The 60,948-nt window shown below is 46.9% G+C and overlaps 1 protein-coding gene across 1 annotated transcript; it reads right to left on the bottom strand.

The window, feature by feature from the left end:
• Positions 1–27,843: 27,843 nt before the first annotated feature.
• LOC149340646 (solute carrier family 2, facilitated glucose transporter member 8-like) lies at positions 27,844–59,184 on the bottom strand. The gene is made up of 3 exons (XM_089549477.1): positions 58,602–59,184; positions 34,390–34,632; positions 27,844–30,341 (listed from the first exon to the last, which is right to left on the bottom strand). The coding sequence occupies exons 1-3, from the start codon at positions 58,666–58,668 to the stop codon at positions 29,149–29,151; spliced, it is 1,503 nt and encodes a 500-aa protein (XP_089405603.1). The 5' UTR covers positions 58,669–59,184; the 3' UTR covers positions 27,844–29,148.
• Between the last annotated feature and the right edge of the window lie 1,764 nt (positions 59,185–60,948).

Here is a 60,948-nt window from a genome sequence, read left to right on the forward strand (position 1 = left end):
AATTATTTGTGTGCTAATAAAGATACGATGAAAATGACCATATTGTGTATGAAGTGAAAGACTGACACAGGGGCACAAACATGTAGCAGTAGCGTTGCTTCTACGCTGTCGCATTTCAATCTTTTCTTGCCTCAAGTATAAGTGTAAAAGGAAAGCATAGGTTGCTGCCATATCGCTTTTTCCGCCATATTCACTGACTTACCGTAGCAGATAATTCTATCAACCTGCAAGCTGCCGCAGAGCGGCACCATGAAGTCTGGTGTTGATGGAGACATACGATGTCTTTTTCATTTTTTCTGAGTAGCTAAGGGAATCGAACGCCTGGTTTAGCATACAAAGAACAAGATGTCATCACACTTCACACGCATCTCGCATTCCATAGACTTCCCCAAGTTGCTCATCACAAATACAAAAGAAATTCTTGGTACACGGTCGCTTTTGCTACTTTTGTTCCTATTTTTATAGCTCTAGGCGAGCATGGCGGAGCCTGATTGTTTGTCGCAGTTCTGTAACAGAGCATTCGAGAACCGAAACGGGAACTTTAGGAGCAAAGACTTGGATGCCACTTCTGGCAGGCTGCTGTACTGGCTTCGCCGTGCTTGTCTGTTTTTCCTTTAGACATGTACTCTAAAATAAGTGGCGAAGCTGGCAGAGGCTGCCGATGAAGGTATGACCTTTAAAGGGCTATCAATCTGCTACAAAAACTCCTATTCTCAGCTGCCTAGCTGACATTTGTACAGGAATGTCGCTGAACTTGCTGTAGGCAACGAATATTGTTAACGCCCATCGCCGGTCTTGACAAATCAGTGAATATTAACAGTTATATATATTTGTTGATATATTGGTCATCGTCAGTAAAAAAAAAAAATAATAAATGTGGGCGGATCAGACGTCAGATGCGACAATTCTTTAAAAGTTGTTGAATTTTTCCTCTATGGTCAGTTTGATGAATTAGCTTTAATGTATGCTTTTAATCTAAGCCGACGCTTCACACACGCGATGAAATTTTTCTGGATGGTGGAGCGGAGTGGGTGGCTCTTCTGATGGCTGGAGGTGGAGTGGGTGGGAGAGGGCGGTTCTAGAGCGGCGATGCGTAGTGGGCAGCCCACTACCTATGAGAGTGGGAAGGTAGGAAGCGAGTGTTGCTCCTACTGCGTCTTTGAATTGTGGGAGGCCTAGTGAAGGTACGTGAGTTTGTGGTGAGTGGCGCTTTTGGGTAGTGTAGTTGGGTGGGTGAGTGGTGGGTCGAGGCTGTAGAGAGTGAAGGTGTGTGGGGTTCGGGAGGTGGACCGACAGTGGCGCTGGATGAAAGGATGATGGACAGGTGGCTTATGTTTATGGTTATTGGGCTGGAGGCTTCGCTTCTATAGTCATCAGAATCAAGCGGGAAGGATGATGACACATAGCACTGCTTTCGCAGTAAAGAAAAAAAAAAATCAGAAACAAATTTAGCCCTGCTGCCGCATTTCAAGCGGTGTGCCATAGTGTTGTTTTAAAGGCTTTGTTTAAGGCTGAGGGAAGTGTGGCCTCTATTTGGCATCACTCGTATACCACAGATTGTGTCATCTTACAGTGGAGAAAGAAATCTGTTTCTTGTTATGCTTGTTAGGTTATTCATTCCTTTAAATTGTTCGTTTTGAGATAATCTGGAGTCTTGATGAAATCCTGCATATCAAAATTTCGATCTATGTTTCTAGAAAGTACATTGCAAGTCATTCCTTTCGTGGTTTCTTTTCAGTAAGCAACGCACAAGTAACATCATATATACGCCTGCATCTTTAGCCTCGAAGCCTTTCACATGCATTAGTGGGTGGTCCCAGACGGCCTGCCTAGAGTTTTAACATAAAATTTAATCGCGTCAAACTGCGCGTAAAACAGTATCGAATATCCGCCAACCTAGTTATTGTGTTCATATTTTACTACACCTTTGTTTAACTGTGGTATTAAATGGAGGCGTGAAGCCACTTTAAGGCCCTTAAGTTGTTCTTGTGTAAGTCAGTGACAGTTCAGAGTAGGTTCATGTTCCTGTCTTTTCTGGCACCTGCAGGAAGGCCACCGAATTCGCTTCAGAACCGTATTCAACAAAGTATTTGTACTTAAGTTCTGCCTGTCTGAACTTAGCTAGTGGTGACAATAGGCAGTACAGGCAAGACACTCTTATTTTTCATTCTTTTCTTCTAGACCTCTCTAACGCATGTCTGTTGGACTATGCTAGACTGTGTTTTTATGAAATGAGTACAGTGAGGGAGCTTCTCGAAATTGGCTGCCGGGGTGGTTGAGTGGTTAAGGCGCTCGGTTGCTGACCCGACAGACGCGGGTTGGATCCCGGCCGCGGCGGCCGAATTTCGAGGAAGGCGAAATTATAGAGGCTCGGGTACTGTGCGTTGTCAGTGCACGTTAAAGAACCCCAGGTGGTCGAAATTTCCGGAGCCCTTCACTACAGCTTCCCTCATATAGGCTGAGTCGCTTTGGGACGTTAAACCCCCATAAGCCAAACCAAACCTTCTCGAAATTGTTCGTATACGAAAAGTTTTTGAATTACTCTTGCCTCTTGGGTATGAACATTTTTAGGCGACTGGAACGAAGCATGTCAGGTTAGGTTTTGCGTTTTTTGTGTTATGTTTTGTGTGCGTGTTTGTGCGCACGCACGCACGCACGCACGCACACACGCACGCACACACACACACACACACACACACACACACACACACACACACACACACACACACACACACACACACACACACACACACACACACACACACACACACACACACACACACACACACACACACACACACGCACGCACGCGCACACACACACGCACGCACGCGCACACACACACACACACACACACATGCGCGCGCGCACGCACACGCACGCACGCACAAACACCCCACACACACACGCACGCACGCAGCGTTTCTATGGAGGCGAAACGCAAAAAAAAAATTGTCAGCGCGCGCTAAGAATCCCCAGGTGTTTGAAATTATCCAGACCTCTCCACTACAGCACCTTTCTCTCTCTCTCTCTTTCTACTTTCGATCCCTTCTTCCTCCTTTCTCTCAAGGCGCAGTTGAGTTGTCCTCCGAGAAGACAGTTACAACGCTATTTCCTTTCCACAAAAAAACATTAATATTGGCCAGGTCCTTCGGCCGCTGTAGGTACCGTCGCCTTTTCTGCCTGTTTTTCGACCATGGAGAGCCGCCGCCCTCAGCCGCTTTGCTTGTAGATGAACATCCCAAGGTCGTTCACCGTTTCTGGTACTTCGCAAGTAACCGCCGGTGGTCACTCATCTTTTTCGCGCCAGGGAACGCACTTAGCGTCCCTGGCTGATTAATGCCGTAGCGTCCGCCGGCTCGTTACTCGCCGGTCTTAGCGACGCTTTCGGCCGCCTAAGCCGCCATCTCATCTGCATGTGAGGCTGCACGAAGCTGGCGCTAGCTAGAGAGGCTATCCTTCTTGCCTTTTCACTCTTTCAGCTATGGACGACCATAGTAGCAGCGCTGCTGCTGCGGAGGGTGTTTAGTGCATAACCAATGGATCTAAGCCGACGTAGAAAAACTGTCTTACAATGCGAGAAGCTCCGGTGATAAACGAGTGCTCTAATGACGTAATAAAAAACTGGTGGTCCGTAGCATCGTGGTGGTCCGTAGCACAGGGAGCAAATGAATGATGAAAAAAAAAAAATAACTATAGGGAATGTTTAATACATTCGAATCGGAGCGAAAGCACGGATTTATGCTACGTAAAAGACGACGGTGAGCAGGCAGTGCCGGGGACGGAGCAGATGTTAGTTGATGAAGACGACGCTCTCAAATGCACAGTGCTAGAGTGTGGTGCAGTTTAACTAAAGTCGTGTTGGCTGCGGCGATAGCCTAGTGCTATCTACAAACTGTTTGTAGATAGTGCTATCTACAGACAGTAGATAGCACTAAACTCATGCACATTAAACATTGCATCATTGTTATAGATACCATGTTGAAAAAAAAAAAGGGCGATAGCCTAGTGGTTCAATTGATTCAATTTCTTTTTCTCTTTTTCATGGTTTGAGCTCTAACTCAGCTGAAGGTCGAATTTACACAGTCCGCGATTGAAGTCCTATGTCCCATAGTGAGCCTTTGGCGTAAAAAAATTAATAAGACGTGATGTTGAACAGCTAGAGTGTCTGGCATGTTGTGCATTTGCATGACTTTAGTAGCCGACGCAGCCGCTTACTCGAGCCAACAGTGAAAGTGAGCCCACGTCAAAGGGAAGGGTATCGAGTCCGCAATAGGGTCTGTGTCGGGTAGCACGTTGCGTTGCGGTTTTGGTATTCCATTAAAGCCCCTGTGAGGCGACAAAATTCCGGTTGTAGCGGTTCAGGGGCAGTTGCTTATTGGAAGGGTTGGAAGAGTACCCTGCACCTCCTATGCTGTGATACCATGAGGTACAAGAACCGAACTCCGTCGTTGTCTGTTACTCAGCTTTAGGACATCACCTTCTTTCGTATTTTCTCTGCGCGGTTGTCTCAGTATAATCTCGTAACTGTTGGCCCAACTTCAAATTGCCGTCGAGTGCTCAAGTAGAACCGGATATTTTATGCGCACACACTTTTAAAAGCGCGAGGTAGTGAGTACATTTTACGTTGTTTAATGAGTGCGTTTTGGTAGCATGCCTATATTAATACCAGGCTAAGAATAAGGCGCCTGGGCCCACTGGGCAGTACCGTATCGCACCTTGGACAGTCGCCTGTCCTGCTGCGATGACGTCCAGTCTAACATGTGGTGACTGCTTCAATGAGCGAATGCCTGGCTGTTGACACTTCGAGGAATAATTGTTGATTAAACAGGGCTAACTGGAATCGGCTGGAAGTATTCACTCCACTGGCTTACCTGTCATTCCAGTTGCTTTCGGTTCCGTCTTTGTAATTGCTGCGGTCGAATTGTCGGGCGACGTTTGCGCAGCAGCTACTAGAAAGCTCTGCTGCGCATTGATGCATCTCTTCGCTTTGCCGCGCATTCAGGAGAAAATCAACGTCACAAAGACAAAAAATATAATGGAAAAACGACTAGACACGTGACTCTGCACAGCTCGATTGTCTGGCAGACAGAGAGTCTCCGTTTATGACTGCATTCCTTTAGGCTTCAGATCTAACCGCTTGCTCGCGGCAGGAATGAAAGTGAGCGCATTTAAAATGGAAGATTTTCGAGTTCGCATCCCTGTATGTGTCAGAGAACGCTAATTGCGAAATGTCAGAGGCATGTTGTATGATGGAAGGCCTCTGGTTCCCACTGGAGTAAAATAGCAAGGCGCACGTTGTCTTCTGGTGCTATTTCAGTGAAGCACTTGTGATGCGAAAAAATTTTACATTGTGATGCCTCGTGAGCACTTGCTTGTTGACTCCGTACTTCCAAAGTGCTGATATCACAGGGTAAAAGTTCTGAACATCAAGTATGTCTTCATTACTAGGCTGTTAATGCAAAATAAAACGATATCTTCTAGGTTCCTCACAAAAATATTACTTATTAATGAAAATTATCAAACTGCAATAGCTGTGACTCGGCATCGAAATTCACGCACATGCGCATACTCAAGTCATATCAAGAAGACATTAAGAAAGTTAAAAATTCTTTTTATAACCGGCTGTTGAGGCGACGTGCTCGTTGAAACTGTAGGTTGTTTTGCTGGATACGACAGCTGTTGCCGTGAGCTAGTGTGGTGCAATCGACTTTTTACATTTCTGGCAGCTGTAAATATAACGGCTCGCTGTGAAATGTGGTTTGAATAACACTATAAACGTTTGGTCATCCACAGGGAGAAGAAACGAAAATATTGATGTTTTTATTTGTTTATTTAAAGAAACCCCTAAACGCCCTCATTGCGATGGTATTACATGGGGGGTGGTAAAAAAAATTTGAACATGAGGATACAAGAAGGTATATCTAACATGAGGAAATGAATAAAAAACGAAACCAGTAAAGCGCAATATCTGAATAGTCAACAAGCATCAAAATGTGGCGGAACAACAAAACGCAAAATGAACATAATGAAAAAAAAAACGTAATAAACAGAACGGAAAAAACAAAACTCAAACATATAACGGTGAGCAGAACAGAACTAGAAGAAAACTAAGCATCGGTTTCATTTTTTAAAAGTTCCTGAAATGTTTCCATATTCGTTTCAGTTGCGATTGTGGAAGGAAGCCGGTTCCAATCAAAATGTTTTTGGGTATGAATGATTTCGCAAAAAAATGAAGTGTGGCATGTGATGTGTTTCATCTTGAAAGGATGGTCACGTCGTGGAAACACTGCCGAAGGTTGAGTGAAAGAAATCGTCGTGAAGGTCATGGTAGACTTTATTTGTATGACATTCGTATATTTGTGCAATGATACGCAGTTTATTGTAGTGCGAAACAAAAGTTGGGGTGGGAGCTTACCTACTGTAATGCCAATTACTTTTCGAGGGAAACGCTCATTTTCGCGACAGCATTACAGGTTCCGTTCACGAGAAAAGCCGGCGTCGGTCCGTCCGTGCCACGAAAAAGCAGTTGACCAAAGCCACGGTGGGCAACCAGCCTCCCATAGCAGATGGCAATCAAATTAAATCAATTCACTGCAATTGCCTCCTGCCCACCGTGACACTGCACGTCAGCCCATTATTCGGAAGAGAGCCTCCCGAAGACAGCCTCGTCGGTGCAAAAATGAGCCTTACGAGATCTTGGGGCAAGAAACCTGGGTCTCACAAGCCTCACCTTTGGCTATATTTGGAACAGCCGCCTACCGGGGCCGTGTATCGCTAAACCGGTGAACCAGTGCGCTACTAGTGGTATGGGGAATCTCCGCGATCTATGAACCTATCAAGCAGAAGGAGTTCTTGAACGGGAGGTGTCTGTATTTCTATCACATTGTACTCTTAGGGTACGCAAGCGCCGTCTAAGTTTCTTTTATTATTCATAGTGTAACATATTTTTGCGTGCCAGCACAAGACCACAGTTGACTGTTAATTTATTCCAAGTTGTTGTCTTGAAGGCGTTTTGATTGACCAGCAGTGGGCTCACCACCACCGCACCCGCGAGGAATATGCTTGGCGTCATCGAACAGGGGCGTAAAAGTGTCTCTGAACGCAGCCTTTAAACGCAGGCTGTGGTCGCTGCTCGTCCGACGGCGCTTCATTAGGAAAGCGACCTCGAGCCACTCTCCGAAGACGTTATTCGAGGACGGAAAAAGAAAAAGGAGCAACGATGACCTACTCCGCGATCTTATCAGTATTGTTGTCTTATTGTTCTCGTGTTCTGTCTATGCCCTAATCTATTGATTATTCTTAGTCAACTTGCTAATGCTTCCATTTGGAACAATCAAGAGTTATTTTTAGACGAACAAATGACGGCTCGTGTACACAGCGCGCATCTATAAATATACTGGGAAATATCCTTCACACTTCGCCCATCTCATAGCTCTCGCATAGGAGGATGTTAGGACTGAGGTGCGCTACTACTACTGCCTTGCTACAGTGTGTGAGACTGTTTTAGAGCGAAAGCTCTACTCCTCGAGGCAATCTACCAAGGTCAAATGTGGCGGCGTTTGGAGCGGAGGTGTGTCCTTTGACGTCACGCCACGTGACCCGCTGCGGAGAGGCGTCTCAGCTGCGCTCGCTGAGAGCCTCGCCGCTGCGGTACCACGTGACTAGCGGGGACTTAACAGCTGTTTCGCACGCCCTGGTCGCTCAGTCTCGCCGTGGATGAAGCGCGCGGCGCTGGTCCGCGAGAGTAATCTCTTCGCCGCAGGTGCCAGGCTGAGTCTGATCACCCTGCCCATATAGCTCGCCGGGAAGAAGCACTGAAGAAGAAGCCCGCTAAATTAGCGACAGACACAGATGAATAGCGAGAAGCTTGACTGAAGAAGAAACGCAAGTATGAACGAGACAGGAAGGCTAGAAAGTTGGCAGCTGAGGCTACTTGACTGACCATAAAAGGGTCTTCAGCTTAGTTAAACCACAGCAAACCGCTGATGATGTGCAATAAAAGCATTCAAACCGAGGCAAACCGTGATTAAACATGCTTAACAGAGGTTTCGCTCGTGTGCGGAAACCAGAGCCTTCGTTTCGCTTTACCATACACACTAAATCATCATAGCATAAACTCGCCGCGATGGCTCAGTGGTTACGGCGCTCGGCTGCTGGCCCGAAAGACGCGGGTTCGACCCCGGCCGCGGCGGTGGAATTTTGATGGAGACGAAATTCTAGAGGCCCGTGTGCTATGCGATGACAGTGCATGGTAAAGAACCCCAGGTGGTCGAAATTTCCGTAGCCCTCCACTACGGCGTCCCTCATAGCCTGAGTCGCTTTGGGACGTTAAACCCCCATAAACCAATAAAACAAATAAACACTCGAAACATCTTTACTGCCCCCATTAAGGACTTTAAGTTTTATTTCATCACTGCCGCACACTACTTCTGTTCCCTGCTTAGGTAAGCTCTGTGATATGAGTACTGAGTATTTATTAGGTTCAGGCATGTTACCTGCATGTTGCTAGACGATCGTAGACCGTTAATTACTCTCTTCATTCTATTTTGTTTGTTTAATGGTCGTAAGTATTTCTCCAGTTCTCGCTGTTTTCAATATTACACAATTTCATTCTCTATACGTATGTTCGCCTTGAATGCACATGTCCTGCTGCTACGCCCATACCGGGCCTCGAGCATCACTCAAGATACCCTTGTAGCTTTTCGACCGAGGTCCATTTCCTGTATGTCTGGAAACAAAACTTTCTTCAATTCAATAACTAGGTTCAATACATGCTTAAACCGTCGTAATTTTTTCCTCCTGTAAAACCTTAGGTTTCCTGTACTATAGTGAGTGCCCGGCTCTTTGGAAAAGGTGGACGACTGCAATCGTATGCGACAATTTTCTTTTTGATTTTTCAGCATCTAATGAACAAATTTCTGGGCCTTCCTCTGAGCTTACATCAACATTTTCTGTCTCGCCACGCTGTAGGTATGAACCCTGGTGGGCTGACTTACTTCTACGTGCTTCTGCTAAGCAGTAGAAGAAAATGAATATTTATGTTTTACGAGTGTTTGTGTGCTGTATAGGGTGACTTTAGGGAGGCATGGAAGCCTGTTTATACAGGGATGTGCATGCGTACTTGCTCCAAAGCCAGCGCATTGTAATTCAACAGCGCAGCGTAGCGCACAGTGACCGTGTTAATTTGCATAGGAATAGCGACGTTGGCAACGCCATGGGGTGTATTCTTTTCTGCTTCAGTCCTTGCTAGGTTATGTCCTTGATGACTGCTGCCCTTTGCGACCTCTAGGATAAATGAACGGTCACATTATACCGACAGCTTGACATTGACCTCGGGATGACCGCTATGCGCAAATATTCACTGCTTCGTCCAGATGAGCCCGTCGTGCGCCTGATTGTATGCTGATGAGTTCAACCTTGTTCAGTTTTTATTAGAGAGGATATCCGCAATTTGCATTTCAGACTGGTTCCTATAAACGCACGCGCGCAATCTACATTCATGATATAAACATACAAACCTGCTGCGGGGAAGCGTACAAAGAACCGCTCCACAGAAAAAAGTCCAAAGCCTATCGTTGAAGCAAGAACTCGTAGCTCGCCAAATGTCCATATTCCCTCAAACGCGACGGGAGGAAACGGAAGCAACAGACAGGCGCTGCTGAAATTTCGGCGAATTGCTCCGTATTCATACTGCCTCAACAGCGCGAGAGGGGCGGGGGGAAATGAAGGCAATGCGCACTTGTGAGGGATTATGCATACATACCAACTCGCCCGAATTTCAGCGTTAGTGATCAAATGTCCTTGAATTCAAGGCTGCCGATTTCGGCAGCGTAGAGGTTGAGAAGCCGGAGAGAACATCACTTTTTACACCCGCATCCATTAATTGATAATGGAGGTGTAGTATTCAGCAATGAAGGCACGGAGAGTACAGCTCGGAGTGCAAACTACTCTATTTTACAGCACTGCTGCGATTCTATCGAAAGCGCTGCTTCGCAAAGACACGAGTAACAAGAGCAACGTGACACAACAGCCCACCAGAACCCGTCATCGGTGTTTTCTTTGGATCGACGGCTGTTATCCTACAAGTGTCCACGAGCAGTTCATTGTATCCTGAATCAAGCAGTGCGCAAAATCTTCGCTAGTGATACCGGGTGTAAAGGCAGGCCGCATCTACGCAGTCTGGCTAATAACGACGCCACTCAATGAATAAGATGGCTGCTCGGGAGTTTTTACTAGGTACTGTTACGAGCAGGTGTTTATTCAGACAAGAACGGGCGATTGAAGCCAGCTGGGTCGCTTGCCGAGCACGAGACGCATCTACCTCGTTCTCCTACGACTACGCAGAAGAGGAGGCATCGCCTTTACATGGACGTCACGATATCACCAACCTGCCATATAGAGAAACCTTGAACTCACCTCTTTAAAACCTATTACTGAAGTTAGTAATGATGAGGCAAAAGCTGCAGTGGCCGTCTCCCTATATTTTTAGCTGTACAAACAATACAGAAAAAAGCAGCAGCTGCCGCCGCAGCAGTCCTGGACTCGGGACTGCACCCATGAAGACTCCCAAGACTCTAGAAGCAGTGCATAAATATTTTGTCTCTTGCTCTGGACATGCCATATTTCGCCTGAATACGTGAATAACTTCGGTCAGAAAATAATGCATATGTTTTGGAATGCGATATTGTGCTCAAATAATGCAAGTACTGCATTCGATGTTTTTACACGAATGCAAAAGAATTATGGTGAAAACTTCTCATTCTAGACTTTAAAGCCCACCTAGAAAACTGAGAGAACCATTGGGCAGTAGAAAATACTAAGTAATAAAACGAATAATGCTACGTATCAGCACTTTTTTCCGTACGTGGCGCTGAACAGTTGAAGAACTTGAAAATTTGGACGAGTGTTAACGACATTTTCCTGGTTGGAAAACGTTTGATATGACGACTATACTGTGTCATTCACGAAACAGACGCGTTGACAGGAAAGTGTTTTCCACCTGGTTGGATTTCTTTAACCGGCAACACGTTCAGTTTACATCGGGAAGTGGTCATCGAAGCTATTAAGAAATGCGTCAGTGAACTAAGCCAATTCGCTGTTGATTGTTCCGAAATCAGCTGTCGCATAGACCCCAGTTTTGTGCATTTTTTGACTTCCTTGGAATTTTTCGTATTAGCAGAAAAAGAGCAACGAATGATCACTTATGTCTTGCCAAAAAGAAATGCTACGAGAAGCAAGGTCACGCCTAGTCGTTGAGAGTAAATCAAGGGTGTTAGTTGGGGCAGGTCTGATTCTATTGCCCTGAACGGTTAGCTGAGAGAATGTAAAAGTAGAAAAGAAATCTAAAACGCGTGTCCTCGAGAAGAAAAGGGTGACATAAAAGCAGGTTGAATGTTCCACATAATCTTAAGAAATGAGCTAAATTTGTGAAATAAGAACACGGCAGATGAAGGGAAACATGAAATCATTTCATAATTACTGTCATGAAGTTCCCGGACTAAAGCATAGCGATGAAGGCTCAAGATAACAAACGCTGTGGAACGTTTCTTGTAGAGTAAAGGGTATAGACATGTGTAAGACTTTCACATTACTGTAAAGGTGAATGCACAACGATGGAATGTTTCTACAGACAGCGAAGAGGACGCCGCCTCCACGCGCTTTTTTGGCACACCGATACACAAAGAAAGTATGCATCTTGGAAGATTTTAAAACTCTCAACCTTTACATGAATGCAAGCTTCGGTCAAAACGATCATGACAGCTCAAAATGCATCGATTACGAATATTCAGCTATGTTTGCGTAGTACGCTTCTAACATTGGTAAACAAGGCGGACACATCTCGCGATTTCGCAGCTTGAAGCGGTGGAGTGAGAAGCAGCGACTGGCTCGCGCGTAGCTTGATTTTTTCCCCATCTTGTCGGAGATGGAATCAATAACGAAGCATTTTAAGCATGAAATGCTTTCAAGTGCTGTTGTCTGCGAGGCGCGGCAAGTCGTAGCATCAAACTTGACGCTAAGCGGAGAGAGAACATGGCGGCGAACCGAAAGAGAACATGGAGAAGCTTTGGACCCACCCAGTTACTGCACGCCGCTTCACGCCTTCTTGGTCACGTGAAGAGAGAAGCGAGCGCACGGTGCGATGCCCTGCTGGCATACGGAATCCGCGCGCCAGCGGCAACAGACTCCGCTACCTACAGCCTGTACCGCCGTGGCGCCATCCATCGGCGTGGGGTGCAACCGCGGCAATTGGTATCTAATATTATCTTAAGCACTTCAGCTGAGGCCAGAGGAAAAGTAGGAAAACTACTGAGGGGAGCGATAGCTTGAAGGGACAGGAGAAGAGTCCTGCCATACAAAAACCACAGAGAGCGATAGCGAGGTCGAGGTCGTCAATGAATACGAATGGCTCTAGACAGGTGCTTGACCGTGCGCTTGCCCGTATAGATCCTTGTGTCCACTGTGACGAACCGGCTCTTCGCTCTCGTAGTTAAGGCCTGTACGAGTGCTTCAATGCAACGCTCAGGTGCAGTGACAAAACTCCAGAACGGATTTCAGGCAAATCGACATCTCGAGGACAATACCTTCATCATGAGCCAAACGATAGAGCTTGCTCAGGAGGAGTCACGGGACCTGGTAGCGTTTTAACGTGATAGTGTTAAGGAGGTCGTGTCCCAGAAAATCCGGCGTCGTCCTCGACCTCGCTGGCCGTGAACGAAAAGCACAAAATATCCTCAGGGAAGCGACCTAGGAGGTAGGTGGGCCGCGTTGGTCATTTGACCTTGTATCGCTGTAAGAACCTGCCCATCGGATTGGGACAAACTGTGCACCGTCATAGGTGGCAGTTAATGATTGGTCGCGAGAGGTGGCTTTCAAGATTAACCTGGCTCGCACAAGTCTCACCGGTAGCAGCACCTGCCATCGCAGGGCATTGGCGCATCGCTTACCTACTACACCGCGCGCCGGGAGCGGTGGGAGGACTCCCAGGGATCTATGAATGTTGAAGAGAATGACCAATTCACCATATAGGGGCATTAAGGCATTAGCAATGGCGTCATACTCTTAAGGCGGAGCTAAAGTGTCTCTGCAATTTTTTTTTCTTTTCGTCTCGAAAGCGTTTGACAACGTCCCACATGAGCCGATGCTGTACCGCATTTCGGCTCCCTGCACATGCCACCAGTCTGGCGTACGCTTCTCCGACGGCTTTACCAAAAAAAAAAAATGCAGAGGACATTTAAGATCCGCCTTAAGGGTGCGACGCGATAGCGAAATGGGTAAGTTTGCATATGGGCAGAATTGGTCATTCTCTACATTCATAGATCCCTGGGAGCCCTTATACCCCGGCAAGCTGAAAGGCAGCTCGATAAGCATTAGTCAAGACTACGCTAAAGAAACTGTTGAATTACGAAAGAAACTATGGCAAAGCAGTGAAAAGGAACGAGCAAACGGCAACAAGGTGCAACTGGTACATGACAAGCTTAAGATAAACAATCATATCTACGTCTGGGATCGTGAAAAGAATCAACGGTGTCTGTACCGTACTGAGCAAGTTAAGGTTCCTCGATTCAAAAAGAGGGAAAAGACTGCTAGCCCTACATTGCTTCAGTTGCAAACTTCAGACAAGGCTTCTGACACGGAAAGCGATTCTTCTCGGTCATAGCTCAGAATTCTACTTGTAAACGCCCGCAGTATAGCAAATAAAGTAACTGATTTAGAGTATCTACTAATTTCTGAGAGCCCTGATGTATTGATGTTGACTGAGACATGGTTACATAGCGCAATTAATGACAGTAGTATTTTTCCTCCTGACTACAAGGTGTTTAGATGCGACAGAGATTCCAGAGGTGGTGGCGTGGCTATTATTGTGAAAAGCACTATAAACGCAGTCGCCCTTGATTGCAATGTCTCTGAATCGGTCTGGTGCAAGATCAGCTGTGCAAACATGTGGTATATGTTAGGGACTGTGTACAGACCACCAGCCACTCCGCCAGAATTTTTGGATGGCTTGAATGTATTTCTTAACTCCCATGTAAATGAAAACACAAGACTAATAATGGCTGGTGACTTTAATTTGCCGCATATTAACTGGGAAAGTCTATCAACGGGTAATGCAGAAATAAGGAGCGCCAATAAAATGATGCAGATCATGTTTTCACATAATCTTAAGCAAATAGTTAAAGACTTCACAAGAGTTACACCAAAGTCCCAGTCATTGTTGGACTTGGTTTTCATATCCGGTAGAATACCAGACTATACTGTATCAGTTGAGAATGGTTTATCAGATCATAAGATGGTTTGCTTGAATGTACCGCTGCACACAAGAATCTGTAAGAAACCATATGTCGTGATGCATGTTAAGGATTATGGCCGTGCGAATGACACGTCCATCCTAGACGTTCTGGAAGAAAGCTTTAATGAATTTGAAATAGCATCCAACCGCGAAAGTGTAGAAGAACTATGGGACCGACTTAAAGGCATAATCAAATATTGCATAGATCATTTTGTCCCCACACGTATAAGGAAATCACAGCAAAAAAATCCATGGATAACTAGGAGCATCATACACCTTAAGCGTAAGATAAAAAGGTTAAGGAAGAAAAAAAGCAGGGCAACAGAACTTTCAATAACCAAACAAATGCTAAAATCTGCATTGGTGGAGTCGAAGAAAACGTTCTTCAATAAAACGCTTACAAACTTCCTTAAAAGCTCGCCACAAAAGTTTTGGCGATATTTCGCAGATAGAAAGAATGAAATAGAACAGATAGTGGATGGCGACGCAGTCGTGACAGAAAAGAAAGATATTGCAAACGTATTTAATCATTTTTTCCAATCAGTTTTCACGAAGGATAGATGTGACAGTGACGGTGATCCTTTAGTCTGCGCAATACAATACCCAATGGAAGACCTACGCATTACAAGGGAGGGCGTGTTCCAGCATTTGCTTAGGTTGGATGCAAAAAAATCGTGTGGCCCAGATGAAATACCAACGGTATTTCTTCAACGGTACGCTGAATGGATGTCGTATTATTTGCAGCTTTTATTCGAAAAATCTTTGCGGGATCATTCAGTACCTCAGGACTGGCGCGATGCCACCGTTGTTCCGATATTTAAAAGTGGCAATAGGCTATGTGTAAACAGCTACAGACCGGTCTCGCTCACTTCTGTGTGCTGTAAAGTCCTAGAGCATGCAATAGCAAAACATATTCTGTATTTTTTAGAAAAAAACGATTTATTATGCCCAGTTCAGCACGGTTTCCGATCTGGCCTTTCGACGGTGACACAGCTAATCGAAACTGTACATGACCTTTGTACAGCTACAGATGAATGCCAACAGGTAGATGTTGTATGTATAGACTTTGCGAAGGCATTCGATAAAGTTGCACATCATAAACTACTTTCCAAATTGAGGAGCCTAGGAATTAGTGAAAATGTAGTATTGTGGATTCAGGCATATTTAAAAAACCGTTATCAAAGGGTCAGAATCGGGAAAAGTGAGTCGGGGAAGTGTGAAGTTGTGTCTGGAGTGCCGCAGGGGTCTGTTTTAGGCCCACTTTTGTTTTTATTGTATATTAATGATATTCCGTCTAATATTTACCCACCTGTAAAAATTAAACTATTCGCCGATGATTGTCTAATTTACACGCGTGTAGCCTGCACGGAAGATCAGATCAAACTAAATAAATGCCTACAATCATTAAACTCGTGGTGCCAAAGATGGGGCATGGTAATTAACTACAATAAATCTACATACACTCACGTAACTAAAAAACAGAACGTTATCAGATTTGAATATAATATTGGAGAAAATACCTTGGTCGAGGTGCAGTGTTTCCGGTACTTAGGGGTGACAGTGACGCATAATCTAGACTGGCGTATTCATATTGAGAATATCTATTCAAAAGCGTACCAGAAGCTTTGCTTTCTTATGAGAAAACTTCCAAACGCAACTAGAGAAATTAAGTTAGTCGCCTACAAAACGTTTATACGACCAGTTCTGGAATATGCGAATGCTGTGTGGAGCCCTCACCAAAAATGCTTAAAAAAGAAGGTAGAAAGAGTACAGCGGATTTCAGCACGTTTTATATGTTCAAAGTATCGCCGTACTGACTCGGTTACAAAGATGATGCAGCAGTGTGAACTGGAAACGCTGGAAATTAGAAGAATAAAACATAGACTCAAACTTTTTTTCCAGATAATGCAAGGGACATTAAAAATAAATAAAGAACATTATGTGAAAGCGCCTCTAAAACGTGGTTCCCGGAAAAACCACGGCAGGGTACTACAGCCTATTAACACACGTACGGATGTGTACCGGTATTCTTTCTTCCCTGATGTAATTGAAATGTGGAACAGATTGCCAAGTGATGTTGTGGAGAGTATGAACGTGCAACAATTTGAGCTAGGTGTTGATATATTTTTGAAAAATGGTGCACAAATTTTGAACTCTGACTCATGATTGCTCATTTATGTATTTGTTTTTGTTCCCTCCCTGTAACGACCATCATTTGAGGGTTAACAGTATGGCCAAATAAATAAATAAATAAATAAATAAATAAATAAATAAATAAATAAATACCACATTTGGCTCACTGGTGCCGCGGTTAAGCCGATAAGCGACTGCCCTGCGATGGCAGGTGCTCCCAGCGGTGGGCCTTGTGCGACGCAGGTTGCGCTTCCCTAGCGACCAATCCTTAATTTAAATGCCTCCTGCCACACTGGGCAGTTTACTCACAATACAGTGGGAGTTTCTGATGACGCCGCAAGATCACGTGACAAAGGAGGCCCACCTGCCTCTTAGTTTTGCGGATTTTTCGCTCGCGGGCAACGACGCCGACGACGCCGATGCCGGATTTCCTGCGGCAGAAGCTCCTTGAGGCTATCGCGTTAATATGGTGGTTGCATACCTGGAGGATGCAGAGCCTGCCAGCGCAGGCGCGCCGGGTCCTCAGACAAGGGTGTCTGCTCTTCCCGCTACTGTACACGCTGTGCGTACCCGGGCTAAAGGGAAACCTGCTCGATTCAGGACTTTCCGTCTTGTTCCGTTTCCATTCCGAGGGGCTACCTTACACTCGGGTGCCGCCTGGAATGGTTTAGTGATTCAGTGCTGCTGGCGGAGAACATTGTCGACTTTCAGCGGCTCTTCGTCTGGCCGCTCTTGGACTCGCACTGAACCTCAACAAATCCGCATTTCCGCAGTTCTCTGGCACACCAGAAGTAGCTGTTTGTTGCCAGGCAACAAATTCATTCCGCGAGCTATCACGTACCTAATTTGGCGACGTGCTCTCTTCATCGCAAGATCTCCACAGAGAGCGCGAGCAGCACCTCAGGCAAGCTTGTCGGAGAGCCAGTGCTGGGCTGGGCCGCCGATGAATTTGGGGATGAAACAGATACCTCCTCATTTGCGAACTGCAGTGACATTAGGCAACGCACTGGTGTGTCTCTCGGCCTGTACCCGAGCGTGGATCGAGCGTGTGGAGCGTGACGTGAGGCATGTAGCACTGGGCTCCCACGGGCATGTGACAGTTGAGGCCGTCTAGGATGACTTTGGATGGTCGACTTTCAAGGCCCGAGAGATGAGCAGCAAACTGGTCATTGAGGGTCGGCTTAAAGATGGGTGCGAATATATTTTGATATATCGCCTTTAAGGGCGCCGTAACCATGTAGACCGCACAAGTGCGCACGCTGAGCCTCAAGTATGGATCCGTTTCTGGCTTATGGTTTATGGCGGGTTTAACTTCCCAAAGCGACTCAGGCTATGAGGGACGTCGTAGTGAAGGGCTCCGGAAATTTTGACCACCTGGGGTTCTTTAACGTGCACTGACATCGCTCAGTACCCGGGTTTAGAATTTCGCCTCCATCGAAATTCGGCCGCCGCGGCCGGGATCGAACCCGTCAAGTATGGATTCATCGCAGAAGCACTACAAGTCACAGGTACTCAGAGGTGGGGTTAGACAGCATAGCTGCGTGTTTGAGAGGCTGAAACCTCTCAGTAGCGATATTCCACGCTGGAAAGATCAACGCTTGAGCTATACCGCGCCATCAAGCCCGCACCAATACCGCAGAACTTCTGTAATAATGACGCAGGGAGTCCTATCCCCTTAGAGCCTCGCGGTGGAGTACTCCGGTTTTTTATCTGTCAGCAGCGCTTCGACACAAGCCCGGCCATACATGGCGGCTTCTGCTGAGCAAGTACAGAAGCACAGGAAAGGGCGGAACACGTCATGGGTAACTGCGCTCTTTATCCCCCCGACACTCAGAGGGCACTACCACCCCAGAATCGCTGAGCTGTGCACCCTCTGATCGCGACGCTCAGGGCACGGTATTGGTAGCCACTAAAGAGAGACTACGCCAGTGATGGTTGCAAATACAATGCCATCTGATAGATGTTTCAGGTGACAGCGAGGATTAGGCGGGATGCGACGACGTTGGCCCACGGAGCGCTTAGTGGCTGACATGTATGCAGTGCACGTACTCCTACTTTCACGGCTGAGTGCGGGACGCCCCGCCAAGAAAGGAAAAGAAAATAGAAAGTATGGCACGCAGCGGACGAAGCAGACGTAGCCGCTGTGAAGGAGGGAAGCAGACGGTGCAAAGTGCGCGCGTTTGCGCGGAAGCAATAATCGTTTGCACGGAGACCGAAGAAAGAAGAGAACCAGACGGCGTGGGCGCGCAGCTCTGGGGACCGCAAGTGCGTGTCAATCCACGGCCGCGAAGATACATGGGCGCAACGCACCCGTGGGGCGAGGAGGTCGGTATGCGACGGCGTCCCCTCCGTGTGGCCGCCCCGAGGGGAGACAAGGGAACTCGAGTTTTGACGCCGGTGAAGAAAACACGCTTTGAGGCTGCCCTCCCAGGCCGACGCACCCCGGCAACGATCCGGACCGTCGTGACGCTCCTTCGGCTACGCACCGCAGGCCCCGGCGAGGTCTCCTCTAGCGACATTCCTCATCCACCTTAAGTACCGATTGGACTGTTTTCATTATCCTTCATTCGATTGCTACATGGACTCAAAAGACTCTAATTAGAACTATTTGACGTTGTTCTTAGAAACCACCTGCGTGTGGGAACTCTGCCTGATTTGTGCATGTTCATTTATGTCATGTAACTCTGTTTTTTTTTTAGTTTTGTAGTTGCTCTTGATTGTTGTAGTAAACATTGTTTTGGGAGACGTACACCTATCTGGTTTTTTGACTCACGTCCTAGACAGACAGTGACACCTACCTTGCCCTTTCTTTTCATGCCTTGGCTTTCCCTCTTTTTACTTTTTTTTACATAACGGCTAGGGTTGAAAACTAGCCACATAGCTACATCACCGATCGTTATTGTCATCAGGAAAGCGGGGCACGAAAACAACATCGGAAGAGCGGTGGATGCTGCACTGTCTCCTGAATGACTGTTCTGTTAAACCTAAACAAAGAAACTGTTTCATTTGCTTTTTCTTAGCTTGAGCTCTGTGTACATTTCGCTGCTCTACATATTGTGACAACCGTAACGTCACAGCTGAGACGTGCTAACCGGTCCAATAGGCCAGGAACGCACGGTGAGCGGGAAGCAACCCATGTGTCGCAAGACAGGTCGAACGGGGCCAACACTTTTCAACCTCCTCGTCCTTGCTTCCGCTTTCATGCCACTAGTGAGATTTCCACAAGACCGTAACACTTCCCTCGTCGCAGGCGAAGCTCTCCGGGGTAGTTAGGCTTAAAAGCTAAATGCATACGCAATCCACGATTTCATCTCAATTATACCAGTAGAAAACGCTTTTGCAGTTCGGCACTATTTTCACACTGCGCTTTCCAGTGATTTTGTTGGCGCAGTCATATTCAGTAGTCCGTTATAAACTTCACATCCTTCTATAAGGAACGGCGCATTGGATATATTACATGAGAAAGACGTTGCAGTAGAACTGTGACATTTATTGCGGTCTTAAAAATTGTGGGAAATTATCCTCCGCCTTTAAGGGCATGAAGCGTTAGCGGTAATGGCCCTCTGCAATGCTTTCTCTTCGCATATAGTCACTGTTGTTCGTTTAGATTCACACCTTTGTCACAGTGATCCCAACGCAGTTTACACATTCTTGTATTTGAACTCTTCCACGCTGCAGTATAAGCTCATAATGTTGCTTCTATGTACACACCCCTCGATTAATACTCACTGCACTACACCTACAATAATAAGCAACATTCCACCCGGACGCAGGTGCCGCACTGCGAAAACTTTAGGCTGCTCAGCCACCATCTGTTGGTGCAGCGGCGTACGTCAGATTGAAAGGGTTTTCCGGTAAACGCCGCATGCCGGCGCCACTATGCGACGTCAAGCAAAGAGGATGTGACATGGGTTTATTGAAGCAATACAGCGTGCCGTGTATTTGTCGATAGAACTTTGACGCTGCCTTTTCCACTTAACGGGCGTCGTACAGCTATCGCTTTAATTATGGCGCATGTGTGGAACCAGGGTCATCATGAACCAAAGCATAGGTACGAATCAGCTACTGCTGATCTTTCGCGCATATGGGGCAATGCACAAGCCCTCAGTTTTAGTGACCAAGCGTGTTCATTCACACTACGATGCCATTTCAGCGCATGTCCCCTCATCTGTCTTTTGCAAAAAATAGTAGGTCTAAACTCGCTGCAATAGTATGAGTTGTATTTGAAATGTCTAGTGAACAATATGATGGATATACAGTGCCACGCTTTGATTTCGTAGATGCGGGCTTAAACCATTGCTTAAAAACATGCGCTCTGCATGGCTAATGGCTACGTTGCATGCATTATTCGATTTCATTCTCGTGTAAACTTTGCTGGATCTCTAGAATGGCGGTCAAAGTAATCTCCCGCCAATGGACAGGCTCACCATTGTGGTGCATATATGATTTCGCTTTGTTTCCTAAGGACAGGCTTTCCAGTGTGATTTACATATCTTGGCTTCGTTGGTCGCGTTAGGGGTGGGGTTTTGGGAGGAGGAGGCAAGCTGGTTGTTTATTTGCTTGTTTTCGATGCCATCTTACTCGTAGTGTGACCTTTTTGGCGGGCATAAATATTACAGTCGGAAAGCTACGGACAACTGAACCCGACTTCTGGTCCTTCCTGTCGGACTTTCTGCTAGCAATGGTGGAAATGCGGTGTAATTTGATGTACTCGAAGGTTCATACCGACTTATAATTCGAAAGTAGAAAACCTTTGTGTCTACTGCTGTATATTGTACTGTAGAGGAGGTTAAGTTGCACGTCTAAATCTCTACAAAGCTAATGAAATCTAGCTAATCGTACGGCACGGCTGCATTGTTTGCAAAGCGCGAAACGAGTGCTCTAGCTGTGGATACGCACCGAATGTCGCATATCTCTAGCTGACTGTACCAGCCAGCAAAATGGCATGTTTAGTGCAGAGTGTAGCTCCCTGCAGTTTCGCCTTTCCAGCTGTACGCCACTTCTACTGGATGGTGGTAAGTACCTATAGCACGAGAGAGAAATGAGAGGAGAGAGGACTACTGGTAAGTTAACCAGGCTAGCATTACGAGGTAAGTAAATTGACGGCCGTCATTTTTTTGTTCCTTTCTGTCTACGTTTTCACCGCTGGGCGTCTCCTTCTACGTAAAAAAAAAAGCTTCTCTTTAGACTTCGCATATTTTTAAACTGATATGTCAGGAGCAACTGCTGTTGAATTAAATATAGCGAGTTAGTGAGTGAGAAATCTTTATTGCCCAACAGAATGAGACTACCTCATCCAGACCTCCCCAGTCCTATGCCCTCAGTTGAGGGAGGAGGATCAGGAGAGATCCGGCCGCATGGGGTAATCGCGTCAGATGCTGGCCAGGATCTCTTGTATCCCGGCGGCCTCTTCAGCCAGTCGGACGGCGGTGAGCTGGAGCTCAGGGTACGAGCTCCGGAGCAAGGTCTTCCAGGCGTCTCTGCCTGGGGATTGGCTACACTCCCATATCATGTGGTCGAGGGGCCCTCTCGCTCCGCACTTCTTGCATTTGTCGTCCTCTATTTCTGGAATGATATGTTTCCTTAGAATTGGGTTTGGGTAGACATCTGCTTGTAGACGCCTCTACGCCACCGCCTGTTGATTGTTGAGTGTTATGCTAGGCGGGGGAAAGTAGCTGTGATGTTGTCTGTAATATTCTCTAACTTCCTGACAGGAGATTAGCCGCCCTTCTCTCCCGTGACCAGCGAGCGGTGGCCCGTCTTGTGCAGCTCGGTGGTAGAGATCTCGAGCCACATCGTGGGCCGCCTCGTTGCCACGGACAGATTCGTGCGCGGGGGTCCAGATTATATTGATTGTTCTATTCAATGTCGCTTGTCTTAAAATGTTGGCAGCGAGGGGAGAAACTCTCCCTGTACTAAAATTTTGGACTGCAGCTTTGCTGTCGCTTATGACGTATTTAGCTTTGGAACCGACGCAAGCTAGTGCTACTGCGATCTCCTCCGCCGTCTCAGTGTTTGTCCCTAGGATAGTTGCGGCCGTAATGGGGCTACCCGCTCCGTTCACTACTGCGACGGTCGTGTACTGACTATGTCTATCGCCCGCTGCGTCTACGTAGGCGACCTCCTCCTGAGGCTTGTCACCGTAGATGCGTTCTATCACCTCTGCCCGTTTTTGTCTTCTTTCCTTGTTCATTTCTGGGTGCATGTTCTTGGGTAAGGGGAGAATCCTGAGATGGCTCCTAATCTCCATGTCGATATCCTCCCTCTGTCTAGCTCCCCTATCTGTTTTGAGTCCGACTTTGCCTAGTGTGGCTCTTCCCGCATGTATTATGCTGAGTCTCTCTAGCTGTGATGCATGGACTGCTTCTGCAAGCTATGTAAGCGTGTTATGTATGCCCAGTGATAGGAGTTTTTCTGAGGATGTGCACATGGGTAGGCCTAGAGCTTTCTTGACGCACTTCCTTATGAGAGCGTCGATTTTGTTCTTCTCTACTGCTTTGATATTTAGGTACGGCTCGGCGTAGCTGACTCTACTTATTATGAAAGCTTGTATGAGCCTAAGCAGGTTTTGTTTCTTTAAGACCGCCTCTTTTGCTCGAGACACATTTGATGAGATTGAGGGTCTGCATCACGTGGCTCTGAAGCTTTTTGATGGTTATCATGTTTTTTCCATTTGACTGCATATGAAAGCCTAGGATTCTGATTGTGTCCACTTTCGGTACCTCCTTTCCTCCTACAGAAATCTGAATTTCCGAGGGTGGTTTGTTCCTCAGAGCCTTCTCGTTATATACGAATATTTCAAATTTTTCGGGCGAGCATTCTAAGCCCCTTTCTTCTGCATACGTCGAAATTATATTGGCAGCTGCCTGTAGGGTTTGCTTAATCTCTGCATCACTTCCTCGGTTGATCCATATATTATCGTCGTCCGCATACAGGCTATATTCTAAGTTTGGGTTGCCAATTTTCTCGAGTTCGCCCGGGAGTTCTCTCATGGCCATGTTAAAGAGAAAGGGTGATAGCACCGACCCTTGAGGGGTTCCCTTGCTTCCCAGCTTTATTTCCCCGGATTTAATCTCCTGGAAGCTTATCCTCGCAGTTATATCTGTGAGGAAGTCTCTTACGTAGCGATAGGTTTTGTGGCCTACTCCGGTGTGGCTGAGTACTTTCAATATTGCCTCATGTTTGACGTTATCAAATGCCTTTTTGAGATCGAGACCTAGGATAACCTTTGCATTCTTGGTTCTGGAGTCAATGATATCCTGTTTTAGTCGCAGCATGGCGTCTTGTGTGCTGAGATGGGGTCGGAACCCATACATTTCGTCTGGCCACTTCCTATTCTTTTCCATGTAATTCGATATTCTGGTCTGGACTACATGCTCCATTAGTTTTCCTACGCACGATGTGAGGGATATAGGTCGGAGATTCCCTATCTGCGGCTGTTTCCCGGGCTTAGGTACTAGGACCACGGTGGCCGTTTTCCATTGCGGGGGAATCTCGCCCTTCTCCCAGCACTCCTGCATGTAATTTGTGAGGGTCTTTATGGAGCTTCGTCGAGGTTCATTAACATTGTGTTCGTAATCCCGTCTGGGCCAGGAGCCGATCTGGTTTTGAGTCGATTTCAGCCCTTACCTCGGCTACCGTAATGGGCGCGTCCAGGGCCTCGTTCGGGTCTCCTTCAAAATCGGGAAGCCGGCCTTTCTGTGTGTCTCCTATGTAGGTTTCAGCTAGTTTACGTATGAATCTTTCGTCATCGTATTCCCCACACGCGTGTAACTTTGGTCATTGTAACTTTCGCTTGCGTTTTGGATTTTTTTGGGTCTATGAGATGCCTAAGAATGTTCCACGTCTGGGGGAGATTCATGCTCCTGTCCATTTCGTTGTATTTGCTATTCCAATTTTGTTCGCACAGTTTAAACGCGTAATCCTCTATTTCTTTATTATGCCGCGCCAATCTTCTTTTGAGATTGCGGTTGTTCGTGCCCTGTTTCTTTAGTCGGCGCTCCATGCCTTGTTTGGCTTCCCACATGTGTAGGAGTCGGCTGTCCGCTATCTCGGGGGCTTTCTCCACGTCTAGCGTTTTGGTTACCTTTCTGGCATCCTTCTTAACTGCTTCGCACCACTCTCCGATATTATTTATGACTGTCTCGTCTCTGTTTCCTCTGAGCTCCCTAAAGTGGTCCCACTCTGTGATCTTCGTAGGGGTTTGTTTCTTGCCTATTTGTTTGTTCTTGGTTCTTATCTCTGTTGCTATGACGTAGTGATCGCTGCCTAAGTTCTGTTCCGTGTTAATCCGGTTTGGTTTGGTTTGGTTTGTAGGGGTTTAACGTTCCGAAGCATCTCAGGCTATGAGGGACGCCGTAGTGAAGGGCTCCGGAAATTTCGACCACCTGGGGTTCTTTAACGTGCACTGACATCGCACTGCACACGGGCCTCTAGCAAGGAGGTTATATTAAAACTTATGGAGTGGAGGGGGCGCTCGAAAAGTGAAGCCGGCGCTCACTGACGCGGCGCCATGTTGCCAGGGGCAGAAAACAGCCAGAACGCGTAGCGTCGGCCGTGTAGCTTAGTGGCTCCGTGGTGTTTTGTTGCGGTTGTGCTAGTGCACTGTTTCTTCAACGGACAGCAAGCGACGGCATAGTCAGTGGTGGGGTCGTGCGTCGCATTTGGATGTACGAATCGCGTCAAGGCGCCGGGAATAACGTTTCATTTGTATTGGCGCAGCAGTGTACTAGGCTTGGTCGATCGCACCTGACCGCCCCCGACACCATACTGCATGTGCACGAACACAACTGTGCAGATTACATAGCGCTTTTGAAGCGAAAAGCTTCACTAGGCTAGTCAACACCGAGGCTAGCGTAGCGTGGGCCCCGTGAGAAAAGGCCAGAGGTGCGCATGCGCGAGCTGCGTGATGTCACGGTGGACACCGGAACCGCGCGCCGTAAGGGCCTTAAGGAAAATGAAATGAAATGAAAATCGCTTTTAAGGAAAGCAAATGCCTGTCTCTGATATCTTGATGCACACCCGAGAGGAATGCACGCCACAGTACATGTCTCTAAAGCAACCTTCTAAGACAGCTAGCACCGTATTCACTACACGCGCGGCTCCTCCTCCGCCTTGCCGCAGCTTTTCGCTTCGAGATATCCAGGCTTAAGCTTAGCTAAGCCACAGCCAATTTTAAGCACTTTATTTTGCTAGAATGGAGCGTATACCGAGCCATGTTATCATGTTTCCCATTAGATAACCATATTTACAACCTGTCCAAGAAAATTGCAGAACTCTGTCTGAAGGTCAGAATTCATCACATTGCTAAGGAGATGAACCGATGAAATTGCAAAGAGAAGGTGCGCACTCTCTTGTCCAGACTAATTATCTTTAAGAATCAGTGACTCTGGTGTATATATCCATTACTCAATGCAGTATAGATACGCCAGGTTCAGATAGTCGGCATTGCTCTTCTTGAGAGTGCTCTTTATGTGTCAGTTTTTGTTTCCGTAACTTGCTGCTTTTCATATTTGCCTTTCTACCTTAATTTGCCATGGAACCCTGTAATAGAATGAATAAACCCTGATTAAATGAAAGTAAAGCGCGGTTTTGTTGTTCCTGTTTAAACAACCTTTCGGCTTAAATTGAAACACAAACTGCATACACAGCATTATGGCACCATGAAGCAGTTCTGGTATTCATAAATTAAACTGCAGGGCCAAATGGTGCCAGTAGTACTGGTGATCTGGTCTATGTACGGCAGATCTTAATCCAGGCAGCAATGACTGTCTGCTCAACCATTGCAGTTGCTTTCGTTTCTTTCTGCATGTTTTAGATATTTGAGAACCCTACCATGTATTACAGAATTGTAAACGCTTAATTGTCCTTCCCTGCAGTAAAGAGTATATGTTCGTCAGGTAATTTTCCGTCCTATCACTGCTAATGTTTCATTGCATGATTAGCTGAAACGACATGCTTTACGCGATTCATTGAGAAAATTATCACCTTTCCAAGGCAGCGATAGTTAACAGGAGAAATCGCCTACCAGAGCCTTTCAGGCAAATTCACGCGAAAATCAGGGAGATTATACAAGCGAATTTAGTGCCCTCAGAAGCAACATCCCTACCAGAAGATGTTTCTCACTTAATCTTGCGGCTGAAGCGAAAAAAAATCGCAAAATTAGTCGTTCCCTGCTGGCGCGCATTTCACCATGGCCTGTTTTCGCCCCTGGCCATATGGCCGCCGGTCGGTCTGGCTGGCTTCACCCGTTTCTGCATGCATGCATAGGGGGCCTCCACTCCAGAAGTTTTAATATAACCTCCTTGGCCTCTAGAATTTCGCCTTCATCGAAATTCAGCCGCCGCGACCGGGATCGAACCCGCGTCTTTCGGGTCAGCAGCCGAGCGCCGTAACCACTGAGCCACCGCGGCGGGGCCCGTGTTAATCCATTTCGCCGTTCCTGCGTTTCTAACGAGGGTTAAATCCGGTGAAGTGTCCACGCTGACGCTATTTCCGGCTCGTGTGGGGTGCTCCGGATCTGTTAGTATCGTAAGTCCCAGGTTGTGTATATCCTTCCATAATTGTCTTCCTTTTGGGTCTTCTTTCGGGTACCCCCATTCCGGGTGATGTGCGTTGAAGTCGCCTACTATGACTAGGGGTAGGTTTTCGGCTCTTTTAAGTGCTTTGTTAATTATCGCCCTAAACCTAACCTTCCTCTGTTTGAGCGGGCTCTATATGTTTAAGAAAAAAGTGTTTGAGTCTCCCTTCTTTCCTGTTAAAATTTCCATGAAGACGTTTTCGATTACGTTGTCTTCTAGATCGTGCTCTATTGTTGCTACGTTTCAGTTGACTAATGTTGATACCCTTGATTTGTCTCCCCTGCTGCTATGCAAAACCTGATAACCCTGCAGTTTAGCCGGACCGCCGGTCTCTTGCAGCGCAAATGCTAGCGGGGCTGTCTCGAGCATTGACAAGGTGCTTTGTAGAACCGGCCGCTTGCGTCGGTATACGCGACAGTTCCACTGCCAAATTTGGGTACTACTGGGCGATCTGTCCATTGCTAAGCTTGACGATGCCCTCCTCAACCTTAACGAGCCGTGCAGGTATGACGGCATTTTCCCCCTTCAGCTGCTGAAGTGCCTCAGTTATTAAATGGAAATGGTTCGGCATTTGGTTCTGGATTTGGTTAGCAAAATCCCCTAGTTTGCTATCCCTTTCTTTTGCGGAAATTTTTAAATGTCTGTCCATTTGGGCTTCTAAATATAGCGAGACATTTTATTCTTACTATCGGCACACTCCCAGGACGCAATTGGCGAATTTGTCCAAAGTACGGCAACCTCCAAACGCCATGCGACCATTACCTCATTCATGCACCAAAAAGGTTCATAGGCCGATCGGTTGGTCTAACCAGTCAATGGCACTATAGTAAATCACTTAGATAATGCTTCAGTCATTATTTAATTTCATTAATCAGATTCATAGGTTTCGTTTCCCTAATGCAATTGAGAAGCTAACCAGAACGTCGAAGAATTGTTGCCTCATTATGGAGTAGTCTTTCAATTCGGAAACTTTTCCAGTCAGCTGGTCTTGCTCAAGCCATTTGTCCTGCGTTTTAGAGCGCAGCTCTTCGCTGCCCGTTCCTGGCTTCCGCGTCGTAGTGGTCGCCGTTCTCTGCGTAACCGGTTGTCCAAGTAGCAGAGCGAAACGCCACCTGGAAGGTGGCTGCCATGGGAAGATCCCGGAGGGTGACAAGCAGAGTAGCACGCCACCTGCCAGCCTTGAAGATCTGCTCTCAAATTTCGCATTACTGGCGATCATGATCGTCTGCCAATTTTTTTCCTTTTGTTGTTGCTGAGGGAGCCCGATACGTGCTTTTGCATGGTAATGGCAATGACATTGTTACGTGGCGGCCAGCCGAAGAATGAGACGAGATCAACGATGGACAAGAAATGATTTAATGGCCGCTGGTCTAGCGCGAGCGCTCTGTTCCGCGCCGCTGTCAGCTTCGACTTCGTCACACTCTCCGGGGCCACCGAGTGATCGTTCCGATCGTTGACAGAGACGGACGGAATGGTGATAGGCATGAGAGGAGGGTTGAGCAGGAAAGAGAAAGTGGTGAAGTGCTGGCAGCCACGATGAGAGATTTGAGCGAATGGGTCTCGGTCAGCGAAGCCTCCTGGCCACAGGTCACCAGGAGCCGACGGCCGAGGCCCCATGATACGCCGAACGGCAGGTGCAAGGTAACAGTGTCCGTACGTGTAAGCGGCGTCTCGGGTCGGTGAAGTCGGTAGGTCGGGTCGGTCATAGCGTCGGTTCCAGTTCAACGTGTCGGGTGGTCTCGGGACGGGGGACGGGGCGGTGGGACCAACGGCGAGGTCGGTTCGGGTCTGAAAGGCGGGGGCGCGGCCGGGCGACAAGGGCCAAGAACTCACCGCCGATGACCATGGCTGACGCGGACGCCGATGCTCCAGGGCTAGGATGCCGATGACTACCCAGCACCTCACACCAAATGTTACTTGGCGGCCAGCCAAAGAATGAGTCAAGATGACTGATGTCAGTGAGATGATTTAATGGCCGCTGGCCTAGCGCGAGCGCTCCGTTCCTTGCCACTTCCAGCTTTGTCTTCTTAGTCACAATATGTCTGGCCCGTCGCCTCGGAAAGAGTTGTGACAAACGCTCCGAGTACTACCGTAAACAGTATGCCATATTGGCTGTCAGCCAGTGGTTTGCTGCTTCTAGTTTATCTACAAGTGGCAAGTCACTATTCCGTCGGTCTTCTCTAACTTTGGAGGTGATGCCTCTTTGCCAAAAAGTTGTTCAATTTCCTCCAGTGTTTTTCCTTTGGTTTCAGGAACAAATGCGAGAAACAACACAAAAGTGAAGGTCAAAAGGGCGCTGTATAGCCAGTAAGTAGGAGCAGTGCCCATCAAGTGCACCAGGTCACCATAAAGTTTGGTTGTTAGGAAACCGGCTAGGTAGTATATGAATGCGCACACTCCTGTAGCTACACCTTTAGCTTTCACTGGGGTCAGTTCTCCGAGGAAAACAAACGACAGCGGGCCTAGCCCGAGAGAGTAGCCCACAAAGTATATCACAATCGAAGCCAACGGAAGCCAGCTGTATTTGTCGTGGAAGTCTTGGCCTTTAACGTCCTTAAGGTGCAAACTGATCCCTAGGGCTGCTAGGCTGACAGCAGACAACAGAGTGGAGGTTATGAATAGGGGCTTGCGTCCAGTTTTATCAGCAAGAAGAGTGGCAACCAAGAAGGTGCCTGAGAGGATGCCGCCAACCAGGACAGTACAGTCATCGGCTGCCAACGACACGCCAGCGTCTTGGAATATATCTTGGGCAAAAAAAATGAGAATGATAATCGCCGATAGCTGCTGCATAAGGAGAACAAGCGCCGAACACAAGAACGACTTATATATGTAAGGTTGCCTCACATCCCCTATGGTCATCCCTGTCGCGTTCCCTGCGCTGGCTTCCAAGGCGTTGAATTCATCCTCGATTCGTGGTCCTCGGTAGAATTGCATTGCCTCAATGGCTTCTTTGCGCCTTCCCTTTTGTAGAAGCCATAAAGGTGACTCTCTAACGAAGAAGAGGGACGCGGCACCGGTGATGACAGCTGGGACGAGGCAAGCAAAAGCGAGCCATTTGTAGCCCAGCCATTTGCCCATGACGTAACCGAGCAGAATACCCAGTGCGACGAGGAAGTTCCATCCGGCGCTCAGCAATCCCCGCAGGTTGGTGGGAGCGACTTCAGCCACAAACACTGCAGCCGCTGCGCAGGCAATGGCCATGCCACCACCGGTAAGGAGGCGCCCTGCGAACAGCAGTGCCGTAATATCCCCGAATGCCAGGCACAGCCAACCGGCGACAAACAACACCGCGGCTGTACATAGCGTGCTCTTGCGGCCGATGAGATTCAGTAGTTGTCCTGCAAAAAGAAAAAAAAATCAAGCAGGCACTTAAGTCAATTAACTTGCGCGCGGTAAATGCGAAAGCATTTGCGCTTAGGGTGCCTCGATGCCAGCGCTGCGCCGTACGGCGGCGCTGGCATCGAGGCACCCTATTTGCGCTTGCATTATGGCGCTATCTGCTGGGCCAGCATTGTACATTGCAAGGGGTGTGTTTCAGTGGGTGCCGCACAATGGCGCTACGACATGCCAACCGAGAAGTAAATCTGCCGGAAACGTACTCTTGTACTGACTAAATTACGGTGTCCGTAGTTAATATTGTTACATGGCGGCCAACCGAAGAATGAGGCGTGGTGAACGATGGATAAGATGATTTAATGGCCGCTGGCCTAGCGCGAGCGCTCCAGCCCGCGCCACTGCCAGCTTCGTCGTCTTCGTAACATTACCCGGGGCCACCGAGCGATCGTCCCGATCGTGAACTGAAGAAGACATGGACGAAGGGATGCGTGATTCAGCGATGGCTTCCAGGGCAGAAAAGATCTTGCAAGGTGATAAAGTTCTGGACGCCACGGTGGATGAGATAATAGGCGGATGAGCCCCGGTCCATGAAGCATCCGGGCCGTAGGGTGCCAGGAGCTGACGGCCGAGGTCCTTGGACGCAGCGAACGGCAGGGGCAAGGGGTGCGGTGTCCTCATGTGTGGGCAGGGTCTTGGGTCGGTCGGGTCATTATGGTCGCGGCAACATCGTCATCTTGTCGTGTCTTGTGGCCCGGGCGCGGGATGGGGCTGGGGTGAGCGGCGAGGTCGGTTCAGGTCGGGCGGGCTGGGGCACGGCCGTGCGGGTGGACCAGGTACTCACGGCCGACGTCCACGGCAGGCGCAGGACGCCGAAGCTCCGTGACCAGGATGGCGATTAAGGGACCCCAGCACCTCACACCAAATGCTACGTGGCGGCCAGCCGAAGAATGAGGCGTGGTGAACGATGGATAAGAGATGATTTAATGGCCGCTGGCCTAGCGCGAGCGCTCCGGCCCGCGCCACTGCCAGCTTCGTCTTCTTCGTAACAATACATGGTCTGTTCTGAAAGTAGTAGGATTGATTTTTTTAAACAAAATTTATTCAAGAGAATACTACAAACGATTACCATTTTTCAAGGTAGCACCCTTCCGCACCTACACGCTGCTGCCTATGAGTTTTACATTTTTTGTACGCCTCCAGGAACGCCTGGACCGGAATGCTGTTTAGCTACCTCGTCACGGCCTGTTGAACCACCTCTACCGATCCGTGATGTTTCCCCTCGAGCGTCGATTTTATTCTCGGGAATAGAAAAAGTCTGGCGGGGCCAAGTCGAGGCTGTAGGGGGGCTGAGGCAGCGTTGCCGCCTTGTGCTGGGCAAAAAATCGGGGTCCTCATTCACATGATGAAGAAGATCCTACCGGTTGGCCTTTTCCTCCTCTGACAACACTCTCGGCACCAACTTCGCGCACGCTTTCCTCATGGATAAGTTTTCTGTCACGATCTCAAAAACTTCGGTTTGAGGAATGCTGACGTCATCAGCAATTCTCTGATACTCATTTTACGATCACTGTTAAGTAAATGTTTCACTCGCTACACATTTTCGTTGGTCTTGCTGGTCGAAGGGCGTCTGGAGCGGTTGTCTTCCTCCACTCTTTCCTTACCTTTTCGGAACAGCTTGCGCCACTCAAAAAACACCTGATCTACCCATGGAAGCGTCACCGTAGGCCTCCTTAATCATGTTGTGAGTCTCTTTGCCCGTTTTACTAAGATTTACTCAAAATGTGATCGCGTATTATTGATCGAGCAAACGCTCGACTATTCTGCGTGACGAGACGTTTCGACAGGCGTTCACAGTACAAGCGACCTCCTCTCTTCAGCGGCCGAGAGCCTACTGCCGATTTTCCCCAGGATTCCCAATATCCCCCTTCAACGATCCTGCACGCGCAGACCAGCTCTCTTCCGCCCGTTCGCCCAGGAAAAAACCAGTCCTACTACTTTCAGAACAGACCCTGTATGCTCATAATTACTAATACACGCTTCTAAGATAACTCTGCATTCACTAGACGCGTCTTTATTCAGCTGCAAACGTCGAACCGTAGTGGATTGGATAGTGGATGGGCTATAGATTGGTGAAAGCGTGACACATCCTGTCCGCTCCATTCATGAACAATAAAAGTCTTTCGCCTTCAAAAAATCCGTCTCATGCTTCAACACATGATGTTATTTTGGTGGTATTGCAGTGAATTGTGTGCTAGGTAAACAAGAGACAACTAAGCTGCGTGTTTCATGCTTCCATACACTTTTAGTGACGAGACCGACGACTATCAGTTTCTTTTTTGGGATGGCTCGGGGAAAACCGCTGATACTGATGTTCCTGTGAAGCAGTGAAATTTTTCAGACTGTGACGTTCATTTCATTTCATTTATTTCGTCCTTAAAGGCCCGAGGGCATTACATAAGGAGGGGGTTACAAATTGTTTTGTGTGAACGCACTCATGATGAAAACATAGACAATAAAAGAAACACTGCAACTGCAAACACTAAAAATAAAGATAAAAAGTATCAAGTGGTTATATAAAAAAAAAAACAAGAGAAGCCAAGAAAGCACAGAAAAATACAATAAAAACTCAGGGAAAATACAGAAAAAAAGTAAAGGCCAGCAAATGATTCACGTGTTCTGAAAATGACTGGTGAGTTTCGCGCGAAATGATTTGCGATCGTTGCATGATACTATGTCAATCATGCACGTTCATGATACTATGTCACGTTCAATGCAGTTTGTAGTTGCGGAACTGTACATATTGATTTTCAGCAATGGTTCTGCTCTTGTATCATATCAGCGCTATATGAGGATCACAAACGCACAATGTATTTCTGAAGAACCCTAATATAAGCTTAAAGGTTGAACGTCATCTTAAAACTGGCCTTTACACCAGCGCTCCTGACCGCGTCGCTTGTTTAAGAGCGGCTGAATACCGCCAAACCTACTGACATCTCTGGTTCATGCACACGATTGTGATGATCGAGAAGATACGCCATGCAGAACGTTCGCATGCTTCTTGTTTTGCAAGATTCTGTTCGTCGAAGCTTTCGCTATAGGGAGGTAAATTAAGAGGACAAGGTTAATCCTTTTCCATTTTTTTAAGTTACTTAATATTCACCCAGACTATATAGATATGCAGGCCTGACAAAGTCCTACTGCAAGAATAGCCACCTTCCATTGTGAAAAACCTTTGTTTCAGGCTTTCACATATAATATTCGGCACATAACGTTACTGGGTTTAAAAAAGCAGGAAAATAGGAAAATAATCGGGGGGGGGGGGGGGGGGGCGCTCACCTTTGCCCAATAAATTTCATATTTATAAATGAAACTTACACAGCACAAAGAAGAAATTTCTGCCTACAAGAAGTCGATATTAGCAGGGACCTTTTACGAAGGAATGCTTAGCAGGCTTGTTCTTACTCATTCGTTTAATAAAAAGCGCAACCGGCACGGGAGCATAAACGAAAGCAAACGAGGGCTGACTCTGCAGTGAAAATTTTGTCTACATCGCAGCGTCTGTGTACTCGCTGCTACATAAACAACTGAAAAGCGTACACACACGCGCAAACACAAAAAAGAAGTGCTGTGTACTCTCAGCTCGACTTCCTTTCAGACGACTGTCGCACTGCGCTGTTTTGTGATCATGGACTACCTGATTCTGTGGAACTGCGCTGCTTCGCGTCAGGTCGGCTCTGGAGTGACGAAAAAATTGGACAGCGCTAAAAGCAGTCACCCTTTAATTTGATCAAAAACGAAACTCACTAGGCTGTTCTTGAAGGGTACAACCCTCATCGCCATTACATATTCTACGTGTTTACAGATGTTTGGGTCCAAAGCAACAAGTTATTTTCCTGTGCGGCGACTGCGTTCTCCGCAAAGCTTGTGGCGTTCCTCAGGACGGCAGAAAAGGCGTTGTCTCCGCGTGTAAGAACGGGAAGGGCGATGACGGATGGGGGGTGGAAAAATGTGTCCAGCTATTAGGATGAATATTTCCTCATCGCCACCCACCTGACAAGAGCCCGCCGACGAGGCCACCGGCCATCAAGAGGGACCCGAACCAAGCAGCGTCGTCCTCGCTGATGCTCATTTTCCGGCGGATGTCCGGAAGCGCGGGCGACGAGTAGGACTGCGCGAGCCCTGCCGACAGCGTGGCCATATACGTGCATGCCACTGCCATGAACAGCCTGCGCCGCCCATGCGCTGCGCTGCCCACACAGGCGGCCACCCCGGTTGTGCCATCGTACACCGGCACTGCAAGCACACGGTCACCAAAGATTCCCGTTGAGCGGCACTGACAATTCCAATGTGTCCCACATCATGAGAGAAACCTACAGCGGTCCTGTGGGAGAATTTCTGAGTTGAATAGTATATAGAGGGCTCCTAAATCCTACTCCATCCCATAACAAGCGGATTATACTACCACTACTACTACCACACTTTATACTACTACTACACCGACGCAAAACTCAGGAACAGGCCCTTAACAGCTTTCGGTGTTAAACAACAGCAGAAGGGTGAACACTGGTAGTTTCGGTTCCTTAATTGAAAAGAAAAGCACGCACGTAGTTATCGCTACTTTTTCACATAGCACTGCTTCGACACCCGCCTTGGCCTCATTCAGTGCAGTTTACGATTAAGGTGCGAAAGAAAAGGAATTGAGAGCAAGAGGATCTGACACGAAGCGAGGGAACGCCCGCCGCGGTGGCTCAGTTGTTATGGCGCTCGGTTGCTGAGCGAAAAGACGCGGATTTTATCCCGGCCGCAGCGGTCGAATTTCGATGGAGGCGAAATTCTGGAGGCCCGTGTACTGTGCGATATCAGTACACGTTAAAGATCCCGAGGCGGCTGAAATTTCCGGAGCCCTCGACTAGGGCGTCTCTCACAGCCTGAGTCGCTTTGGGACGTTAAACCCCCATAAACCATAAACCGAAGGAACATGAACCGGGTGCATGAATATGCAAAACTGAGAACATCAACAGGTTCCCGGGATCTCTTCCCACGATTTACGGGAATGGCCTACCTCACGTGACCACGGAGAAGAAGCAAGGTGGAGTTTTTGCTTCGGGCTGCTTATTTGCTATTTAGTTGCCCCAGAAGAAGAAGAGACCGAGGGGATCCCGGAGCATTGGCATTTCCTTTTCAACCCTTGCTACCTGCCAGAGCCTCCTTCTATGGTATAAACCCAACCAGACGGACTTCCGTCAACGACGTTCCCTTTCAAGAGGAATTGCTATTTTGGCTCAATATCTTATCGCTTGTGTGCACCGGTGCGTTTTTTTTGCATAAGCTGGCACTGCGTCTCTAATAAGTTGAAAAGAAATAAAAGGATCCCATTTTTTTCCGGCACAAGCACATAACAAGGTAAATGCGCAGCAAGCGCTGCTTGCGAGCGAAAAAATTAGGCAGTGACTTAGCTCTGGTTAAGCCTTGATATACAAGCGAAAAGCTTCAGTTATGCTTGGTTTGACGTCATGGCTGTCGCAGTTCGCGCACATTGCACTGGGAGCACCACGATAACGGTGGAGGTGTTCGGCTGTTCACACAGCGGAGGAGGAGACAGAAATCGGCGGAGTTAAAACTGCCCGCAGGAATGCGGAGAGGAGGGTTGCCGGCTGCGACGCGGGCAATACGCGGATGCAACGAAAGGTCAAACGGTGGGCGAGGAGGCGACGCGCGCAGTTGTAGCGGCGGTGAGAAGGCGGCGCACATGCACAGTAGCGCGCGGCTGCACCTGCGCTGCGCATGACGTCACTCGGTCGCGGCATGCGGCATACGCGAAGCTCAGCTCCGACCCTCGTAGTGAAGCTTTTCGCTTCAAAAGTTGGCTGTGGCTTAGCTCTGCTATGCCGCATATACGTAGCATGAGGTGAGCGCGAGGTGTCCACATCTCGGTGGACATCTGAACCAGAGGGAAGCCACATAACTGCCCCTCTTGGAACAGTGGACACCTCAACCATGCTTTAAGCTAAGTAGTGGTAGTGACAGGTGTGCGCTGCATGCATTGGAATTGACAACGTTGGGCCAGAAACGCGGCGCTGAAGCCATAGGCATTCGGCGTTCGTTGCGTTCATTTGCGTTGGCGTTCAACGTTTTACACTCCAATCATTTTAAGGAAGGCTAGCGCGCGGCGAGGCACGCCAGCTGTGCGCAGTGACGTCACTTGCTCCTTGCCCATGCGCAGCACGGCTCTCCAGGAGCCACGCGAAACTGCTCAACCTCGGCCAGTGTAGCGGCTTCGTCAACGGTGCACTGCGAAGGGGCAGCTATAGCCGGATGGTTCTCTCTTACGCTAGCGAAACCCCTCAATACAGGTTGCGTTCATCTGAACACGATGTTCGGTTTGACAGCGAGGTTTAGCAGCCTCCCGTTCCGCCTGATGTAGAGCTGGCATTTTCTCATGCCGACGCTTCGCACGCTCACAAAGACGTCGCATCTGCTGCTAAAGCGAAAAGAAGTTCGCAAAGTAGGACGTGACACACACACACACACACACACACACACACACACACACACACACACACACACACACACACACACACACACACACACACACACACACACACACACACACACACACACACACACACACACACACACACACACACACACACACACACACACACACACACACACACACACACACACACACACACACACACACGCGCGCGCGCGCGCGCGCGCACACCCACACGCACACGCACACACACACACACACACACAACACACACACACACAACACACAACACACAACACACACACACAACACACACACACAACACACACACACAACACACACACACACAACACACACACACAACACATACACACAGAACACACACACACAACACACACACACACACACACACACGCACGCACGCACCGAATAAAATTGTTGCCAACAATAGTGACGCCAGAAAATGATGCAATAATTCCACCAACAAAAAACTACCTTTCCCAATAAAACATTAAAAACCTGATTTGGCTTGTAGGACCAATGTAGTCTACAGAATTCCGTTGACATACTGGAATCCCTACACCGGCCAAAACGATCAGTGTTGTATTAATGTAGCACAGGCTGGCTGTCGAGGCACTGTCAAGAATTGGGAACTTGGCGGCGCATTTTACAAACTGTATGGAAGATTTTGTCCCGCTGTATGATTAGGCGCGTGTCATTTCTTTCGATTCTGACCAGAATGAGCGCGAAATTCTGGAAGCCTGCCTAACTCACTTGGAAAGACAGTCGTGTTTGAGCAAGCCGCCATTATCCCTTTCTTTAGAGATGTAAAATTTCAAGAAATTATCGAAGCTAAAAAAAGCGATGTTTTCTTGTTTTCTTTTTTCAGAAAATTACGAGAGTATGAAAAAACAACGCACAGATTCCTTAGCCAGATTTATTTTTTAGCTTAGAAATAAGTAAGGAATTGCTACAGCAAAAGAAAGTTGGTCCACAGCCTTTTGAGTAAAAAAATGGTGACATATTGCATACAATAGAATAGACTGCTACGAAAAAAAAATGCTAGCTTGCGCACCGTGTCCCACGCTGATGTTCAAGTGCACGTACGCAGTTCTTGCATGCGCCCTTCTACAATCGTGTATTGTAGCTTCGCATGCACATATTGCCGAACGGCAAGTTTCGTTAACATTAGGTGGACGATGTTGAATTCGGAGTAGCCGACATGCGACGGACATCAGCGGTTGGTTGCTACAAATGTTCTCTTGCCATCATGGGGACGGCTACAGATGTGGTAGCAGACTTCCAGATGTCTGCGACTCAGTAAGACGGAATTTTGCTGCGCTTTTAGAGGTGATACCGCGCAGAAAATTCCTTTTGGAAATATTTCCGGTTCTTTTCATTTGTCTGGGCAATGACAAAAAAAAAGAAAGAAAAAGTTGGGCTTTCGCAATGATGGGGTCCTATCAGATATGTGCTTATGGCCTAAGTGAGCGAAAAGCAGGAATTTGACACTTCAGCTAGTAATTGCGTGGTAAAAGAGGGCTAATTTTACCGGTATGAATTATTCAGTGGGATCACTTACCTGTCATTCCAGTTTTCTTCGTGCGGAAGTTCGATAATATGTGCTGCTCCTTAATGCTAAGACGGCGTTTCACCAACCGCTACCAGAACTCTGATGCTCATTGGGGTTGCATTTCGCTCCGCAGCACATCTAGCGAGATACGAACCTTACAGAGAAAACAGTGTGAGAGGCAAAAAAAAAAGGAAAAAACATGTGACGTTGAATAGCTCAAGCATCTGGATGATGGAGTGGAAAGCGGTGCTCCTGTATCGCTTGAGTTCAAAATGCAGCCGTTCGCTCAAGTCAGCAGTTAAACTGAGCGCATATTCAACATAAGGGTGCCGTAATTCCGTAGCCCTATCTCTGCCCGAGAGTGCCGCTTGCGACGTGAGAGGCAGGTCTGCCAATCCACTTATCAGTTTGACACCTAGGCGTACTTTGCTTAGTGATTTCGCTGTTTGATTAGATGTTTTGGGCTAGTTAATTTGCAGCTTAACGCTTATTTAAACTTTAAGCTTTACCGTCTTTGCCAAAAGTAATTGATCAAACTGCTTCGAATATTAGCCGTGCAGCAGAGCACTCATGGCAGACATTGAGCTCTAGATCTGCGCAAGGTAAGGAGAACCATTGTCCTCACCTTTCGAGACCTTTTAATCCGTAGGAGTGCCGTAAGGGTGCCGTAATACAGCTGAAAATAAAAGGCTTTTTCTCGGTAAATGTTGCTAAAAAGAGTGCTTCCCTCTTCCCGGGGAATTATACTCTCGGGTAAAGCTTCTGAACGTCCAGCATTTCTTTATTAGGTGAAGGGCAAGAAAACCATTGGGCATATTAATAGAAATGATATTGCTTTGTAATTAAAACCAGCAAACTAGGAAAATTTTCGTAAGCTGTCTAAGCTTGTAGATATACACACACTCAAGCACACGCAAGGAATCAGGAGCTGAATCGGAAATCATTTCATACACCGTCTAATGCAGCAATGTTGAATTCTTGAGTTTTTCTTGGATGCACAGCAGTTTCTTAGAGGGGTACTGCAGTTTGACTTTTGCATCGCATGCAGCTGATGATATGACGTTTCGTTCGTAAATATGTGATGAAATTGGATTTGAGTAATACTGAGAGGTTTTGACAACCATTGCCAGCCGAAATGAAAACTATAGACACATTTAGTGAGTACTGCATGTGATTCACAAGGCATCTCAATATTAAAGGGACACTAGTCGGAAGAAGGGAACTGAGCAAGACTGGGCGCTGGGTGGACAGGTAATTCCTTGAGAACAGTTCCACTATTTTTTTCGCGTCTAAAGGTAGCTGTGTTGCTGGGAAAATCGCATACGAAATCACCGATATCCTAACGCGTTCGCTAGACCCTGAACCCGGGAAAGATCACCTCATTTGTTTGCCTGTGTTCTCCTGAGCTCTGTGGCGAATCATATGCACGGCTTCCGAGCATTGTTGCCGCTGAGGGCTTGATGTTTGGAACTTGCTGCCTACTACGTCTGCACGCAGGCTGAGTGCAGAAAATGCGAGGTGAAAAACGGAACGCAGTGGTTTTCGACTCGCTTTCCTATGCGTCGTCTTGTGTGCGCTGTTTCAACTATGAGAGTTCAAATTCTTGGATGCGCTCACCGCGTTGCTTTTCTTTTATTCTGACGGAACTTGTCCCTTGACGGGGAAATATCATTGCACAAAAAAGCTGTGAACCATTCGTACCCAATGAAAATTTCACGCCGCCAGGTGCGCTTGTAGGAATCCACGAGGAGTGTTGCCACACGTACTTCGCTTTTACGCAATTTTTGGCTGATCATAGCTTCATTTTTGGTTGAAAGGAAAAAATTGTTATCTTGGGACACTAAGCTATCATTATAGCCTGACTTAGCATTTTGCTTAAGTGTCCCTTCAAACAGCATTCTGGGAAGAGGTAACCCACTGTAATAGAAAGTACGTATTTTTGAAGCAAGCGTTCTTATTGATCATCCATGACAGACCAGGAAACTTGAGCATTCTCATAAGGTTACGGTTAACGTTTCAATTATTTTCAATTGCTTTCATCTTAAATACATCTTTAATTGCCTGCAGTGCGTACAGCGCTAGTAAGCTCCCGGCGAAGCTTCTGAGCGTAATCAAACAAAGACGTTCAAAGCGAACTGCTACAGCGAATATGTTCAAAATGTTTAAACGCAGTCTCCAGCCAGCGCCATTCCTCGGGTATTTCGATGGAAAAACAATTATGCAGTCTCACAGCGACGCAAGCTGTGCGGCAAAGACGTAATTCGTGGTCGTACAAACCAAGAAAACAACACCAACAAGAGGAAGAAGCAGTTCACAAAACTTTTTGTTAAAGTGATTGTCTTCTTATTTTTTATTGAATAAGTGATAAGTTCATTTTGTTGAGTCGATTTGAGAATCTTGTTCTTAATTTTTTAGCGAAGAATTGATGAATTTTTTTGTTGAGGCAAGTTGAGAATGCTTTACCTTTGAATGATAATGGTTTATATAAATAGAGTGGAGTGCACCTCTAGAGACACTGAAGAGCATAATCAAGTCTGTAAAATCCGCATCGCTCTCAGAGGCACATTATGCGAGTATGTAGGCTCGCTACGACTGCCATGCACGAGTGTATGTGTGACAGTACAGAGTTATTCTGAGACGGCCCCCAGCTTCCTTGAAGACGCGGATTAAGGTGATCGTTTTTAACAATGTTTTTATTTTCATTCTGCAGCACTTGACACACTTTGGCGTGATTAACTTTTTCTTCATGGACATTTATTTTTTGTTGTTTCTGCAGCATTAGCTGTACTCGGGGGCATATTGGATAGATTTTCTGGTTAACAGCGCAGATGTAACTGAAAATCCTGTGTTAAATTGCTGGCAAAAAAAAAATAGAAAGCTAAGCAGCTTATACAGGCCTTGAGCACTGGCGAGTGAGCTCTGTGGAAGATGCACCATCTCAGATCGTGTAGCCAGTGTAGACGATTGAGTGTGGTCTCTAACGGGGTTCAGCCCCAGCAACTTTGTCGAGCCCGGACGCGGTCACAGGTGTTTTTTTCTCTTGCTTTTTGTTTTGCTTTCTAAGAATAAGAGAGACATACCTCTAACTATTTGATACACTGCTTCGCTGGTATATTTTTTGCTTGTTGTCCAACTATAGGTACCAGGTTCGGGCTACTTTGTGGATTGTGCCGCTTTCTATATTAACTCTTTTATTTTGTGTATGTTTTACTTTCTATTAAATTTCTTCTTTATGGGGTTACTGCATTGTTCTTGTCGTTGAGTGACATGGATTTGTCACCAACACTGTCGGAACCCCTCATTTTTGCTTTACCACTACCAGGAGCTAATATACTTGGGTAGCTAGATTTTCAGCACCAAAAATGAACCACCCCCACTACCGCCACTACCACCTCCAGCCTGTGGTTGCTCGTTTTGGTCACCCAGTGCAAAAGCAAGTGTTATGTTCAGGGGTAGTGAATCATTGCATTTAAAAAAGAAAATGACCGACAGGGATGCGAGACCAAAGGTCTCTCAAGGAAGAGAGATCAGCATTGAGTCTACCTGTATGCCGGGCAATTCAGCGCCCCTCTGTCGCCAAAGGTTTACTTGGATTTGCGATTTGACTTCTTCAGAATGCCTTCTATGCCGGCGCATTCAATTGACATCTGCGGTCTGCATTAGAGCCCTGCTATACCTTCGACGCGCATATGTATATTTTTTAATTATTGGTTTTGACAGCCGTCCTGCATTAATAAAGATATGGCGCAAAAAATCACAGCTATGTTCAATTCCTCGCGGGAAAACATATTCTTCACCAATCTCGCCGTAATGCACACAAGAACACTGTGGCGGCGACTTTTTTTCACGTTCCTCTGCTGACCATTCGAAGACTGCACAAGACCCGTGACAAAAATCCTAATTCAGTTTTTATTGCTGTGTGTCGAATAGGGTGAAGCTGGCCTGGAAGCCTATTTACACTGTGATGTGCCCTGTGCTATTTGCACTGTGCACGCCGATGCTTTAGGAGCCAACAACGCAGTGATACCCTGAACTGGCATGAAGTGAAGTGATCACGACGGCGCCGTCAAATCTAGACGACAACCAGTTCTTGATGAGCGCTGTGCTACGCACTGTTCAACATATCATCTAAACAAACCGTAAGGCTAACACCCAAGGCCTAGCGTTGCCCTTGAGATGACGTCCACGGGAGAATATCATGTTTTGTCCAGCTAGGCTAGCGTATGCCTTATAGAGTGGAGCTAAATTTAATCTAATTTTTCTCTTAACAGTTTAACTTCTGAATTGTGAAGAAATTGTGTGGGCGATACGGCAGGGCGGATGCAGGCTTCGCAAACTAGCAAAGATTTTCTTGATTCCCTTTCTCGGAATCCATGGCGCACACGTTCCTCTTGTCCCTCCAGTCTTCGGAGATGTAGCGCTAGTTTATTTGTTGCCTTCAATGGTAGGAAAAATTAAATTTCTACAGATGGTGAGGTATTGGCCATAAGGTGGACATACTGACTTCATTCAACAAAACTTCTGACTTCATGTTGCGTATTCTCTAGTGCAGGCTAGTGTTGCGTATTCGCCAAGCTACAGCTGAACTCCGTACCTCAGAGCCGCCACTAGAGCTTAAAATTTCGCAAGGTTGTTTATTTTGAGCAGACATGGACACAAATAGTGAACATTCTTGAAAAATATCCAACTCGGTTCTTATCCCTTTGAGATTCCCATTCGATTTCATTTTTATTTACTTTAATCGCATTCGATTCGGTAGTAAAGCTACAATATTCGTATTCGATTCGGTTCTGAAAAGTATTGTGCGCACACCCCTACTAATCTGTAATTACTGAAACAAAAGCGCAATAAGTTATAAAGAAGAGTTCGTTGATCACATTTTCCACAAATAATAAAGGCGCTGCTATTAGCTTAGCTGCCCTTTGCGGTGGATGCAAATGCCACAAAGAAAACAAACGGTTTACCCGCTCAAATGCGGTGGTGCTCCGTACTGCTGAGCACTGTTTCTTGAGTTGGGAACTAGTAGCCGCCGTCCGCGGTGTTTTCGGCGGTGGTGAAGTCCAACCATGCACTTGTTCTGATAGTTTGGTGCAATTCAGGAAACAAATCTAGGTCAAACTGCATGCACCACTACCGCTACAGCTTGGCCCAGAGCGCGAAACCATGTTTTCCACAAATCCTAAGCGTCTTTTTTTTTTTTTTGCGTTAACAATGTCAGATTGTTGCTTGCTTACTGCAGGTTGAAAGGCAGGATGGCGTGCATGAGGTGTAGCTGTGAGTACCTATAGAAGGTGCTGTGACCGGATACATTTCCAGTACTGTTAGGTCCTGCTTGTTTGATCCCATGAACGCAGGGCGATTAGGACTGTGGACAGCGATGCAAAGATAATTAAAAAACTGGAACCATGTTGTCGTTTAACTGCTGAAGGAGAATGTCCCTAGAGGTATGTACACAATACATCACCGGAGGAAGCCTTACGGTTCTTTTTTCTCCGGACTGAAGAAATAGAAAACAAGAAATGTAAGCTTTATGTGTCCAGCTCTTTTGTCAATTTCATGGCCGTTAGCCTTCCTCTGCCATGACTTTCGTTCCGCAGAATTCTTTCAATAACCAAAAAAATGCCTTTTTTAGGAAAATAACTTCTCTACGCACACCGAATTTGTCAAGACAACACCTGAAAGGCATTCTTATCGAGCGCTATTGCCATTCTTTAATTATTGCTTTTCGTTTCTGGATACGTAGTATTATGTTTTTCAAGAAATGTGAACACATGGAGTCGACGCAGAAATGTACTTCACCCCCATGAACGCAACTTCTTTTTTTTTCGATATCTGCCGGTGATGTTCACCCGAAAATTACACCGAGAGCATAATTTTCAGAAATTTTTGCCCACATACTCTGAAAAGAAAAGCAGTAATATGTTTCAGGCTTCGAAACTATTGGCCTAATACGTAATGAAAATTTTTACCATAACCATACTGCAGGGTGTAGAGCCGGAGCCTATTGCTACTTGAGGGGCACTTATAAATAAAGCACTCGTGCTCCGTGGTACCACCACAACCGTACCGCATAATTTCTGTTTTTACAATTTTCATCATTTTCCCTCCATTCCGTTCATTCGGAGCTGTTGCCTATAACCTTACGTATTTGTTGCAAGCTGCATTGTTTTTAAACGCATTGTTCAGCGAACTTCAACCTATGTGTTTTATACAGGGCTCATGTTCGGCTATTCAAAAACAAACTATAAGAAAGCAAGACCAGTAATAGAAGAAGGGTAAATTCAGCACAGTGTCCTCGTCGAGCCTATCTGTCGAATCGGCTGGACACAAAACATCGAGGAAACCGGACATGAATGTGACAATGCCAAGAAAGGTATAATGAAAAAAAAATATCGCAGACGCTGAAAACTCTAAACAAGAAGCCAATAAACATGGTTTACGGGCCCTGTGCCATGAATTGAGAACATTATAAGCAAGATAAAAAGAAAACCTTTAATTATACATGCTCAGATCAGGTACAACTGCAAAATGAGTGCGCAAAAGAATGCGCAAAGGCATTAAGCTGGACATATATCGATGACAATCAATTATAAAGGCGTATGCAACAAGAAACATATAACGGTTATATAAACGTTTTCTTGTTATGATCCACTCGCATGCCTCTCAGCTTCTGAAAAATCGCGTTCTACATCAACCTTTCGCTCATGCTGGTTAGTGCAGCACCTCACGTATGCACATTCCTGTGGGCTACAGCGAGCATGAGCAACGCTTAGCTTTCTGCGTCTTGAAAAAAACACCAGCTTTTTCCTTCATCATTTTGCGAGAAGGTTCAGTGCACTGGATGGAGCTGGCGTCTTCAACGTCCAACTTAAAACGGTTGGTTTTATTGTCGAAGGTCGGAGAACGGCGTTCTAAGTTTAATGACTTTCGCCCAGGAACAAAAGAAAATGAGCTGCTGCGCGAGAATATAAGTGCCGCGAAGTCGATCCCGCTGTGTGAGGGTGAACAACTGGCAAGAAACAAAGAAATGCAGATAGAACGGGCTGGAGCTTTAGCACAACTGCTACTCCGGAACTTGTGCTCCGACCTTCATGCGGAACTTTCACCTAAAAAAATTCGTGAGGCTGTTCGGTGTGATTCACGAGGGTGGGAAGAAAAGCATCGGCAAGCATGCTTTTTCTACGTTAGGATTCGAAAACATGCATAAAAATTAACATATTTAAAACAATTAACATTATTTAACATATAAATTTCGAAGATAATAAAGAAAACGAGTGTCAAATGCAATATATTATATAATGCTATAACATTTGGTGATTGTTTAAAAGGTACGGCCTGAGGGATGCCCTGAAGGTTAATCAAGAGCGCCATGGCTTGATGCTAAATGGAAGCTCATTGCAGAGCTAAATCCCGATCAAACCAACAGTTAATTGCCTATTATTTACACGAACCTCAAGGAGTAAAAACTTGCTTGAATTGAAAAAATCGGCTTGATTTAGCGTTGCTCAGATGTTTTGAAATTATATTAAGAAGACTAAGGGTGTTTATGAGACGCTTCGCTGTTATCCTTGTTATACAACTGTGTAGAGAGTGGTAAAACTGACACAGATGAAGTGTTATCTGCAATAACGGACCTTTCAAGTGTCTGTAGTGTAAACACAGGCTTTGTGACTGTACAGGAAAGAGTAACACAACTTTAATTTTTGTAGGGTTTAGCTGATAAGAAATCAAGTTTTTGGCATGAAAGTAAACAAATTCGTGATGTATAATAGGGTCGCCAGTGGATTAGAACACCTACTGTTCATGACCTTCTTGTCACCTATAAAATCATGAAAAGTTATCATTGAAAATGCCGGCTGTCTTCATTTCGTGTGCATGTTCGGATGTCGCTGTATTGTCAGCTTCCAACAAATGGGGTCGAGACATTCGCAGGAGAGCGGTGTGTAAGATGCAAACTATCCTTTCGGCTTAGTTTTGTGCAATATATGGATAACTAAAACATCTGAAGAGCGCTTCTGAAACTCGATAATTAGGACTAATCCTGTAATTTCGCAGCATTTGCTTTAAAGAGGTGTCTTCCGCTTCTCCCATACACACCTAGTATAGACGCCGAGGCGGTCTCAAGACACCGCATCTCCCATCGCCCCTTAAAATTAGTAAACGCAGGGTGTTTTTCACTGACAGGGCCCTCACTCACTCACTCACTCACTCACTCACTCACTCACTCACTCACTCACTCACTCACTCACTCACTCACTCACTCACTCACTCACTCACTCACTCACTCACTCACTCACTCACTCACTCACTCACTCACTCACTCACTCACTCACTCACTCACTCACTCACTCACTCACTCACTCACTCACTCACTCACTCACTCACTCACTCACTCACTCACTCACTCACTCACTCACTCACTCACTCACTCACTCACTCACTCACTCACTCACTCACTCACTCACTCACTCACTCACTCACTCACTCACTCACTCACTCACTCACTCACTCACTCACTCACTCACTCACTCACTCACTCACTCACTCACTCACTCACTCACTCACTCACTCACTCACTCACTCACTCACTCACTCACTCACTCACTCACTCACTCACTCGCTTTTTTCCTCAAGTATTATACTGGAGAAAATATTGTTTCAATCTGTGAACCTGAAAATTGCGATGAACAATTTAACGCGTTGATTTCAATGAACAGGAAAATGAAAAAAATTTTGGAGCATGACGAAAAAAAAAGCACCAGTAAACCTGATTTATCCTCATCTATTTGATATCAAAAATTCTCCGAAAAAAAAGCATTGCAATTTTGTGCCCTTAAATTGCGTGCTGCGTATTTTTCGGGAACTGTTTGTCAACTGCGTTCTTTATTCTTATGTTGTATTTAAAGTGAGAATAATTTCTTCCAGTGAGACCAGCATTAGGAAAAGTGAATAAGTTGCTGGAAACTTGAGGCCCCGGAGCTCGAAAAGAAAACTGAAAATTTTTTCGGTAGAGTAAAATAGAACGAGCAGTTTTTGTTTAAAAATCACAAGCGCGAACAGCGACTTAATCTTTAAAGTAAAATTTTTCAGTTTTGTTTTCGACCTCCGGGGCCTCAATTTTCAAGCAAGTTATTCACTTTTCCTACTGCTGGTCTCGCTGGAAGAAATTATTCTCACTTTAAATAGTTCCTGAAAACTCCCGCAGCTTCATCAAATGCGCAGAGAAACAGGCGTCGACGCGAGAAGCTCAAAAGCGTCAGCCCGTCGCCACGCTAGCCTTGGTAAAGGATGCAAGGCGCGTAGGCCACCTAAGCACCCTTGAAGGGAGTTACTCTTTTGCTGTATCGTGTGCGGCCGCGGCGTCTCGTTGTTATACTTGCGTACATGTGCGAAAGAAACGACGTGAAGTTATGGAGGGCAGCCGCAGACCGCCAAAAAAATACCTGGTCGCGCACACACACCTAAAAATTATTGGCGACCAAGCGAGCGTGTCGCCTTCAGTGCGTTGTGTGTTGTCGTGAACCAAATCGAGCAGCAGTAGCACTCAAGCGTATTTCTTTCGACAACACATCTGACCGAAAAATTTCACGCGACGCGCCATGCTCACGGGTTGTCGTGTGTTTGTTGACTAACTAAGCACAAAGTATGATCACAGAGCATCGACGCTTGTGATAGGCTCTATAGTGGCCGTTGAAATTTATTCATACGTGAATTAGTTTCTGAGCGTTTTGAGATCAGGACATGTTTCTGCGGCTATAGTCTTTCGTTCGACTGCCGGCAGGGAATGCACGCGTAAGATGGCTTAACCTTTTCCGTGGAAGCGCGTGTACTATTATTACATATTTAACAGGATGTCACGTCTCTATACTGCAGCTTCACCACAGACAACGAGTACTCGAATAACTGGTGCGACAATATCGCCACGATTTACGGCGCATCACTTACTGCGTATACATGCGTTATGACAAGCGCTTGGAGACTTCTGTTTAATGAGTCAAATGCGAGGTGATGGTGCATGCATATGGCACCTCTCAGGTATTTTTTTTTTTCATTTCCTAAACCATATCCTCCTTTCCAGAGCGCATGAACATGAAAGATCATGCGCTGCTATCGCGCTTCCCACGTGGAGGACATGCTTGCACGTGCGTGGTTGAGCGCGTAATCGGCGCTGGCATCTACGGCTGCTCTCCAGAAAGGCCTTAAACACCACTTAGTATCACCGGGGCTCCCGGACTCGACAGCCGAAATTTTTGTGAATCGGAATTAATTGAGCGTAAGTGAAGGTTAAGTGAGTCAAGTACGAACCGAGGATTTGTGTAATTGTGAGTACGGAAACAAGATACGGCCATCGCACATACACGCACACAAAATAAAGAAACCTGGAAAGCTGCCTCACAAGACGCCGTTGGAGACGACACCGACGATCTGCACTGTGAGCTCGCCGAAATAAGCGCCTAGGTCTCACTAGAGACCGATGAAAACTTCGCGAGAAGCGTCGTGGTTCTTGTGGTCCCTATAAAAATTGCCGCGCGCGCTCCACTCTACCCGAACTGCCCGAGCGCAGCCAGCGCTAAGTCGTACACTGGCGAGTCGGGGTGCCCGTTGGCATGCCAGAATTGCCCAGCTAACAAAAAGCGAACGCTCTCCGCAGCTATCCGAAGTGCGCCAAGCAATTCGAGAAAAACAAACGCCTGTCTCCACACTGCGTGGACAAGGTGGTGGTGGTGTAAACTTTATTGGCCATGACAAATTACAGGTGGGGGGCAGAGCCCCCTCATGGCCTGCGGGAGGGGCCCACACAATGGGTTCCTCCCTTACAAATGGTGTGCCAGACCCTGGAGGGCCAGCCTGTTAGAGGCACTGGTGATGGCGAGTCGTTGGTCTTGGAGTGCTGAACTGGACATGAGCTGTTCCCAGTAAGTGAGTTCCACCTCTGGGGGAGGGGGGTGCGGGTAAGTGGAACAGGTGAGCAGAACATGCAGGAAGTCGCCTGGTTTGCCGCATAGTCGGCAGGAGGAGGAGAATAGGTCAGGGAAGCGTCCGTGCATGACTATCGGGTATGGGAGTGTGCGAGTTTGAAGCCTGCGCCAGAAAGTTGATTGCGTGGTTGATAGCGAAGGGTGAGGAGGTGCGTATATCTGTCTGTTGGAACGATAGTGTTGTAGGATGTCACTGAAATTTAACAGGCACTCCCCTTCGATGGAGGAGGCGTTGTGCTCACCCGCCCGGAGGGTAAGATCTCGGGCGAGGGCATGCGCCTCCTCGTTTCCGGGTAGTCCGGCATGTGCTGGCGCCCAGATGAGCGTTACGGTTCTGGAGGGATTCCAGCGTCGGAGTATGCTGCTGGCTTGCCGAGAGATACGACCAGTGCTATAATTTAGGATTGCTGTTTGCGAATCGGATATAATTTTGGTAGCGGCTGAAGAGGAGATGGTTAGAGCGATAGCCGCTTCCTCTGCCGTGGTTATGGATGAGGTAAGAATGGTTCCTGCCGTGATGGGGCGGCCGTCACTGCGAACAGCCACTATAGCTGCCTGTGCGCCTGATGCGTAGAGCGAGGCATCAGTATATGCTACATTGGGATCCTCTCCGTAAACTCTGTGTAGTGCTAAGGCCCGGGCCTCTCTGCGCTTTTGATCGCGCTCCGGGTGCATGTGTTTAGGTAGGGGGGGGGGGGGGGGGGGGGGGGGGGTATCTGAACTGCAGCTCTTATGGGAGTGGGGATTGTGTCAGTGCCGGGTATAACGCCGACAGGCGATATGCGTGGACAACGGGGCAAACCGCCGCAATCCATGAGATGAGTAATCGAAGAGGCCCACTGCATGCACTTACGTGTAACCAGGTCGCATGGCCTTTCGCTGCTTGTATGCTCGCCTGGCTACAAGGAATGGTATGCCCGTTTACATAACAGTGGGCAGCTAGCCGCCTGCGTGCCCTATGACCGGCAGATGAACATACGGTGGTGTTATTTATTCACGAGACCCAAATTCGAGCGCAGATGCTTTGAGAAAAGGCGGTAGATTCGGGGTAGATTTATGAACTACACAGCTGCTGGTAGAAATATTTCGGTGATTTGAGCGCGTGGCCGATAGTTCAAATGATTGTCTTTAGGCAGGCGGCCTGATTATCATCAAGTTGATTTCCAGTTCATCCTCGGCACGGTAACATTACCATGCGCTAGATCATGCACTCTTCATTAAATTATTGTTGCGAGCCAGGTGCTTTCGGTGACGCTTGTTTTTTACTGCACTAACACTCAAGCCCACATTCTCACGAAAAACCTTTTGTCGTTCCGGTCCTCCGGTCAACAGGTGTTTGCCACCTGCCACGGTGGGCAGGTCACAAGATCATATACTCCAGGTGGCAGGTGCGCCACCTGCTTTTCCGCTCACACCACCCCCTCCGACGACGCCGGACTTTCTGCAGAACGGGAGACGTGACTGATATGCATGTACAGAACGATTGTAAGACACATTTTTTCCGTTATCTACTCTGCTTCATCCATGCTATGCAAACACACACAGCACAAATATGCACTTGATGTACGATTTAAATCACATGGCAATATCATGAATAACAAAGCATAAGAACGATAAACGATCGCCACACAACGCTAGCGCACTTTATTCGCATTTCGCCTACGTAAAGTAACCATCATTTTTTTTTTTGCTTTGGGAATAGTGCACGCGGAAACCTTTTTAATGAAATTTTGCGCTGCTTTCTTGGCAACTGGAAGACGACATATGTGACCGAAGTTGAGCGACAAACTATCGCAGTGCCACAGTGGCAATGGCGTTTGGGTTTTTTTTACCCCATTCCAGAGGTTCGGAAGCGCCAAAGCGGCTGGATTTCAGGGCAGACAGAAAGCAAACTTTTGCCCGCGTTAACAACCTCTAGGTGGTACAAAGTACTGCAGTGCTCTCCTTTATGTCATGCACGCAATATTGTGTCGCCATTTTAAAAGAACATTAATCAAGCCTTGTGATAGCGGAGCGCTTTAGAGCTAAGTTTTCTGAAAACGCACTCAACATGCTTAGCTAGAAGCAGGGAATGGTAGGCAGGCCTCACTAATCTAAATCACAGGTCCTTATGTGCAGCCTACCATAAACATTTTGCGAAGGATGTTGCGGCTGTGCGCATTGATGGATAAGGGCTGTGTTATGACTCCTAGAGCAATGATGTGCTGTTGCTTACATTACCAGGCTTAGGCATGAAAGCATTATCCATTACTTATTATCAATAGCTGCTTAGTCTGTAGTGAAAAGAAGTCTTTGCAGTTAGCTCGTATGGGTAAAAATTTGAGTGCTCACAACTCCTACTGTCTCTTAATAACAAGCAAAACAGCTGCGATTGAGGTCCAGGAGAAAATTACTATCGCTTGAGATGATTTGCAACAAGTAGGCTGCGCTATTTTAATCATTTTAGTTCTCGAAGAATTATTACTTACGAGCAATAGTTTTTGCAACTTAAAACGGCTGCAGGGAGCGGAGTAGATTCTGTGAAGATTCAGGCATTGCAATTGCGCTGTTAATGAAAGTTGCGAAAATTCCATTTTTTCCGCCTACCCGACGCGGTAGCTAATGGCTTTGGCATTCGGCTACTGGTTCCAAGCATGCTGGATCGAATCCTGGCTGCAGCTGCGGCCGCCATATTGCGATGGGGGCGATATGCAATAGCGCCCGCGTTTTGTGCGATGTGAGCGCAAGCTGAAGAACTGCACGGGGTATAAATTAATCCCGAGTCCTCTTCTACGACGTCCCTCATAAGCCATTGCTTCGCTTCGGGACGTTAAACTCCAACGATGACAATTCACTACTTCTTCTGTCTGCTTTGTGCCATGCGAGTTTTTGTTTCATGCGTCTGGGCATGGGGGGCAAAAAATATTGACCGTGTCACACGAACCTGGCAAGAGGGCTACGTGCATCCTCGAGATACGTAGGGGAGCTCTAGCAGTCGAACGCATAGCGCAACGCTCGTAGTACATGTCACCTGACAGCGGGGCTTCCTTGGGTTTATGTTCCGCGAGTTCAACAATAATCATCTTAAGGCGAAGGAAATACTAACATGATAAGACGACGACCAGTTGGAACTAGACTGGTTTAGTTATAAGCCGGCTAAGGGCAACAAAGTTTAGTTGGACGGGCACCTATGGTAGTATGTAAAGGAACGTCCCACAAATCGGGCAGGGTTTGGTAGTAATAAGCCCGATGAAAATAAAAATCACGCATACGACGTCTTGAAAACGTATCAAGGGGACTAGGCTGCCGTATTTAAGTCGCAGATTGAAGTTTACTTTCTTATTTAAGAATCAAGACCATTGTGGTACCTGAAATTTTTCTCAGAAAGCCAGAAATGATGCGTATAGAGGATATGACGTTAATCGTGTACGATGTGACGTAAAGACAGCCTGAAATGTATAGTTGAAGCATAGGAAAAAAGAAGATAGAAGAGTCAAACACCATGGACACGACGTCTCGCCATAGTATATCGGTCGCACATGTGACTTATCGTTCACTACGGGGAAGAGCGTTGACTCTGGTCGGACTTTACCACATGGTGTGTATATGTACATGTGTTAACTATTGTTCTCAAACGTTGATTGTAGGTATGCCACAGAGAAATAACTATTTGAATTTATGCGACAATAACAGGCGCAGAATCTAACCATTTTTTGGAAGCCCCTGCTAAGGTCGACACCTAAGCTGGCAGCCGGGAGTGTTTCGTCACACGAAATCCGACACATGGAACGGGTATGATATCACGAGACGTCTGGCTGGCGTAATGCACCCAAATACCGGCAGACAGTCGCAATCTAGAAAAGCTTTTTTTTTTTGCTCTTTATTTACTGACGTCGTTTTGACAACGAAGGCATTTCCATTGACGTCATCAAGCCTTGAACGAGAAACAATTCTCCATTTCAAAAATGCATTGCTTTCTTGGGGCTACCGCCTGTGATAATTTTTCTGTGGACTTCATTCTTGCAGATAATATTAAAGAATATTAGCATAGCAGAGCCGTACTACCGTAGACGCACACCGGATATCCGGATGTGTGCTGCGCACGCGCAGAGGCAGATGTGTGGCCTAAGTGGCTACGCGCCTGTTTCTCGGTGATACCTCTACGCTAGCACGCACGTCTATGCCGTGCTAAAACTCACTATTAGGCCTTCACGAAAAGACGCTAATATCTAATGACTTCGCTACTTTTTGTTCCTTCCTTTAGATACTAAGAAGCATGCAGAAACACATTGGAGTAGTACTAAGTGCAGTGTGCACAGACCCATTCGCGAAAACATCTCGGCTATGCGCCTAGACGGAACGGAGCTTAGCAGTAACGCTGAATGCAAGACTTCATCGCGCACTTCGACAGATGCATATGAGAATGTCGATGTTCGTGAGTAGCAAACATTCCCGTGCCCGCTGGTATGCTGGTTTAAGAGTCATTGAATGCAACTGGCAACAACAAGCAGTACAGATGCACACACAGAAGGACCATGCAGTCATGTTTCGTCTTCTTGTGTGTTCCGCCATTGCTTGCGTTGCTTGCCATGATACGTTGCATCTATTTCGTTCGAATTTCGTTTTTATTACACACTTAGATCTTTTCTTGAACACACGACCCTTATAATTCACTTCTGGCCACATGCATTCACGATATTGCGGTAGTTATCTCGGCAGAAAGTATCCCACAGATTCGCTACCTCCGAAAAATGTTTTGAATCGCGGGTCTATGTCTCGTGCATCGGCTAGCCTTCGCAATGTTCCAGCTATCCACAACGTTAATCAATCTATTTTTAGTAGCAATCAGATAGACCGCATGCACATACATAACAAGCAGGGAGGATGCAAACCGGATTTGCCCAATATGGAGCTCCTATCTAAATTAACAGAGTAAATAGAACATGGGGTGGAGGAGGTCTTTTACGTCCCCGAAATTGGCAAGAAGTGGGTAACCAAACTGTTCATTTCTTTTGACATCAAAGAAAAGTGTGCTTCAAAAGCACCTTGATTTATACCTACCATAATCGGATAATTGTTTCACAGATAATATCTTTAATAGCTTTATTAGAATAGCAGTCTTACGGCGCAAAAGCCACGGTTTGGGTGTCACCGCCCTCCACTGTATCCTATCAGGGTCACGCGTTGAACTCTCCGCTTGCGTCACAGCAGAGAAACAAGATTTAGAACTACTTCATATGAACATCCGAAACCACGTTTAACGTGCCCAATATTATTGATTGCATTTTTTTCATAATTTCTTTCTATTTCCTTTAACGTCTTCTCTGAAGCTCGTTCCTCGACACAGATTAACATGCCGGTGTTGTAAAACACACTGGAAAAATAATCACTTTTCTTTGAAAAACATTTTGTCAACTCCGAAAACCTGCACTGGTAAGATACCTTCGCCAAGCCTTCAACATTCCAAAGTAGTTACACATTGGTCTTCTTCAACAGACAAGTTACGGAAACCACAAGAATGCACGCTTAGTCCGGATGGAGGGTAAACATATAGCCTTGGTCAAAAGTGTTCTGGCTGCATGGTTTTCATGTGGAACGTTTTGCGAAGTGCTTTCATCGCCCCTAAACGACAAGAAACATGACGACTCTGGCTATCGTCTCGCCGTGGAGATTTAGAGCACGATAGATGTCATTGGTGCGGCACTGCACACCTGTAAAGCCCGAGGTTCTCTCAACCGGGCACCGTCGGCCTCCGACCTGGGGTTCTCGCGGGAGCGCATGCACTCATTCAGTGAAATGACGCAGGCCTGCAAAGCCGAGCGTCGGCTCTACCCTCCACCTCATCTCTCCCTTGATCATTATCATCAGAAACTTTGGAGGCGGCTCTAAACACACACTTTACCCTATCCTTATATACGCTCGCGCTATCACCAAGACTACACAAACCCCTCCTGTACCCTCTGCTACCACCCCAAAGCCACTCTCGACCATATCCTTTTCCTCTGCCCGGCGGATCCTCCCTCGCGGGGCCTGGAGCACCTTACCACTTGGGAGGCTTGGGAGACCCTACTGCGTTCTGAGGACCCGGCCAAGCAAGCCATCGCCACCACCCGGCCTGCCAGCGTCATGTTGTTGTTGTTGTTGTGACTGAGAGAAGGATGAAAAGGAAATTGCACGGGCCTGCTACTGGCTCTAGCCAAGCCACCACCGCTGCCAACGTGCAGATAGAGGAGAGGTAAGAGATCAGAGGAAAGAGAAAAAGGCATGAAAAGACGCGCGTCGCAGCAACAACTGCGTCCGCCGGAGCGGACGCTGCTGAAAAAATCAGATAAGCGGCCGAAGCCGCGCTCGCCGAAGCGATGTCAGATACTCATCACTCCCCTGCCAGCGTCATGAGCCTCCGGGACATGAACGTTTGAGTGCAGTGGGGCCGTGCGGGGGCCCACGGACCTATGTGTCCCAAACTCCCCAGTTGTAAATAAAGTTTTCACCACCACCACCACCTGTAAAGCACGACATGCGGCCAGAATCGCTCTTTACCAAAGAGTGCGCATGCAAAAGTAAATATAGGGGTATACTGCCACGTGTTACATGTATGTTGCCCATCCAGCCCTTGGGATTTTCTTTTTTGTCGACCAGTACTTCTAGATACCGCAGTTTAATCACGGTCTCTAATACATCCACGTGGGAATTGATGTCTCGAGATTCAATGCATCGAGCACTTGTAAAAGCGAGCCAACACTAAAACAGCTATGTGTCCATTGAGGTGCAGTGCATGCGAACCGCAGTAAAGCGGTAAATTTCCCCGCACTTTTCAGTAGCGGTGTGCGAATATCAAATTTTTCGAATACGAATCGAATACGAATACTTGGTTCCGAATATCGAATCGAATATCGAATAATCAAGAACAGATGCATTTAACCACTACAAAACGTTTATTTGAGCACCCAAGAACATCACACTTCAACTGTCGATGATTAAATGAATACAAAAGGTGTGTGTGGCTGCACAAAAAGCAGCAAAACCTCGAAGAGTGGAAATATCAGAGATGATGGATAGTACACAGCACTGATTAAGGCTAGCTTGCCATAAGCACAAAAGCGCGTTGCTGGGATGAACATAAAAGGTTATCGAGAAGGAAAAAACCCGCTGCTCCACATGGTCAGGCAGAAGTATTTCCCTTAACGACTCCTCCAGTCACAGAAAATGCCCCCCCACTTGGCACTGAACTGGCACGTATTGCGAGGCACTTCGTGCACAGCTCTGACTATACCAGCTTCGCAGGTATAGCCACAATGAAGCTCATCGCAGTCAGCTACGCCATGGCCCAACGTTACGCATAGCTCTAGGCGCCGCCGTGTTGTTATGTCTCTGTCGAAAGGGCTTGCGGACCGATATGAACGCCGGTGCTCACAAAATTACGAGGAACTTTAGCGGCTAAAGTGGTGAAAGGCGAAAGCCTGAGTGCTGCATTCTGCTACGCGATTGTTCACTTCACATTTTGTTGGTGCATTAATTAACTGCCAATTAATGACGCTTAAGCTTCGCCTTCAGGAGTGGAACATGACAGCGTGTTGTAGCGCTGCCAGGCAGTCCACGGAACGCCACCACCCGTTCGGCGCGATGCCTAGCCCTTTGAACGCAACGCTTTTTGAGGAAAGGAAATGGCGCTGTAATTGTCTGTCGTCTCGGTGGACACCTGAGCCGCACTGTACAGGAATGGAGGAAGTGTGAGTGAAAGAAGAAAGAGGGGCCATAGTGAAGGAAATGAAAATTGTATTTGAGGAAAGGAATTTACGCATTAACTGTATACATCAGAGCCGTAGGGAATATACGGCTCTGGTATACATATCTCAGTAGAAACTAGTCGAAAATTGTATTTGAGGAAAGGAAGTTGCGCAGTAACTGTCTCACATATTTCGGTGGACACCCGTCAAAATTCGCGCGTGGTGACGTCACGACAATTTTGACCAATCTGAAACGCGGACAATTACGCCTTGCTCGTCGGTAAATTGGTTTTTGAGGAAAGGAAATGCATCTGTCTCTCATATCTCGGTGGACACCTAAACCTCGCCGTAACGGGAAGGGAGGAAGATGGGAGTGAACGAAGACACCGTATTCACTAGACGCACCTTTGTTCATTTGAAACCATCGAGCTGGCATGGCGGAGTGGTAGCGTGCTCGACTCGCACTCCGGAGACCGGGGTTCGATTCCCGAGCTCGGCCAATTTCTTACTCGGTTTTATTTATTTATATGGTTTGACTAGAAAGGTTAATTGGACTAATTGGTAAAGTAAGCATTAACTAAACTCAGTCAAACTTACTTGGAGCATCACTATACGATCCCTTCAATTGGTTGCATGGTTAGTAGCCAAAGTACAATTGGCCCCGTTTGAAATTCGCGCACTGTGACGTCACGACCGTTTCGACCAACTGAAAAGCGTGACATTTCTGTCGACAGCTCCTGCTTACAACGATGAGGCATTAAAGGCTTCCGCCTTAATAGAATATTCGGCTAGATACGTATATTCGCGTTGGATCGAATATTCGAAACAACACGAATACTTGGATTTCGAATCAAATACGAATACTAAAGATATAATATTCGAACTATATTCGAAAATTTCGAATATTCGCACACCCCTACTTTCCAGCCTTCGCAAGCAGAGATAGCAGAGTGTGTAACTGAGCTCGGAACGCCGGTCTTATAACTGATGGGAATGTATTGTAAAGATCTGCTATTTTATATCACAGAAGAAATTCGTGTTACACGGTCTTGCTTCCCGCACAACTTTCCGCATAGTACTCGAATACGACTACAAAGCCACACTACGAATATGCAATGGGCACAAAGTTTGCAGCGAGCACTGTACAGCCTACCCTTTAAAGCGGTTTCGGCTCTCGGGCGCCGTTTAGTAAATGTCGTTTCTCTGATTCACAATCAAATAAGATGACTCCTTGGAAGACGCACCTTTCGATAAGGTTGCTCTACCTAAGGTAAACAGGGAGAATAGCTCTGTTAACAAATGCAAACAGATAACTTTGTGTTGCACTTATGCCTGCGCAGTATTTTCAAGAGTTAATGAAAGGTTTGCTACCGGGAAAAAAAAAAAATCTATGTCTGCAATCTGTAGTTCTTCAGTAGTTTTCGTCATTGTGCATTGTATTCCGCAGGGTTCTTTGCAGCACCTTCACCGGACTTCGGTCTTCACATTAGTATGAAAGATAAGCTCACCTTTCTCAAACTGGCGGCTCGGGCGATCTGGAGTGCAGGATGGCCTACGTTCGTTCTTGATACCCATTTTGAGGATCCTTAGGAGAGTTCTATTGGTCTTTAGCTGAAGCAGGCAGGAGGACTCCGCGGGAAGCTACCCCGCTCCCGAAGAGCCGGACTTAAATAGACCCGCTTTGCGGGAGATCTGCAATATTAACAACAAGGAGAACAGCGGCACTGTTTCCCGCTGTGCCTACTTTGCCTGCTCGTCTCTCGTAAAGTATGCTGTAGTGTGCAGTCCACGCTGCTGCCAAGATGGGTCTTCGTACTTCTCCCGCGGTGAGCAACGAGCTAACAATCACGTCGGTCTCCTTGAAATCAAAGCCCGCGTGTTATCTTCTTTTGCAATTCTCTCTTTCTCTCTCTCTCTGTCCCACTTCTGCGCCTCCACAAGTATCGTCATGTGATCGAAAACCTGCCGATGCTCGAGAAAAAGTATAGAGTGATTTTCAAGTGCGACTGATAAGAGCCCGAGTAGCCCCGCGGTGATCTGTGTTCGAGACCGACCACCATCCTCCAGAGAACGGGAAAGAAAAAGGGTGGCCAAAGCAATAGGCTGCTAGTGTCGTTCTCACCCTAGGCGGCTTGCATGGGACAACTAAGCATGCGGAGGAGATACGGTTTTAGGGCGGCCCGTTTGGCGGGCAACGCGGCTGATAAAAGTTGCGTGCGTCGGCAACTTTGCGCTGATACCTCCAGGTCGCTGGCAGATGACGCGAGCGGCCCTTGTTAGTAGGTGAATAGGACGCTGTTATATACGCGGTATATTGGAAACGCCTGAAAAACCAAGGATGTCGCGCAAAAGATAGTGGCAGAGACTGTGGACGAAGCTCATGTCGGTGAGTGCAGTGCCAGAGAGGAGAGAGGACTGCCATTGACTTCATACAGCTAATGTCTGCGGCTAAGGAGCCCCTTTTATGTTTCGTGATTATCGGTCAACGCTCTCAAGCTACACAAGTGTAGAGCAGCTCTATGTGAAGGACTTGCATTTAAGAATCACACTATTCGAGTTTGAGCTCTCACAAAAATGCAGCTTGTTGATAGTAGGGACTGTGACATTGTGGCACGCATGACGTGTAAGGACTACCGTAGCTGACAGCCTGCAAAAAGGCGCAGTTAGCAATGTGTTTGGGCACTACGCTTTTTTTTTCGCATTAGAGAGCTCTATACTTGTTGACGTGCTTCATTCCTTTAAATGACCATATTGCCTTTCTTTTCTTTTTTTAGGGTTTAACGTCCCAAAGTGATTCAGGCTATGAGGGACGCCGTAGCGAAGGGCTCCGGAAATTTCGACCACCTGAGGTTATTTAACGTGCACTGAATCACCATATTGACGGTAGAGAATACGATTTAGTCAATGGTAGTCCAGCCATTTGTTTGAAAACTGCGCTGTCTGTTTTGGCACTTTGTCATCGACAAGATGTTTGGCGAGGCATAATGCAACTCGTTATGGGTATGGTAGAGCGATGCATGCGCAGGCAGATTATCACGTATGTCGAACCGGAATGTATGTTCTTGGTGGGTACAGCCGAAATAACAAGACGCAGACACAGAAAGGAACACGTAGAACGTAGACGAAGCTGACTGTTCTACGTGTTCCTTTCTGTGTCTGCGTCTTGTTATTTCGGCTGTACACACCAAGAATTATGAACCAACTAGCTCAGTTTTCTACTCTTTTAAAGGAATGTATGTGTGTCGAATGTCACTGTAAGGTGTCCATTCATAAATAGATGCTGGGAATGCTGATTAGTTAAACTGGCGTTTTTATCCGTGGAAGGCTCCGAAAATGTTGACTTCACAACGGGCAATCCTTGCATCACGGGGAATTCCTTGCCTTGTGTGGAGTGTGCCGAACTGACGAAAGTGCAGGAAAAGTCAGACATGGTACGTTGGAGAGCTGTACTTGCGGTCCACTTGCCTTATGACGCTATCTGTTCGGCACGATGCCAAGAAAAAGAAACGAAGGCAGCCCACTACAACAGAACTACGTGACTGAATCCGCGAAGAGGAATCGTGGGCCAGGGATTCTGTGTTCTTTTTTTTTTGGAGCTAGGTATCCGTGGATGAGCTATATTTTTATAAACCTGTTCTTACGACGCGAGTGAGGTTAAACATTGAGAGCGAATATGCCATGTGACTAGTAGTTTAAAGCGTCAGATACTGGAGCGGAATTCTCCGCAATTACTGTTACGTGCAGCGCTGTTACCTCTTGTTATTAGCTTGCCACTGCAATTGCTTTTAAGCTTTCAAGATTACAATGCATATATATATAGGAAAGGTTTAGTGCATTCGATATATCTTACCTTAC

Source organism: Amblyomma mixtum, chromosome 6 (assembly GCF_055824585.1).
Source record: "Amblyomma mixtum isolate Tamu chromosome 6, ASM5582458v1, whole genome shotgun sequence".
NCBI classification, from domain to species: domain Eukaryota; kingdom Metazoa; phylum Arthropoda; class Arachnida; order Ixodida; family Ixodidae; genus Amblyomma; species Amblyomma mixtum.

Coding starts and splice junctions, on each gene's coding strand:
- LOC149340646 (XM_089549477.1), bottom strand. CDS start 58,668: ATGGGTATCAAGAACGAACGTAGGCCATCCTGCACTCCAGATCGCCCG. Junction 34,633..58,601: donor GAGCCGCCAGTTTGAGAAAG/GTGAGCTTATCT, acceptor GTGTGCTTGCAG/TGCCGGTGTACGATGGCACA. Junction 30,342..34,389: donor CGTCGGCGGGCTCTTGTCAG/GTGGGTGGCGAT, acceptor TTCTTTTTGCAG/GACAACTACTGAATCTCATC.